Source organism: Bidens hawaiensis, unplaced genomic scaffold (assembly GCF_021521415.1).
Source record: "Bidens hawaiensis isolate Kalapana, Puna unplaced genomic scaffold, B.hawaiensis_p1.1 tig00003126_1, whole genome shotgun sequence".
Lineage (NCBI taxonomy): Eukaryota > Viridiplantae > Streptophyta > Magnoliopsida > Asterales > Asteraceae > Bidens > Bidens hawaiensis.
In genome coordinates, this window is record NW_027491168.1 from 2,125,922 (window position 1) to 2,198,010 (window position 72,089).

Below are 72,089 nucleotides of genomic sequence, written 5' to 3' on the forward strand. Positions count from 1 at the left end.
AACGAATATATATGTACATAGGGATGAGGTCGATACCGTGCCGGTATCGACCGGTACCGATACCGAAAATCACAAAATTTTGGTACCGGAACCGGTGCCGAAATGTTCGGTTCGATACCGGTACGGTAACGGTATTTGAGGTAAAATTCGGGAAATACCGGTACCGTACCGTACCGGTCCCGAAAACTCAAAACCTTGGTACCGATTCGGTACCGATGGTACCAAATCGATACCTGTTCGGTACTAATCGGTACCATACCGATTTTTGCTCATCCCTATATGTTCATGCGTAAACAAGCACAAACTAACATAAATAAACACACTTAAATGAACACAAACAAATATAAAACATATGAGGGTGATATCATTTGTAGGATACAAACAATATTAAATAATGTTCTATTAATATGTAAACGAACGTGAACGAACACAAATAAGCATAAACGAACGTTCACGAACACAAGCGAACAACTGAAACACACATTCATGTTCGTTCATTTAATTAAATGAAACACAACATAAATAAATTTTTTGCTAAACGGTTCACGAACAAACAAAATAATTATTTCCTCTTTCCAGCATTGACTTTTTAGTGCTTACTTCGCATTTGCTGCTTTGTATCAATATTGTATATGAAGTTAACTATCATCACTAATCGGGTTATTTAGGTTAACCTGAAACCCGATTTTTTTCAAAAACGAAACCGAAACCCGACACTATTAACAATTCGAGTTATTCGGGCCAATCCAATCAATACTTTTTTACCGTATTTAACCTGACCAAAAATTAGCTTATTCGGGTTCAGGTATTTTGGACACCCTAGCTGTACCATGGCGCACGAATAAAATTTCTTGTTTCAATTTATATATATACCATTTGAAAGGTGGGTGTGCATCACTTCTTATACCGTATGCATAATTTATTGTACAAAATTTTCACTGGAATAGGTGATTCAAGTAAATAAATAAAGCATTTGTCAAACATCTTACATGCATGTTGAACCTAAAAATTAAACAACAATTCCGATAACCCGAACAAGGATTCAGAGCAGGATTTTCAACCAGAAAGGCATCGTGTGGTGGTAAAGGTGGTGTCGCAATGGTTGATTGTCATAAAGTGTATAAGATTGTTTCTATTTTATGGAAAGTCTTGTATGTTAAAACGAATATTAATCGACAACCGATTTCATAATGACGTGTGGACGTCATTAATTTCTTTGGTTACATTTTCACACCACCGATGACACGGGGATCAAAATACTAGTTAAACTCCTAATTTTCAAAATCTTTATTTTTTGAGTTAAGTGCCATTTTAGTACATGTGGTTTGTCTAATTACGCAACTTTAATACCGTTTTTGAATTTATTGCAAATGGCTACTTTATTTTTATAAAACTTGTCATTTTGGTATTTTTCTAACCCCGTTTATTATGTCTGTTAAGTAGGGGGGAAATTGGTAATTTCATTTATTTTATTTATTTTCTCTTTTAAGCTAAGTGTCATTTCCATACCCGTGATTTGTTCAATTACGTAACTTTAATACTTTTTTGAATTTGTTGCAATTGTATACTTAGACTAGTTTTGGGTATATAGGCAAATCAAAAGAGACATTACATATTACATATTACAATTAAAAGGTCGCTAAAATACATTATAGAATATGAAAAACAACCATGAAATGCATAACATGATTTTTAGCCTTTTGTTCTTGATTACCAATTTTCTTCCAATAGCTTCAAGACATGAGTTCATCTTAGCCATTGTTCTTACATTTTTTCAGGGGCGTTAATTTTATTCAAAAGTCTAGCTATGATGGCACTAAGTCACGTATGATAATAGTAGCTTTTTGGGGGACCAACATCGATTAAATATATTAGAAGTGAACAAAGTATTTTAACATACCTTTCTACCACAACAATAAAAACATCGACCAGGGTTAAATAATGTCTAAGATGTTTGAGCGATGGGGACGAATCACATGGGCAAAGCACCATATCGTAATTCATTAAATGGAGGGGAGGGGTGATCTATTCATTTAGAGTTAAAGATGACCTTTTAATTGTATTGTAATATGCAATGTCTTTTTTGGTTTGTCTGTGTATTCAGAATTAATCCAAGTATCTAGTTACATTAAATTCAAAAAGGTATTAAAACTACATAATTGAACAAACCACACATGTATGAAAATAACAGTTATCTCAAAATAGAATATAAATAAAATAAATGAAATTACCAATTTACTCATGACTTAACGGACAAAATAGACAGGATTACAAAAAGTGCTAAAATGATAAGTTTTAAAAAAGTAAAGTAGTCATTTATAAATTTAAAAATGATACTATATTCGCGTAATTAAAGAGACTAAAACGAGTATTAACTCTTATTTTTTAAATTATTATAAAGTAACTAAAAGAAAAAAAGTTGAGATTTACTAAACGGTTGAAAAACAACATTCATCAAACAAAGCGTGACCGTGCCGTGTGTCTCACCACTATAGTGCTAGGCATTAACCTGTATTGAAGGAAAAAACAAAGAAAGATAAGAAAACGATGGTGACTGGCCGGCCATTCATTCTCCCTCACTCTTCTTCCAATTGGGGTTTCTAATTCTAATTAATTAATTGGACCAACAATCCATCATTTTTCTGTAAGTAATTACTTTCAATTCTTACTCTCTACTTTGTTTAAGTTTAAAGCTTGATTGGTTTGTTTGAGCTCAATTTTGACTGGAATCAAGCTGATTTACTTATTTTGTAGCTTAATTTGAGTTGAATTTATGCTAGGTTAGGTTTTACAGTGGTCTGAGGATTTAAGTTTATTGGATGCATGGATATTGTTTGCCCTAAAAAATTCAGGTTATTTTTGTAAGTAAAAATGGTTTGACAAGCTTGAAATTGCATGGATTACTAGATGTGTTTGGTGTGTGTTGTTATTGTACTTCATATGTTCTTGATCTTTCTGATAGGTAGTTAGTTAAGTGCATTGGTAGTATGCTTGCTCTGTGTACTTGTATGTTTGTGTATATGCACTAATTATGTTATTATTATGGGTTCAAATTATTGGTTTTCTATGTTGCATTAACAATATCTACCTCTAGTTGTGTCATTATGGGGTTCAATACTCGAGTTTTCAATCTTTGGATTGGCGTAAATGTGTTCAAATTATGTGACTAATAGGGTTCAATAGTCAGTTTTGTATGTCTGACATAGAGATCTGATATTGAACCACATGATTAGAGGCACATATTTGTCAATCCAAGCACTGAAAACTGATTGTTTGAATTCATAATCACATAATCAGAGGCAGATTTTTGTTTATTCAAACATAAAAATACTGATTATTGAACCCAATAATCACATAATTAGAGGCACATAATGTGACTCTAGTTCTGTGATTATGTATTCAAATATTCAGTTTTCTTTGCTAGGCAACAACACCAAAGCTGTTTATCAAAGGGTAAAATGATAATTTCATATGGCTTGAATGTATTTATTTAATAAATGCATGCTTTTTTCCTTTACCAGGTATTTTGCTTAAGCTAGTAAAGGTCCACAATGAAGGAATACAATAAGCTTTTATGCACGAAACATGTTTTCTTCCAAATGTAGTACAATGGTATGATGCAGTTAGCTTCATGAGTAGTCGAGGTTAATATTAGAAGTTTCATCTTTACAAGTTTTCAAATGGATGATAATGGGCATCGAGAAAACGGGAGACAAAAACAGCCTCAGGGTCAGGTACTATTCCTTTACACCTCAACATCATATTTTAAACCATAAACAACCAAACCCCAAACACTTATTGTGTGTGTTTTCAGTGGTTAATGCAGCATCAACCATCAATGAAGCAGATAATGACCATCATGGCTGAACAGGACGCTGCCATCCAAGAAAGAAACCTAGCCATGTCCGAAAAGAAAACCGCCCTTGCCGAGCGTGACATGGCGCTTCTGCAACGCGACTCGGCAATCGCTGAACGGAATAGCGCAATAATGGAACGGGATAACGCGATTGCCACTTTGCAGTACCGCGAAAACTCAATGACCAATTCCAGCAATAATAATATGTCGTCATCATGCCCACCGGGATGTCAAATATCGCGTAGCGTGAAACACGTGCATCACCCACACCATTACCAACACGACGACACCAACTTGGGCAGTGGTGGCGGCTTGCTACCGACATCTCCGCCTCAAGAACACGCGAAACCTAGACGTGCGAAACACACAAAAGATATCAAACACGCTACACCGACCACTAACAAGACGTCAAGATCGTCAAGAAAGGTGAAATTGGAATGTGATGATTTGAACAAGGTTATGTATGACGACACCCACGATTGGGACAGCAGCGGCATTGGTGGCGACGGCGGTGGTGAGCTTAAAACCGAGTGGAAGGATCAGGATCTCGGGTTGAACCAGGTGGCGTATGATGACACGACGATGCCTATACCCGTGTGTTCGTGCACAGGCGTGTTTAGGCCATGTTACAAGTGGGGTAATGGTGGGTGGCAGTCGTCTTATTGCACGACCACCATGTCAATGTACCCACTTCTGTCGTTGCCTAATAAACGACACGCACGTGTTGGCGGTCGGAAGATGAGTGGGAGTGTGTTTAATAAGTTAATTAGTCGGCTTGCGGGTGAAGGTCATGATTTGTCAAATCCGGTTGATCTTAAGGAGCATTGGGCTAAGCACGGGACGAATCGGTACATCACTATTAAGTAATTTGTTAGGGTTTTGGCTACTTAAGTGTGATTTGTTGACCTTGAAGTGTTAGTAATGTATTTCGATGGATGTTCAAGAATTGAAGGTTTGTTAATTGGCAGTTTTCAACATTTATGTTTGTATCTATAATGTTGAACGTCATTGGAATATGTATGGTCATGTTAAAAATTAAATAAAATTTCAAAACGCAAATGATTGGCCGTTTGACACTTTCGTTTAGTAACCCATCAATCTAACAAGATAAACACCCTCAAGTCTTAGTGATGACATACAAAGCCAGTATGTAGTTTCGGTTAGAGGTGTTCAAAAAAACCGGTCCCCGAACCGGTTTGCCGGTTTAAACCGGAAACCGGTTATTTTAAAAACCGGTTTTTTTAAAACCGGTTTGACCGGTTTACAAACCGCCGGTTTGTATATCGGTTATACTTTTTAGAGCCCAAACCGGTTTTGAAACCGGTTATAAAAAAAACACGGTTTTTTTAAATAACCGGTTACTAAAAAACCGGTTAACCGGTTTTTTTATAAACCGGTTTATGACCGTTTTAGAAAAACCGGTTAACCGGTTTTTTAGTAACCGGTTAACCGGTTAAAAACCGGTTTATTTCCGTTGTGAAACGGCTATATAGCCGTTATTTTCAATTTTGACTGTTTTTTTTTTTTTTTACCATTCTACCCCCACAAACATCTATATATAGTTTAGGTTGGGTATTGGTTAGAACACACTCGATTATACAACTCCAAACGCTCCAAACGCTCTAAACGTTTATTTCATACGCGATTATTTTGTTATCTCACGCTCTATTATACCACATTACCACTCCATACGCTCTAATTTCGTAGTCGATTATCATGGCCTCCCAAAGTGCTACTTCATCCGTCAACATGGGTGCCTCGAACACGGGAGAAACGGTCGTTCGGGTCATCCCCACGAAACGAAACCATGATGTTTGGCAACATTTCGACCTATGCGAAATGTCTAACGATAGCCAAAAAGCTCGATGCAAACATTGTTTGAAGTTTTATGGCAAAGATGCAAACTCCACTTTAAAAGCGCATGTACAAAGGCCCTTTTGCAAGGCCTTGAAGGACGAATCGGGAAGTAGTTCGCAGCCGGAGATGACGAATCAAGGAACGGTGTTTACGTACGACCTTGAAGCGGTACGTCAAAAGTTTTCAAACTTTGTGATTCAAAATACACTTCCTTTCAACCACTTCGACAACCCTCAATTCACGGAGATGATGCAAAAGTATGTTCAACCACGCTACCAACACGTAAGTCGTTCGACCCTTAGAAGAGATTGTCTTAAAGCTTGGAAAAACGCTAAATCCGAACTAATTTCATACTTTTCAAACTTACAAACTGGTGTAAACTTAACAACGGACGTGTGGTCGGTACCTAATGGTTCGCCCGACTCATACATTTGTGTGACGGCTCATTGGGTTGACCCCGAGTCGTGGCAAATGATGAAACGAACCGTTGCGTTTCAATTGTTTGATTACCCGCACACGGGTAGAAATATTTTTAAACTCTTGGATAAAGTCATTCGACAATACAAGATTGAACATAAAATCTTTTCAATTTCGTTTGATAACGCGTCCAACAATACGGCCGCGGTTGGCCATTTAAAATTAAAGTATAAACCTATTTGTGATTGAGCGTTTTTTCATAGCCGATGCATTGCACATATTATCAACTTGGCCGTGCAAGATGGGTTAAACGTGATCGAAATGCAAAGAAACAATTTTAAAAGAATGTTACGAGATGTTTTTAACAACAATAAAACATTTTCAAGATACAAAAAATTTTGTGATGAAGCTAATTGTCAATGGTTGGGGCCCAATTGGGATTGTCCAACAAGATGGAACTCGACTTGTGATATGTTTGAGAAAGCCATCCAACAAAAAGAATCACTAATTGCGTTTCATCAAATAATGTCAAATAGGGGTAAATGTGCACCGTACGATCCTAGAAACTGGTTATTGATTGAGATCGTTACGGAGGTCCTTCAAATTTTTAAATCTTGCACAACTAGTTTATCCGGGTTTACTATCCAACAAGCCCCATTGCTTTACCAAAAATTGCTGTCATGTGCACAAAGTTGAGTGAACTTCATTGTAGGGGTACACCTTATTTTGATATGGGTGTAAAAATGAAAGAAAAATTTAGAAAATATTTTCAACAACTACCCGCTGTTTTGACATGTGCTGCTGCGTTAAACCCTTGCATAAATGTTGGTGGGGTTGAAGCTTTAATAGAAAAAATTTGTGATGAGCTAGAGTTAAACGACGATCAAAACCCCTATTATAACCAAACTTTAAAAAATGCTTTCAACACCACCTTGTCTAACATGTATGATGTTTACCTTACAAAATACGGGTCGTCTTCCCAAATTCATGACTCGTTAAGAGCTGTTGCCCAATCCCAATCCCAAACAGACCTTGAAATGGGGATGTACTACATGATTTGGGAAGACGCCGGTAAACGTCAAAAGGTAAACACCCCAAGCAGTGAACTTGGAAGGTATGGTGGTACCAACTTTGTGAAACACATGACTCCAGATGAATTTAGAAGTCTTGATTTGCTGGCTTGGTGGAGAGGTAAGGAGGATGAGTTTCCGATCCTCGCCGCCATGGCCAAAGATTTACTAACGGTCCAAGCTTCCACGGTAGCTTCGGAGTCTGCTTTTTCTGTTTCTGGCAGAGTTATATCGATTAGGAGGACTCGACTCACTCCACCAGCTGTAGAGATGTCTATTTGCTACAAGGATTACTTGGACTCTTTAGATAGGGCACAACATCAACGCTCACTCGAGGGGGAAATGGACTATGAGGCGGGCTTGTATGAAGACGAGGTCAATCAAGGACACACTCAACCAATGACCGATGAAGAAGCCGCGTACGACGATTACCTAAGGAATAGCTCGGGATCGGGTAGCGAGGAAAATAATGAGTAAGAAACAGCAAGTTGTTAATGTAATCGTGTCTAAGCATTCTTTAATGTTTGTATTTTTGAGTTACGAATATGCGATAACGATTTAATGTTTGTATTTTTAATGTAAAAGCTATAAATGAAAGTTATGTATTTTTGAGTTACGAATATGCGATAACGATTTAATGCTTGTAGTTACCGGTTTGCCTTGTAGTTACCGGTTTGTTTATACTGTGAAAAAATAATGGTTATTTAAAAAAAAAAAAAAAAACCGGTTAACCGGTTAGACCGGTTATTAAAAAACCGGTTAATAAAAAAACCGGTTTATTAACCGGTTCTAACCGGTTCCTAAACCGGTCCTAACCGGTTTGACCGGTTATGGTTTTCATACACAAAAACCGGTTATTAACCGGTCCGGTTATTAACCGAACCGGTTTTTTTCCTGGACGAAAAAAACCGGTCCGGTTAATAACCGAACCGGTTTTTTTAAAAAAAACCGATTTGTGCACCTCTAGTTTCGGTAATCCCCAAAAAAGAGAATCATTCGGATATTGAACGAAATGGGATTAGTCCACAAGATTTTATCAGACATTGGATAAGTTTTACCAAAATTGGTACAGTAGAAACTCGATAAATTAATACTCGATTATTTAATAAACTCTCTAAGATAATATTTTTTGCCGGTCTCGACTCAGGGATAGGGTGCTAAATTAATAATTCGCTAAAATTATAAGATAATACATTTTTGATAATTTCTTTAGACCCCATATAAATATAAATTAATAATTCCTTATATATAGCATATTACATGAATGATTTATGAAGGTTTCTTGAAAAATGACTCAATTGTCTTTTGTTTTTTTGTTGAAATCAATTTCCCCTTAAATCTCGTCTCTAATTTTCCTTAGCATGATAACAACTTCTGGTGTTGTTTTCTCATAGCTCAACAAGAAATTGTTCAATGTGATTGCCGCTTTAATAGCTTCGTTTCGCGAAGGGGGCTCCATTATAGAACTTTCATCATCTTCTTCATCGATACCATCTTTATTAATTCCAATAACGCTTTCAATAATTTCTTCATCAGTCAACAACTGTGCAACTACATTTTCTTCTGGGTGAGTCAGGACATTCTACTATAAATTAATAAAATATTAATTAATATATAAATTAATAATTATTAATTTATCGATTAATTAATAACTCTTTTAATTAATAAATTTTGATGTTCCCAAATGTATTATTTTATAGAGTTTCTACTGTATACTGTAAAGTGAAAAATACCATTAAATATTTTGCATTTTTATAGTTGGATTATTTTTTGGACATCATAAAACCTGTCCAATGTCTTCAAAAACCTATATTTTTTGTCTAAAGCAAATCCCTCCTCTCTTCCAAGTACACAAAACCTCTTCGTACATCTTCCAAATTCCAGTTTAATTCTTGGCTCCACTAAGTAGACTATGCGGTACGGTCGACAAATAGGAGATGTGGACAAGCTACCACACGAGAACATTGTAATATAATAATTATTTTAATAAAAGTTTGAATGATGAAAAATGGGCATTTCCATGATTTAAAGATGAAGGAAAGCCATAATATGACACTAGACTAGGGTCACACAGAATGAGGATGAGTACTATCAATGGCCTTGGAGATGGTCTGGTGCACTTGCTTAAGTTTTTTGCTTTTTCTTTCTTTCTTTCTTTAACAAAATTATACAAAAATTAGAATGATTTGGAAGATGCTTGAAAATGTTCGGTATACCTAAAGATAGACATGAGACTTGAATTAATGATGCTTAACAGATTTGAAAATATACCTAAGAGATAGATACGAGACTAGAATTAATGTTGCTTAACACAGAGAAAAAATATCGTGTATTTTAAAGATAGGAAAACTAGTACTTTTAAGGTGTCAATTCAGTATAAAGCTTCGTAAGCTACGGATGTCTGTAATATTCTGAATCGAACCAAATTTGATCATTTTTTATTTTAAAAAGTAGTCCATTTGTGTTTGAACCCATTCCAACATGCTATTTTGCTTGGTCCGACCCACCCATTTCACTAGACGGAATTCCTATTTACTCTACAACCAAAAACACACAATAATTATGATAGGAAGCGGTTCGGATCTTGGGTTCTCCGATGGAGACCATGGTTCGAACCCCACTTGGATAAACAAGACATGCCGTTAAAAAAACATACAAAATATATAATATATACATAAATTTTTAATATATAAAAAGATATACGTCACATTATGCAATGATTTGAAACTGGAGAATTCAACGAAGAAATAAATGTATGTCCGATTATAAGTAAAGGCATTAAGGCTATGTGTTACCGTTGAATTCGCGGTGTGAATTCATCAAATCATATTGTGCTGCGTGGCGCTAACTAGACCCAACCCTTCAACCCTTTTCGGTCACGTCACCGGTGAATTCACCCCGTTGTTGCTCATGCCCGCTAAAGCCGTCCATTCATGAGCCAACCCATCAATCTTCTTTCTTTATCCCAAGCGACCACGCTCACCTGGGGTCGCGGTGCCTACCCGCGACGAGTGGTGAAGCGAGGGTGTTGTGGTGTTCGTGGCCGACGTCGCTCATGCCACTCGCTAAAGCCAATCGCTCGCTTGACCATAAAGCATAGTCCAATCATATCACATGTATGAAAATTAACAATTATGCATATAACAATTTTAGAAAATAAAAAATAAATAATATAAAAATATATTTAGTAAAATGGTGCTTCTTAAAAGTTATTTATCAGAATGGTGTTTTTTTTATCTGTCTTTTTATCTTTTAACCAACATATTAGATTTCCTTTTCTTTACTTTTTTTTTTTTTACTTTTCCATTCAATAATCAATTATCTATGTTTTTGAACCACTCTCCAACCTAACTGGTTGAGCTGAGATATCCAAAAATTTTAATTTAAAAATGAGAGGTTTTTGTTCAAGTCTCACATGTAACAAAAATATAAGGGATTCTAGGTTTGGGGGTTTCCCCACCTATGGTGGGTTTCCCCTGAGAGGGAAATGGAGATGGTCGTACAAGTCAGTGGCTGTCAGTGATCCAAATGACGTTAAAAACAAACTTTTATAACTTTTTTCACTAACTTTAATAACTATTCTTTTTTCAATTAACTCATTATAGTTATTTAAAAAATACAAATTGAAAATAAATAATCTAACCTTTTGTGTATTGGCTGATAATAATCTAAAATTTAAAAATCTCTGCGATAGGTCCAACCTTTCGACTATTTTTCTCTCAATGGACCTCTGTTATAAAGCACATAACGGCATTAAGTGTTTATAACCGATGTTCTAAGGCTTTTGATCAGAAGAAAGATACGAGTCGACTGATGTAAAACTTATCTCGAAACGGTGATTCAAATGACTTGGTTTTTGTTAATTGAAATTCAAGCACTCGAATTGAAACACTGTTTTGTCGTTTAGATTATCGTTTCTGTTTGTCCCGCCAATCTTCCATGGCCTCTAATTGACGGGTGGATTGTAGAGTCACCCTTAAGTGTCGTAATTCGAGTTAAAACGTGTGCCTTTATGTATAAATTCAAGGATTTGGATTACTACACTATATTGTGTAATGCAGGTACAAATGAGGCGAAAAGGTTGCTCGAGTGTGTTCAGATGAAAAGGAACAAGAGTGTCAATGCAGGAAGTCAACAGCCATGAATTGATAAAGAAAAATGAAATTTTGAACTAGGTCTACCGTAGCTTACGGTAGCCACCGTAAGCTACGCTAGGGGTCTGCCGTAAAAAGCCACCATAAACAGACACTTTCCACTGTAGGAACTTCAGGGCTACCGTAGCTTACGGTAGCCACCGTAGCTTACTGTAGCCTCAGCATTTTGATGTCGGTTACAACTCGAAAAATGGGGTTTAAAGGACTTTTGGGTTCCATTCTATGGTATTCCATTTTGAGACAATTGTTGGGGTGATTTTGGGGCTTGAGAACAAGTTTTTGAGGGCTTTGAATCAAGGATTAACATCATAATCTTGGATTGCTTCTGATTAAACTTGGTATGATGATTTCAATTATGTGTGGCTAAAACTTCTAGTATTTCTCTTGGTTGTAAGGTTATTGCAATACTCTTTTTGTTTATTGTTCTTGCACTTGGATTGATTATCGAATCGTTTAGATTAATATAATCACGTTGTTTGTTTGATTGTTTGTAATTTGTCCATATTGTTTAACCTAATTTCGTTCTATACGTTCTTGGTGTTGTTGACAATCGAGATTTAGTAGAAGAAAATTAGGGTTAAGATTATATTGATTGATTAACCAAGTAACGACCTCGCGTTCTAGGAATCCGAGTACTTAGTTCTTTATTAATCACAAACAATTACACTTACACGAAATCAAGATATTATGATTTATCCATTGAACTTAAACAAAAGAGTTGCATGATAACTGAACTCCAAGAGGAATGCTCATTTAATCAATTGTTTACAACCTACGTTTAGTTTATTTAGTTTATAAAATCAAATCAAACATTTTTCGTCATTTAAATTTATATTAGTTTAATTGTAAGCTACTCAGCAACACATATTCCACAAACTCTTCGTGTTCGACACCCATTTACCACTATCTAATTAGTTGTATTTGGTTTATTTTTGTGCGAGTCTTCGACCTCGTGTCAAATTTTGGTGCCGTTTTCGGGGAGTAGTGCGCAACGTGTGTTATTTCTGTAGTTTTTGTTTAAATTGTTATTGTCAGTTTTACGCGGGTTGTGCTAGTGTGCAGGTACTTACAGGTATATGCATACACGACGTTCTCGGTCTTCATCACCGTTAGCGTTTGATCCTGAAATCGAGAGAACCTTTCGTCAGAATCGGATTCTTCAAAGGGAGAACAAGGTTATTGGGTCGCCAGCACAAAAAGTCGAACAACTGACGCCATAATCATGGCTTCGGAACAAACTGTACCGCCAATGCCACCACCCATAAATCCACAAAACTCATAATCCACTGAACCCATTACCACTACAATCTCTACAAGTGTACCTACTTCTGCTGTGTTTAGCTTTCAAACACCAATCAACCTTCCACCCTTGACAAGTTTTATGCCTATTCAAGGACAATCTTCAAATTCATTACAACAATCACCTTTTCACTCTCAACAACACCCACTTTACAGTCAACATCCATATACATTTCCTCAAGACCCACCCATAACCCATACTTCACCGGGTCAGAGATTGGACCCGCATTTGTATGGTGGATCACGGTATGGTGATGGCAATGAAGGGTAAGAAGAATTTGAATAAGGATATGTAAGTGGAGTTGATGGGAGTCAATTGAGGGTGAAAGGGAAATTCAGGTATGGACCCGAACTTCAACCGCAACAAGTGCAATAATGGGGCGGACCTCCAATTATTCAAGAACAACCGCAACAACCACAACCATTGCAACAAGTTCCTCAACAACCCCAATACCAACAACCTCAATTTCAACAACCAAATCCTCAACCGCAATTTCAACAAAATGTGTAACAAAGGCCCGTTTACCGGCAAATGGACCAACCGAGAGTACCATTGGGGGTACCAAGACGTCATGCAAGAAAGATGGTGAGGGGAATTGAAGCTCACTTTAGACCGGTAATCACTAATAACCCATCGGTGGTTATTCCTCAAAACCAAAATGGAAGAACGTTTGAGGTGAGAACCAATGCACTCCAAAGTTTACCAAAGTATAAGGGTCTAGCAACGGAAGAACCTTATTTTCATTTGGAGGCATATGACTCTATTTGCAACACGATTGGGGGTCAAGGGTTCTCACCAGATGAGGTTAAGTTGGTTTTATTTCAATTTTCGTTGGAGGATAAGGCAAAGAGATGGTTTTACACTTTGCCTTCCGCATCAATTTATACTTGGGCCGAGATGCAAAAAAGGTTCTTAGAAGAGTTTTACACGGCCCAAAAGACTAATGATGCAAAACTAAGTTTGAGAAGCTTCCAACAGCAATTGGGTTAAATGTTTCATGAAGCATTCGAGAGGTTTAATATGATGATAAAAAATTATCCTCACCATGGTATAGCTCTTTGGGAATTGTTGAATGCTTTTCATGAGGGGTTAAATGCGGAAGATGAGAGGGATTTAATGTCAATCACAAATGGTACATTCGGTACCAATTATGAACAAGATGATTGGGCATTCTTGGAGCAAATGGCAGTCACATCGAAGAGAAAGGCTCAAACCGCAAGAAGAGCAAGGCCAGCAACTGGAATACCGCAAGTCCATGCCGTATAAGATGTAGGAGTACAAACCACTAACCAAAGGATTGATGTTTGTACAAATTGCAATGAGTTGGGTCATGCGGCGGATGTGTGTACGGTGGGACAAGAACAAGTAGAGAAAGTGAATGCACTTCAAGGTCAGAGGGGGGGGGGGGTGGTCAAAATTATAATATGAATTCAAACACTTACCACCCCGGGTTGAAAAATCATCCCAATTTTCGTTATGGGAATCCGGCTACTCAATTTAATCAGAATTTCCAAGGGAATCAAGAAAATTATGTTTCACGCCAACAATACAACAATCAAGGCTTTCAAAGTCAATTTCAACAAACGGGAAGTGGTCAAAGTGGGTGTTCGAGTCAAAGTTCTTCAAGTGGGAATGAAGTCATGGATATGCTTAGGATGATACAACAAGACATGCAAAGGAGAAATCAACTTGATGAAGTGCGCATGCAAAAGGATGAAGTCCGTGACATAGCCATTCAATCGTTGACCACTCAAATGGGTCAACCTGCAACCGATGTTGAGAATTTGAAGAAAAACAGCTCGAGCTTAAAGAAGGGGAACAACGTGCATATCAATGCGGTAAGTCTTTTACCTAATTTTGGAATTTCTAGTGTTCAAGTTGATCCAACACCACAGTTTTTTGAGGGGGTGATGGAAGATATTAGTGATGAGACTGAAAATGTGAGTAATTATGAAACAATTTTTCAAAACAACTCTGAATTACAACCGAATGAAATATCTTTTTTTGAAAATTATTCTTGTGATAAATGTTTAAATGACAAATTAACCAAAATAAGGGATGAGAGGGTTGATAATAATATTATCTTGAGTAAACTTCAAGACCCAGGAGTGCCCCTTTTATCAATCAAAATTGGCGAATTTAAAACTGATCGGCACTGCTAGATCTTAGAGCTTGTGTTAGTATAATGCCCGGTAGTTTATATGATCAGTATGAGTTTGGTCCGCTACAAAAAGTAAACACCACCGTGGTTTTAGCGGATCAAACCCATACACTTCCCCGAGGCATGATATATAATGTGATAGTATATGTGGAGGATTTCTGTTACTCAGTTGACTTTTTAGTACTTAATTATGCTAAAAATGTAACTAATACGCAACCCACAGTCATATTGGGTAAACCCTTCCTCACCACTTCACTTGTAGTAATTGATTGTGCTAAGGGGACCCTGGGAATTAAATATGGGAATCGTAATAAACGGTTATCATTATTTGAAAATACTACTGACCGTCTTGTAGACAAGGAAAGCCTGAAGGCGGATTTTGTTAACAAGTGTGCATCCTTGAGCAAGGATCACATGAAAATGGAGTGTTTTATGATTGACAGGTCAGTTGAGAAGAAAGAAGTTGAGCATCAACAAAGTGAGAAGGTGGCAGAAGAAGGTGGCCGACCAAGGAAGACGAAAGTGAGACATCCACCTAACCTAAATGATCCAGGGTGGAGGATGAGGATGTTCGGGCCCGACCCTGGTTTGCCGGAATACTGGTAACAGTTGCTTGAAAAAGAGCGTGCTTATAACGAGAAGGCTGCACGGGAGTGGGCTAGTCACCCACCTTGAATGTCATAAAAGTTTCAAAAAGGTGGTAATTGTACATTTTGTATATTTTTATTTTTATTTTGCTCTATAATTTCTAGTTTGTTTGTTATTAATGGTATTTTAAGTTATCATCTTAGCAAAAACCAAGTGTGAGGAAATTCTTATGGATTTCTCTTCGACACTATGTTGGGACAACACGGGTTTTTCATGAAAGGAAGTGGTGGTTAATTAGTAGTATCTTTGTTTTTATTTTCTCAAAACCATACATTGGGGACAATGTATCCCAAGTGTGGGGATGGGGGAATTTTTTGTTTTCAAAAATTATAATATATATATATATATAAATTTATATAAAAATATAAAAAAAATAAAAAAAAAAACTTTTGAAAGAAAACCAGAAAGTGGTAAGATGGCAGGGTAAAGTTTTGGTCCCTTTTCATGGTCACAATTTTCTTAAATTCAAGTTTGCTTAGTTGTTTTAAAAACGAGGTTGTGTTGTATTCTAGTTAATGTTAGCATGCTTTCGGTACAATAACCTGCATAACATGTCCATATCCAGTTGTGTATTGGGAAAGTGAAGAGTGGTGGTAGATTGGTTATTCTCCATTAGAACTTGTGCGATCAATGCATTTCGAGACCTTAGCTTGGTATAAGTGCAAAAGTGAGAGGCAATTAGGTTTAAGCCTCGTCTGGATGAGCGCGAGTGTGGGTTTTGGGGGTTGGGCCTCATACATTACACATATGAGCGTGGGCAATGAAAGGGGTGGGAGGTTGGTTCATTTGGTAAACCTATTTGGACTTATTCTTTTTATTTAATTAACCCCGATATATGTTGTGAGACGATCCGGCTTGATAGGCTTTTCTTTGTAATTGTATGTGTTTTGCTATTAATAAATAGAGAGTAGTGGATTTCATGCTTGTGTACAAGTCTATGTTAAAAAAAAGAAAAAAAATGAATGATATTATGTGAAAAAAAAAGAAAAAAAGAAAAAAAAAAGAAAAGATTGGTATTCAATATCCAAACCAATGTGTATCGAGTTTGTGATACAAGTTGGTAGTGTATATAGTAGTTTCTTTTATTGTTTATTTAGTTTTGAAGTAACAAGTCGGATCGGATCATTTGAGTCACTTTCAATATTCCCATTCCATACCTTTACACCTAGCCCCATTACAACCCGTTTTAAGACCTCTTGATTTGCATATTGTGTTAAAGCATATATAGGTGGAGATTTGATGGTGGCACAAGCATATGCGAGGAGAATCGAGTATTATTGGAAAATATAGAACGATCACCGATAAGAGGGTTAATGAGTGACGGTGTGTTATGTGTGAGTAAAAGCCGAAAGCATGTTAAGGTTGACTAGAATTCTATGTTTTAAATATAATATTGAGTGATACTAATGCAAACCTCTAATAATGAGGGAATAAGGTATGATTGGGGACCTTGACTGAGCCGAGCTTTGTGGTATGTTTTAAAAACAAGAAATTGTTTGAGTTGCTTGAGGGCAAGCAACGTGTAAGTGTGGGGATTTGACCGGTGGATTGTAGAGCCATCCTTAGGTGTCATAATTCGAGTTAAAACGTATGCGTTTATGTATAAATTCAAGGATTTTGATTACTACACTATGTTGTGTAATGCAGGTACAAATGAGGAGAAAAGGTTGCTCGAGTGTGTTCATATGAAAAGGAACAAGAGAGTCAATGCGGGAAGTCAACAACCAAGAATTGATAAAGAAAAATGGAATTTTGAACTGGGTCTACCGTAGCTTACGGTAGCCATCGTAAGCTACGCTAGGGGTCTGCCGTAAAAAGCCACCAAAAACAGACACTTTCCACCGTAGGAATTTTAGGGCTACCGTAGCTTACGGTAGCCACCGTAGCTTACTGTAGCCTCAGCATTTTGATGTCGGTTACAACTCGAAAAATGGGGTTTAAAGGACTTTTGGGTTCCATTCTATGGTATTCCGTTTTGAGACAATTGTTGGGGTGATTTTGGGGCTTGAGAACAAGTTTTTGAGGGCTTTGAATCAAGGATTAACATCATAATCTTGGATTGCTTTGGATTAAACTTGGTATGATGATTTCAATTATGTGTGGCTAAAACTTCTAGTATTTCTCTTGGTTGTAAGGTTATTGCAATACTCTTTTTGTTTATTGTTCTTGCACTTGGATCGATTATCGAATCATTTAGATTAATATAATCATGTTGTTTGTTTGTTTGATTGTTTGTAATTTGTCCATATTGTTTAACCTAATGTCGTTCTATACGTTCTTGGTGTTATTGACAATCGAGATTTACTAGAAGAAATTAGGGTTAAGATTATATTGATTGATTAACCAAGTAACGACCTCGCGTTCTAGGAATCCGAGTACTTAGTTCTTGATTAATCACAAACAATTACACTTACACGAAATCAAGATATTATGATTTATCCATTGAACTTAAACAAAAGAGTTGCATAATAACCGAACTCCAAGAGGAATGCTCATTTAATCAATTGTTTACAACCTTCGTTTAGTTTATTTAGTTTATAAAATCAAATCAAACCAACCTGAATTTTACTTTTTTGTCATTTACATTTATATTAGTTTAATTGTAAGCTACTCAGTAACACATATTCCACAAACTCTTCGTGTTCGACACCCATCTACCACTATCTAATTAGTTGTATTTGGTTTATTTTTGTGCGAGTCTTCGACCTCGTATCACTAATCAAACCTCGAATTCTTGGAAACCATATTCAATTAATCTACAAGAATACAATGATATGACAATAATTGTGAACAAACAGAAACTTGATTGAACACTGACTAATGCGTTAATGTTGTTACAAAATGGGATCTTAACTGCCAATCTAAACTTGATTAAACGACACGACGCTTCCCTAGACGGTTATGAGAAAACTGTTCATAACTGCCAATCCTAATTTCGTGGACTTGATAAACATGTTTTGTTTGTTGGCTTGCAGCCCAAACAAACAAACCTGAACCAACTTAAACATGCCTTAAAGGGCCTAAATATGTTCTGCACAAATTGGGCCCAAATACCAAACTAACGTATTAAACAAAGTCTTAAACCAAGTGACTCAATAAATAACAAAAACATTAAAATACCAGCAAACCCAAATAAATTAGGGATTACATCCCCCCTCCCCAATTCATTTGTCCTTCAAGTTCTTCATTTGTTTGGATCTTCATCATTGAACATGAATATGTGGTCGTTTTCACTTGGTTCCTCATTTTCCAAACCTGGCCCCTTCTTAAATTGAACTTGGACATCCCTTGACCCGCTTGTTCTACATTATGGTGGAAAGTCTCTAACCACATTTGTGCTCCTTTCCTTTCATCCATGATCCATCACTTGGTTTACATCTTTCTTTCCTTTGTCCGATTCCTCGATCTTCACATCATTCGTTGAATGTGATAATATCAATCTATCAGATCGAGGTATTTCACACAAGCCAATTTCAAAGTCTTTCCATTTCCAAACTCGTATCCCATCTGAATAGCCATAAGATCCCATTTATGTTCTTCACACACGTACTCATATCCACCTTCAATGTTTACCTATTAACATAAAAATTTAAAAGATCTATTTTCCTACCATTTGCTAATATTGGTTGGCATTCTTCCGGCTTTTCAATATCCAAATATTCCTTCACGATCGAACTTACTGATCTATCAAACTCCTCTTGGAATGTTTCTTCATTCTTAATGAGTTTCTCATGTATTTTCACCAAATATAGAAAGTCTATAATACTTTCTAGCGAGATGTCTTGTAACATCCCGAAATTTCAAGATAATATTAATTATATTACTTAATAATAGAGGGAAAGTTTACTCGGGTTATCAGGAAATAAATAAAAGAATAGGAGTTGGTATGGGTCGGGCTAGTGTCGGGTAATGGACGTCGGTTTGGATTTGGATTAATAGAGATGGGTTAAATAAGAATGGGCCTTAGGTCCATGGGATTCAGGGATATAAATATCCCATAAACCCCAAAATATCTTTCAGATTTCACCAAACTCCCTAACACACACATACCCACTAACTTCGCCGGAACCGGCTGAGCCAAGGGAAGAATCGGGCAGGTCCGAGAGAGAGCGATTAGTTGTGTTAACAAGTTAAACGAGATCCAAACAAGCTCAAAAAGGTATGATTCTTGATCTTTGAGGTTTAAAGATCCAAGCTTTTTAGTGTATAAGCGACCAAAAATGGTCGGGAAGCGTAGTGGGTGATATTGAACCATAGCAAGGGTGTTAAAATCGCTCAAAATGCTGAAAGAAACCGAACAGCGGCCGTCTGGGCAACTTCGCCTTCATCTGGGCAACTTCGCCTTCAACGCGATGAACTTCGCCTGCAAGCTAAGTTCGCCTGATGGCAACTTCGCTGTAAAGTTAAGTTCGCCTAAGGTTCAACTTCGCCTGAAGCCAAGTTCGCCTGATGGCAACTTCGCTGTAAAGCTAAGTTCGCCTAAGGTTAACTTCGCCTAGAGCTAAGTTCGCCCGAGGGTTAACTTCGCCTAAAGCCAAGTTTGATTAGAAAATAAATTATAAAGCGATAAGTTAAAGTAAGCTAATACTAGGCCACCAGATTAGATCAGACGAGTATTGATACGTGTAACTTGTACAGTCAGCCGAGCTCAGTTAGAGAAGGGATTTACAGCTATCAGAAAAAGAAGCAGAATTCAGGTGAGTTTCTAGCCCCATTTATGTGTTACGTTTTCGGGGTTGTGTGCATACTCAATATGTTTGTTAATACACTTAACCTAAGAGATAAGTGTATGCCTTATATGGATAATGTGAAATATATGAATGATTGCTTGACGGTACGTGAACGATCTTCGAATATTGCACGTATCGTCAAGGGAAGTGACTAGCTCCTCACATGGATATTAAATAATAAAGTATAGTGTTCCTTTTATGGAAGGTATAGTGTTCCTTTTATGGAAGGTATAGTGTTCCTTTTATGGATAGTAAAGTGTTCCTTCTATGGATAGTATAGTGTTCCTCCTATGGAAATTATATATGGTAGAGTAATGGTAATGGTTCTTTTAATAAATATTACGTGACGATCCTCCTATGGATATTTATACAAGGTTAAGGTAGTAATATGTGTCTTCGGATACGGGAAGTAATATATGGGAATAAATTGTATGATACCTGATTAACTAGAACTCACTCAGCGTAGCTGACTTTTAGTATGCACACAGGTGAGCCGATTACAGAGCTAGCAAGAGGATGACGCATCGCATGGATTGAACGGCTGGCATCTGAAGAAAGAAGTAAAGATGTTTTGAATATAAAGTTTTGTGTTATGGTATCAAAGAAAAGATTTAATGTTTTTTAACAAATGATTGATGTTTTATATTCCGCGAAAAGTTTTAATAAACTCTGATTTGAAGGACTGTGTTTATGAGTAAATCCGACGCTAAAGTAGGGCTACCGGGTTCGGGGCCTTACAAGTTGGTATCAGAGCATAAGTTCGAGAGATTTAAGCATCCTACATGCTTAGACTCGAACAGAGAATGGGATTTAAGTAAGAAAAGAAAGAAGATGCCAGTTCAAGAATGCCATGTGTCGCTCGAGCAAAAAAAATCAGTAAAGGTAAGGTGTATGATTAAATGATATATGTTAATGAGAAAGAAAAGATACGTGAACGATAAGGATAGAAATAATTGATTGTTTGATTTGACTAACTGCTTAAGTAGAACCAGCACAAATAGACTCATAAAGGGAAGCGAATAGGACACGGAAAGCAACGTGATCAGCTAGTCACAGCTGGCCACTGTTATTACCTGTTAGCCTTGCTATCCTTGTACTAAATAGTTCCTTGAGTGATGATGTTTGTGTTGTCCCTTTAAGAATACTGATGGCTGGAGCTGGAGAAGTTGTGGGAACTGGGGGTCGCACTGGACGTCGTGGCAGGCCTCTTAAAGATCGAAACGAGACTTGGTACATTGAGGGCCTCATGGAGAAGCTACCTTAAATAGCTAATACACGTGACCACCATTCGATAACTGCAAAGTCGGAAGTAAGAAGGGTAACTCAGAAAACGAAGGCGATTCAATAAAGCGTGTAAATATAAGAAGTTTTCCTTTTATAGGGAATAAGTTAGGTTTCGGGGACGAAACCTCTTTAAGGATGGAAGACTTGTAACATCCCGAAATTTCAAGATAATATTAATTATATTACTTAATAATAGAGGGAAAGTTAACTCGGGTTATCAGGAAATAAATAAAAGAATAGGAGTTGGTATGGGTCGGGCTAGTGTCGGGTAATGGACGTCGGTTATGGATTTGGATTAATAGAGATGGGTTAAATAAGAATGGGCCTTAGGTCCATGGGATTTCAGGGATATAAATATCCCATAAACCCCAAAATATCTTTCATATTTCACCAAACTCCCTAACACACACATACCCACTAACTTCGCCGGAACCGGCTGAGCCAAGGGAAGAATCGGGCAGGTCCGAGAGAGAGTGATTAGTTGTGTTAACAAGTTAAACGAGATCCAAACAAGCTCAAAAAGGTATGATTCTTGATCTTTGAGGTTTAAAGATCCAAGCTTTTTAGTGTATAAGCGACCAAAAATGGTCGGGAAGCGTAGTGGGTGATATTGAACCATAGCAAGGGTGTTAAAATCGCTCAAAATGCTGAAAGAAACCGAACAGCGGCCGTCTGGGCAACTTCGCCTTCATCTGGGCAACTTCGCCTTCAACGCGATGAACTTCGCCTGCAAGCTAAGTTCGCCTGATGGCAACTTCGCTGTAAAGTTAAGTTCGCCTAAGGTTCAACTTCGCCTGAAGCCAAGTTCGCCTGATGGCAACTTCGCTGTAAAGCTAAGTTCGCCTAAGGTTAACTTCGCCTAGAGCTAAGTTCGCCCGAGGGTTAACTTCGCCTAAAGCCAAGTTTGATTAGAAAATAAATTATAAAACGATAAGTTAAAGTAAGCTAATACTAGGCCACCAGATTAGATCAGACGAGTATTGATACGTGTAACTTGTACAGTCAGCCGAGCTCAGTTAGAGTAGGGATTTACAGCTATCAGAAAAAGAAGCAGAATTCAGGTGAGTTTCTAGCCCCATTTATGTGTTACGTTTTCGGGGCTGTGTGCATACTCAATATGTTTGTTAATACACTTATCCTAAGAGATAAGTGTATGCCTTATATGGATAATGTGAAATATATGAATGATTGCTTGAAGGTACGTGAACGATCTTCGGATATTGCACGTATCGTCAAGGGAAGTGACTAGCTCCTCACATGGATATTAAATAATAAAGTATAGTGTTCCTTTTATGGAAGGTATAGTGTTCCTTTTATGGAAGGTATAGTGTTCCTTTTATGGATAGTAAAGTGTTCCTTCTATGGATAGTATAGTGTTCCTCCTATGGAAATTATATATGGTAGAGTAATGGTAATGGTTCTTTTAATAAATATTACGTGACGATCCTCCTATGGATATTTATACAAGGTTAAGGTAGTAATATGTGTCTTCGGATACGGGAAGTAATATATGGGAATAAATTGTATGATACCTGATTAACTAGAACTCACTCAGCGTAGCTGACTTTTAGTATGCACGCAGGTGAGCCGATTACAGAGCTAGCAAGAGGATGACGCATGGCATGGATTGAACGGCTGGCATCTGAAGAAAGAAGTAAAGATGTTTTGAATATAAAGTTTTGTGTTATGGTATCAAAGAAAAGATTTAATGTTTTGTAACAAATGATTGATGTTTTATATTCCGCGAAAAGTTTTAATAAACTCTGATTTGAAGGACTGTGTTTATGAGTAAATCCGACGCTAAAGTAGGGCTACCGGGTTCGGGGCCTTACATGTCTTCATCAAATTCTTCAATAGATAGATATGGAACATTTGAGACGTGCTTCCAAACATCGTGTCACGCCCTTAAATTTCGACTAACAGAGTTTCACCGCGAAGCGTGTGTCATACCAGGATCTAGCTCATTTGTTATACCAAACATTCAATTTAAAATATTCAAAACATTAGTTCCATTCAAACATGAGAAAACAAAAATCAAACCAGACACTTCAAATTTTTGAGGAAGCGTAAAAGTAAATGATTTAAAATAATAAACCATGTGCTCAAATATGCATAACCCATCAATGTATACAATGTGTAATAAAAGTTCATGCGACAAGTGTGACTCCAGACATATGCAATGCAAGCCATTCCTTAGCTCATCTAGCAACCTAGACAAGTATAAATACTCAAAGGTCAACACAAGGTTGGTGAGTTCAAAAGTTGTAGTAAAAGTAATATATATAGTATATGTATCATAAGTAGTATAAGTAGTGTATGTAGATTTAACACTTTTCAAAAGTATGAGGGTAGCTAACCTCACTTACTTGAGTGTAATCTAGTAAGAAGATGATACAAAAGCAGTCTCCAAACATGAATATTAACTTTCCTTGGGATGGATCTATTCTCTTTAGTAACACGACTTCCATCCGGAAGGGCTTTACTATCAATGTGTTTTCTAAAAGACTTAACCGAAAATTCTTCTGCTAGATCCAACTCCCACGCCCATTTTTCATCTGAATCTCCCAAACAAACATTAGCTACTAATTGAAGGTCAACGAATTGATTATATTCCGAACCTCCCCTAGGTGCTCGTCTCCACCCCCAAACTATCCCTGACGTAGTGACTCGATCAATTAGTGTGTAATCTTTTCGGGTTTCTAAATTAAACATCATGAAATATTTACCACTTGATTTTTAATAGAATTGATTGGAACCAAATCTTCTTCGTTTAATTCTTGAATGTTTTTATAATTTTAGCTCAAATCCCATTACCTCTTAAACCGGTAGACATACCCTACTTATTAATTTTCTTTCCATATAAGTTTTTCAAAACTCGAACCCACAATGAATTTTGAGTATTATCAAGCCTCCACGGCCACTTGTAAAGAAGCCACCAAACCTCGTTCCTAAATGATGTTTTCTTCCCATTTACCACTTGCTTTTTAATAGAATTGATGGGAACCAAATCTTCTTCGTTTAATTCTCAAGTGTTTTATAATTTAGCTCAAATTCCATTATCTCTAAAACCGGTAGACATACCCTACTTATTAATTTTCTTTCCATAACTCAATGAATTTTGAGTATTAACAAGCTCCATCACCACTTGTAAAGGAGCCCCTGATTTTGATTCCACAAACTATTTTATAAGAAGATTGTTTACTTAAATTACGTAATTTAACAAGTATAGAAATCCTCATGTTGCAATAGGGGGTGTAAAACCATTTACGAATTCACTTCACTCAAAAACATGAAGTTATCACCATCATCAGTCACTATCCCCTCTCCCACGGTCAGTATCTTTCATGAACCATTAAGATAACCGAATGAAAAATAAACGTAAAAATGTTAATTCATGCATGATTGGTTATGTTGAAAAAAAACCCACAAACAAAACACCACGTACAACAAAAGTATGATTGGTAATTTCGAAAAAAAAACCACAAATAAAACACTAAGTACAACAAAATATTATTTAAAGTCAACAAAACAAAATTAAAAAATCTGGAAGGAAAATAAAAAAACTAAGAAAAAAATTAAGAGTAACCCTTAGTTGGAGGACAACATAAATTTGATTAAAACTAAGGGGTGTTATTTGAACATATCTTTTGAATAAAAAAAGTACAAACCTACAAATCAACGCATCAGAGAGTCAAACCGTCAAACCCACATTCCATGTCACCACAACACCTTCATTTTTCAATTAAACACTCATTCCGGCATGGTCTACGAGGATAGGATTGAAAATAGAGAGAAAATGCCGGGGGACAAATGCTTCCATCTGAAACCCGACTGGCCTATAAGTTGAAATGATTCAAATTCAGGACTAAATAACCAAACAAGTTTTTAGATGAAATTAATTCCTTATATTGCAAGTTTATGGACCTTAAGCGGACCAACATGAATATGGGCAGCGTTCATGTGCAACTTTTGATGTGCGTGTCACAACACACGTGTCAAAATTATGCCACAATCGATGTTTTATCTTAGTTCCTAGTAGACCTTATGCAGAACTACCAGCAGTCAGCCAGGATACAAAATCACCGACACATGTCACACGCTAACAAATCAATATTTGTCACTTGTCACATTAAGATTGTTTACTTAACCAGGTAAACAAACTCCCAATGTACGATTGGGAATTTGGATAGCGTTTTCAAAGAAGTTTTACAAAATTATAATTTAATTGAACTTCAAAAGGTTGTTTATGATTATCATTTAGATTTGGGGGCACTAACATAATCTTAGTAGCCACCAAAAATCACCAATTAATGGACCTTGTAAAGGATCCATGTAAACACAACTTTATCCAACTATATTGACTCACTATTATCGCACATCTAGTGCCATACACGATAGTTAAAACGTAAAGTTATGATTTAAAGCAAAAAATGAGTAGTTTGGTTTGTTCACTCAGCTGACTACGGCTTATATCATATAACTAATAATTAATTAATGAAAACTCAAAACATCCTAACTTGGAACCATATCAAACTCTCCTAAAATCTATAAAAGCAATCCAGGCCAGGCTTAATAAACAGTTTTATTCACCAATTGGTAATTGTATTTCTGTTCGTTTCTTGTCGTGTCTAGCTACTTACAAGCAGTTCTTTTTATTGTCTTAACATTTCTCCTTCGTTGGCCAAGGCAGAAATGAGAAACAACATTTTAACTCAAAATGATTGTGTTAACATCTCTCCATTGTTGACCAAAAGCAGAAATGAGAAACAACATTTTAACTCAAAATTATCAATAGTTACTAAAATGATAAAAGGCTAAAAATGTTAACTTGCTAACTGATGCTTAACTTTCCATCCTCCTCTTTATTCCTAAACTAAAAATTACACTAAAACTCATTATATTTTCTCTCTTCATTTCAATTAAATAATATTTTTTATACCCTTTTCACTATCTTTTCTCTTTCACTCAAAACCACTTTAAAAAAATATTAAAAAATTATAATAGATGAACAGTAACTTTTCAAATATACCGAAAAATCACTGTTTTTTCTAAAATATAAAAACTGTTTACTTACAACACCCAAAATCACTCTCTAAATTATAAAAACACATCTTCCATAAAATAGAGGGTTGGATGAGAATGCTCTAACATCTAGCACATGTAACATACAAGACAAAACTCAAGTTACACTTTTTAAAATAACCAAATCATATTTATAATATCACTTTTGTAAGAAAGATTGATTCATTAATAAATCCAACAAATGACTACGGATCAAGATATGGTAAAATGGCTTCATTTCAACAATTTCAATATAACTAGAATCAAAGTGCATTTAACAAGAGTCAAACATCGCAATCAATTAGATTTGAAAGTAACAAAATTGATCTAAGAAGTGAAACTATAAATATAAAGCGCCCGTTGCACATTGTATATACGTATTAATTCAATCTTTACTTCCTAGTTGATGAAGAGATATGATGGTTGGCTGTAAGTAGAGGTGCACAAATCGGTTTTTTTAAAAAAACCGGTTCTGTTAATAACCGGACCGGTTTTTCTTGGCCTGGAAAAAAACCGGTTTTTAAATAACCGGACCGGTTTATTAACCGGTTTTTTTGGTGCAAAACTCGGACCGGTTTAGAAACCGGTTAGAACCGGTTAATAACCGGTTTTTTTAATTAACCGGTTTTTTTTTTAAAATAACCGGTTAATAACCGGTTTTTTTCATAATAACCGGTTTTTTCCATAACCGGTTCAGTAACCGGTTTTTTCTCTAGAACTTGTAACCGATATACGAACCGGCGGTTACTAAACCGGTCAAACCGGTTTTTAAATAACCGGTTTTTGTAAAAACCGGTTTTCGGTTTAAACCGTTGAACCGGTTCACCAACCGGTTTTTTTGCCCATCTCTAGCTGTAAGCCGCAGCCATATAGCATAGCCCCATTTCTGCGGATTTCTAAATGACAAGAAGCTGAAAGTTTTGTAGGGTATAAGAGAGATAAAATCAGTAAAAAACGAAAAAAAACATAAACTGAGCTTTGTTCCATCAATTCTAATTGAAGTAATTAGAACATATAAACCTCAATCAAAAACAAAGAAATTTAAATCACATTTCAATACAAATGCTATAATAAAAAACATATGGGTATGAGTCAGATTAAATTTATACAATCATGATTTATCAGACAGGGATAACTGTTAAATTTATGATATCTTCATCCACAGCCCACATAACAAAAATCATAAAAGGCAAAAAAAAAATAATAGAAATTAGCCTCAGACCGTCCTAGTTCATGATTTTCAACAGCAAGCAAGCATATAATCTTGCTTATCAGTAAACCATTTAAATAAACTGTCATCACTGGCCAACAAATAAATACAACAATATCATAAACCATAAAAGTTTAATGCTTTGAACGATTGAAAAAAACAGGCATCAGATCTTCCTATTCAGAGTCAAAATCACAATACCCACAAAAATACGAGTATTCAACTCAATAATAAACTCATCATTTGCCATTTTTGAGATTTGAATTCAGAAAGAAGATATACAAAACAAGAAGAAGAAGAAGAAGAAGCAAGCATTCGATGGCTTAATGGTTTAGAAAAACGGCGGGTGATTTATAAGACGACGAAGAAATTAGGGTTTCGAAGGTTGCGATGACGCATGTGTAAAGTGAATATTATTAATTTATAGAACGTGTTTTTATCAACATATGGCTTGATTCAAGCCCAGTTTAACTTCGGCAGTTCGGCCTAGTTGTGTTACACTTTTATTGGGCCGGAACAGTTTTTAAAATGTAAGATTGGAGGTGTAGAAGACAGGTTTTTAAACCCAAATCAAACCGGTTTGATCAACGGCTGGTCAAATGTCAACCGGTTAGATTGAATATCTTATTAGGTGTATAATGAAATGGATATCATGCCATTTCAAACACAATAAATTAAGGTAGCGCTTGGTAGGCAGAAATAATTGAAGGAATGGAATTAATCATTGAGACGGAATGAAAAAAAGTTGGTGTTTGATTAGTTAATGGTATGGAATCAATGATTACATAAGAAATCTTATTCCACCAAAGTCATTCCTTCCATCCCCCCCCCCCTCTTTTTTTTTCAATCTATTCCTCTTTCACCCTCTCTCAACAACACCATCTGGCAACCATCACCACCTAAACCACCACCGAAGCTGATGGCCTTCGTTCGAGTCATGCAAAATCCTAATTAACCTAAGAAGCTAGGATAAGTTAGGTATCATATCCACAAGGAATATGTGATCATTGTAATATGCAATCAATTTCTAACTTTATGAAGTAACAATCAAGAGTGTTGATCACACTAGCAATAATTTGGTTTTAATATTAAGCAAGCAATAGTTCAAAGTTCAAACAGTTCACAAAAGCAAATCACACCCGGGATTCAAGCATGCAACAAAACAGTAACCTCATGTTCATCAAATCAAATCAGATCAAATTAATTAAGAGATGATTGGTAGCTAACTAGTTAAACCTTAGGCATCAAATCAGAGAAGGTTAATAACTAGTTAAACCACAGCCATCAAATCAAATCAAAACAGATTAATCACAACAACTAGCAAACTAATCGTTCTGATCGAAATAAACCTATACTGACTGAATGCACAATAATACCAAATATCAATGCTCATAGATCAATAACGGACAATTACAATTAGTTGTTCATAAACACATGAGATAAATTGTCAAATATACAATACTCTACATCCCGATGACTCCAGAATATTAGTCGAGCATCGTCATCGGCAGGTCTTCAATTATGATGAGGAAAGCCAATAGTATTGATCAAGAGATGATTGGTAGCCCTGTAATTCACCCAAGATCTCCTAACAGCGATTGGAACTCGTGATAATGGTTTAGGGTTTGTAAAATAGAGGATATATGTCAAAACCTGTCTTTCACATTTTTTAAGTCGATTGTGTATCGCTATGCCTAAATACTCATGTGATTGTGATACGTGACCAAATATAACCTCAATTTTGGATTCCTCTCGTTGAGAAACCCAAAATTCATATATTGTGGGTCTCATAACTCATTTTCTAGCCCAATATATGCTCGTTTTACTTGGCCATTTTTTATCAACCCATCTTGTTTAGTTTTAGCATCGGCTTCAGGTTTTTCATCCAAACTCTTCCCAAATCATTCTATAGCATCCATCTTCACTTTCTTATGATACCTATATCTCAGAGCTTTTTTAATTATCCTCCTAATGGCTCTGGATTAACTCGTTTAAGCATCGAACACCTGCAATCATAAAATAACTGAAAGTAATTGTGTTCGTCACATATATACATGATTTATACACGACCATCAGCAGCCTCCACTACCACCACCCGATCGCTACCACTACCATCACCACCACCGTCACCTCCGCTGCCACTGCCACCATCATCATCGTCATCACCGGTGCCACCACCACCATCATCATTGCAATTTTATTTTGAGATAAGAGCATTTTTATCATTTATATTTCATTCATGTATTTTTTAGCTACCAAACAAAATAAAATTAAAGTTATAATTCATTTCATTCCGTAGTTAACCAAACAAGACAAATAAATGATAATGACTCATTTAATTCCCTTGTTCATTTCACTCCATTACCCCCGAACCAAACATACCACTAAGGGTTTGGCTAAATATACCCCCCCCCCCCCTCTTACTTGTCATTCCGCTTTCCATAAACTTTCAGTTCATTTAACAAATTTTTTGAACATATTACTTCCCTCTAGCATTTTTTATCATTTTACTGTCCACCATTAAAATATCAAATCAAACATTATACAGCCTTTCTTTTTCTCTTTTGTTTTTTCTCCCTTTTTCTGTTGATAGTTCTTGACTTCTTAATCATAACAATAATTATTATTAGATGCATTACAAGGTATATTTAAAGAAATAATCATATAATATTTTTATAAAAATGATAAAATCTTTTGTATAGTTTTATCTTGTCCTATGCTTCCCGCTCGACAAAAAAAATTATTTGAATATTTTTTATTAAGTTCGAGCGCACGAGATTAATATCACATGAGAAAAAAGTTTGTTGATCAAGTGACATGTTATTTAATCATTTTTATTTATTAATAAATAATTCAATTTTCTAAATGGTAAGTTAAAACATTTGTAGAAAAAAAAAGTTTTTTTTTTTGTCATTTTAAATAAAAAAAACGTTTTTTCACAAAATTTTTTTAGCTATTTTGAAAAACTAAAAAAATTGTTTTATAATGTAAAAAAAAGTAAGAAAAAAAGTTCTTTAAAAAAATAAATTTTTATAATAATAATAATAATGATAATAAAAGATAACAAAAACCAAAGAAAAAACAAAAAAAGTTTTAAGTCGTATAAATGTAAATCTTGAGGGATTGGGATATGTTTAGTAAAATTGAAGGAAAGGGGTGTAACATCTCGTATTTTTTCAAACCTGTAATTGTTTACATATAACCCGATCCGGGAATTTATTTCGGATCTTTATTAATAATAATATTACATATTTATAAGTAATAGAGATTAACATTTTCATTTCTCACCCTTTATACTTTCCATGTTAATTCCTTGTTTTAATTCTAGAATGTTCAAAAATTGACCTTTTATGAAATTATAAGGACTAAAGTTGACAAAAACAAAGTGTTCCTACCCTTGGCGGGAGCGCCGCGCGTTGGGGGAGCCCTAGGCCCGCGCGCCGCCACCACATAGCTGTGCAGATCGTTTTCATTCTAGATTGTTTCCTAGTTCGTTTTTGGCCCGAAATCGCTTATTTTAGGACATAATCGAGTGAATTAAGCCCCAAGAAATCCCCCAAAGCCTAGATACATGTCCATGTCCATTACTTATTGTCCAAGAACGAATTTTACAGATTATTTCATTGATTCTCTCATTAAAACTGTATTTACTTGCTTAAACGAGTAATATGTCCATAAATGGTTCGTTTTTGTAATCTATATATAAACACATTATAATTCCCTGCCACAAACCTTTACACTAAACCCTAAGAGCCTCCTCAGCCGTCACCTACCTCTGTTCATCATCAAATCCTTCGGTTTTTGCTTATTTGTTAAAGATGCAAGCTTGTTCGTTTGACTTTGCTTTCGTGTGGACCTTTAACTCATCATATTTGTTGATTCTTTCGCTTTCTGGGTAAGTTGTAAACATAGAAATCGTTCATACATATTCCCTAGTCAAAAACTTCAATCAATTTCGGTGGTTGAAGGGTGTTGACTGGTCAATTCGCTTAAAACCCGTTAAAGGGCAAAACCGTCAACAAGTTTGACTTTACGTTCTCATACTTCTGGTCGGATTCAACGTTTGGTCTAGAATAATTTTATTCTCGTAACAAAATTTTAAGGCTACTGACGAAAATCCGACTTCCGAGTCGCTGGTCAGATTCTGTTCAGTACCAGCTCGCTTAAATATTTAATTTAACATAACTTGAGTTCTAAACATCCGTTTGGATTGATTCCAGCGGCAGCGAGTTCGTTTTATTTATATTATTATATCTCAAAGTTTTAGATTATGATTTGTTTATATCAAGACAAACTTAGTTTTAATAGGTTATATAAAACAAAGTGTCATGAGAGATGAAAGGGTTCATCAAATTGTCCCGATCAAGAAAGTAAAACTGGACTTTTACTCTATTTGGTAATATATTTAAAATTAATCCCAATTTTAAATCAATAGTTTATGCCATCCTATTATAAGTCACACTTGAGGCATACTGCGAAACTTCAAGTGTTTGGAGCTACAACACCGCACTTGATTTCTAGCATATCCCTTCAAGGTGAAAGGGTTTCGTTGACACATTCGGCTCTTTCACAAGTGACTATACTAGGGCGACTATTACTTTACTCTGATGTTACGTGCTATAGCTGTCTGGAGACTAAGATGGGCATAGATGAGCCTAAACATATCTACTTAGGCAAATGATGTCTTAATAGGCCTCATAAACGAGAGTTATGCTCTATTCACGATTGGCAATCGTTGTCTGTCTGCTAACCACTTACTAATGCTGTGTGCTACAGCTGCCATTAGTAACTGGAAGCCAGATTCTCAAGTTCCTATTTACTAATGTTATCGGGTCATTAATAATAGGATTAAAACATTGAAAATACTAATTAAAATTTACTTTTGCTTATTTAAACAGATGTCTACTGATAATAACTCCTCATTCACCCTCAAGGCTATCCTTGAGAAAGAAAAGTTGAATGACACCAACTTTCTTGAGTGGCACCACAACTTGGGACTTGTTCTCAAGATGACAAAGAAGCACTATGTTCTCGATGGCAAAGAAAAGTTGAATGGCACCAACTTTCTTGAGTGGCATCGCAATTTGGGACTTGTTCTCAAGATGGCAAAGAAGCACTATCCTTTCATGCAGCAGCCATAACAGCCAGCACAACTAGTTAAACTCGAGATGATATATCAGCACCAGCTCACCATGCAGGAGGAGACACGAGCCCAAATTTTAAGTCGAAAACGGATAAATTTACACTACGTAAAAAAAATTTCGGATGAAATAGGTAAATGTACACCAATACGCAAAAAAACAGGTGGCCCGGGGCCTCACTAACCTTCGCCCCTGATGATGATGATGATGATAATAACAACAACCACCGTAATAATAATAATAATAATAATAATAATAATAATAATAATAATAATAATAATAATAACAACAACAACTTCAAATTTTCATATATGCTCACGTTAACTTTGTTATTACCTATTTTTATTTTAGATTTTATATGAAAAAAACTTTAAAATTTCGTATATATTCATCTTTCTTATCGTGAATGCCAATCAAGATCTAAATAAAATGTAGGGTTAAAACAAATATAAAGTAACCGGGATAGAATGTTCATTAAGTAAAAAGTCTATGTATGATTTTTTTTTAGTTTAGGTTGGTTATATAATGAAAATTTCCAAGTTTTTAAGGTTTATACAAAACTAGGGTTTTACCTGGCGCGTTGCGTCGGGCAGGCCCGTAAAACCCGAACAGTGGTAAAACTCAAGCGTTGAGGAAGTAAGTCTATGCGAATTCAGTCGGTTTCAATTATGTGTGTTATTGTACCTGAACTAAAACCAAAATAAATCAAAAAAAAATTATAAAAATTGAGATGAACCAATGGGGTGGCGCCGGTTGATAGTACTTGACCATTGGTAAAATCTTTACCGATCTCAGTTGTTATGCAAATTCGGTCAGTGGCCGTCATGTTCGTTACGGTACCAGAACGAAAATAAATCGGCATTCGGTCGGTTGAGGTTTGAAAAGGTTTCTCCCGCTGTTGCTAGTTCTTCCGTTGTTGTTAGTTCCTCTTTGACATACAAAAAGACTAACATATGAAAAAATTTAAAATATTTAAGATAACCAAAGCATTGGTAAAACCCGGGCGTTAAAATCCATGAGTTGGTAAAACCTAGGGGTTAAAAACCAAGAATTAAGACAGCAAGTCGACACGAATCTGGTCAGTTTCAATTACGTTCGTTACGCTACTATATAAACAACATTGGTAAAGTCTAAGCGTTAAAACTAAAACTAATAATCAAATTAACGTATAAAAACTAAAATATTTAAAATAACGTTTATTCAGTCGGTAAAACCCAAGGATTGTCGGTCGGTTTCAGTTACATTTTTTACGGTACGAAACTAAAACAAAAAAGGTAGGTAAAACCCCAGCGTTGCCAGTCCAGACATTACGATATCGAGTCAACGTGAATAACCGTTTAGTTATCAAATTAAAAAAAAAAATCTTAGTCCAATTATACGGTGCCACATGGACCAATCATGGTCATGCGGCACCAAACTTTTCATTTATTATATATAATAATAATTAATAATCCTAATTTTAAAACCAAACATATTTATCTTGAACACCATAAAACAATCATATTCACCAGCCAACGGTAGTCGCAGCTTATGAGCATCTTAATAAGCAGCAAGTCTTCATTTAGGGTGTGATTGGGATTGCTTATTTAAGTGAGAAAGAACTTTTTGTTAAAATGACTTATTAACTTATAAACGTTTTAAAAGCAGTTTTTAAAAGAATGTTTGGATTAGCTTATGTGTTGGAAAAAACAAAAATGACTAAAAAGGAAACTCATTTTTAAAAGGAGTGTAATGGTTTTGAGGGTTATATGGTGTAATAGGTAAATCAAAATTAAGTTAATAAGTTGCAAATTCCTAAGTTTTCAAAACCTCTTTATTTTGCCTTTTCCATAAGTTTAATCTATAAGGCCTTATGGTTTGTTAAAATACACCTTATTAACTTTTCAAAAAATTTATAATTTAAAGTTTATGAAAATAAGGAATCCAAGCATCCCCTTAGGCCTTAAGACTAAAAGCTATGGGGGCGCGGAAGGGAGGGAGGGGCGCGGTGGGCTTCAAACACCGCCGGGGGGCGCGGAGGGGGGAGAGGTGGAGGGGACGATGGGCGCGGAAGAGAGGTGGGGGGGGGGGGGGGAGGGGGGACCCCAACGGTCAAATTTCTAGCCGTTTAAAAAAATTTTAAAAATTCAAACATTTTTCTCAATTTTACTCAAACAACTTTCATATTCACATCAAATTTAACCATCTTCACACCAAATTTAGCTATCTTCACACCAAATCATGAATCCTAACTCGAACCGAACCTGAACCCGAACACAAGCTCAAGCTCAACGCCGAACCCAAACCCGAACCCGAATCAAAACCCGTGGGATCCGAGTTGTATGTGGTCGGCTAGTTTGCTCGCAAATAACGTCGACCTTAGCAACCCGTTCTATGCAACCAACAACGACTGATGATTCCTCCACCCATGCCACCGTTTACCCCCGATATGTTCTTTTGGGCGCCAAAGCCGTATACGTCCTCGCAAGTACCACAAACCCAAATACCCAAAATGCAAGTACCCGAAACGCAAGTATCCGAAACGCAAGTCCGGCATCCAAAAAGAAGTCATAAAAAAAGAACCCGGGTGACGTTCGAACAACCGAAAAGGTCGAACGACAAATGTGGGAAGCGGACGAGGAAATGGCGTTAGCGTTAGCGTGGATCGACTCTTCCGAAGACTCGATTCAAGGTATATTATAAAAATATTTATATGTTTTCCATGTTATATTTTTTTGTTTACTAATATTAAGCTTTTATATGTATCGAAGGTGACGGCAAACATTCGCCGGAGTTTCGGGTACAAATACGCACCAAGTTCTTTGCTTTAATGGGTCGAGGAGAGTATCGCGGGAATGATTCCATCTACAACAAATGGAAGTCATGACGCACAAAAATAACCAACTTCACAGCCGTTCACACCCGCATGCAGAATTACAGAAAAAGCGGCATGAGCGATGCCGATGTGTTGGAGGCTTGCTTAAAACAATAAAAAGCCCTTTATAATAAAAATTTTAGCATGTTGGATGTTTGGAGACAATGCATAAGCTCGACAAAGTGGCATACGGTCCCGACATTATCACCACCGTGACCGTCCAAACGGTCAAAGCCAACGTCTACTTCGGCCACTCAATCGCCGTCGCAGCCCATGTCCGATGGTCGTTGTCAATTTAATCTTAATGAGTTGGATCTGGAATTAATTTTTGACGAACCGAATGAGTTGCCACGGACAGTAGGAAGAGATAAAGCCAAGGCGGCGGCTAGAGGTGGAGGATCTTCGTCCAGAACCACATCCTCTAAGAGTTCCGACATGAGCTCGGATCTTGAAAACTTGGAGCTGAGGCTAGCCGAGATTGCCAACATTAAAAAAAAACCGGAGGGCCTCATGAAAGTGCACGAAGAAAGAAAGGCGATGCTTGTGGAATACAAAGCGACGCACTTGGCGCGAACGAAACCAAAGGAACTCGAGCTCATCACAAAAGATTTATCGCATCTAGATCCTGTGTCGCGGGTGGTGATGGAAAAAAGAAGAGCAAGGATATTGGCGAAATATGCAAACGAGGACGAGGACGACGAGCATTAGTTATATTTTTATTTGTAGGGTTTTTATTTTTATTTGTATTGGTTTTTTTATTTGTATGTTTTTTTATTTTTATTTGTATTAGTTGTTTTGTTTTATAAAAAAAAAGAAAAGAAAAAAGGGTGGCTTCGTAGCCCCTCACCATAGAGATGCATTATGCCCTAGGGCTTCGATGCCCTTAGTGCCCACGTGGCGCTAATGTGGCACTGTGGACGGCTTCGAAGCCCCCCACCATAACACGCAGCCTAACAGAACTTCCAATTATTGATGGATGATGACATTTTCCAGTAATAACACCAACCCATAATCCCCAATTAATTATTGGCATTTAATAGAACTTCCAATGTAGACACATTAGTTTGATGAGAGTATTTGATTGTGTTGTTAATTATTGGCATATATAGTCTTTCTTTTTTATTTTTCTCTGTTTATATAAAAAATGTGATGTTCAAAACCATAACACCTGGAAAACACATTATATATACAAGCAACACACATAAAAGCAACAATAATATGAATTCACACATCACAAATCAAAACCAACATCTATACTGTCAATGCGGTCGACCAACACATCGTGCAATTGTTCTTAGATTTTAACCACCTTTTGACACAATTTGCATGAAGCCAATGATCGCACTCAACTATCCCGATCTTCTCGTTTTTCTCATAAATTCACCCAAATAAAAACGATTATCAACTCACAAGATAATCGGTATGCAACTTATACGTAAATCGGTAGGAACATGAAAGAAGGGTGAAAAAATGATTAATAACTCGCAAGATAATCATGATAAAACCATTTAAATCATCTAGTTTTAATATACACTGTGTTGCTTTAAAGCTCAAGTGGCTTCATACAAGGGACTTATTAAAGGTGTGTACCAGTAGCCAGTAGGAAATATACAAAAAGCTAATACCATCTTAACATCACGTTTTCAAATTCGTTGAATTGCATCAGAAAATGAAAATGCTAAAGAAAAGAATGGATAAATCTAAACACAAAATTAGAATCACATTAAGCAAATTCAATATCCAAACATTACATTTTCATTCCATTAGCTTCATCAATTACAGATCCCCAATTCAAACTTTCAATCAGAATATCATAGGAACAGATGATTCAATACAAGTATTTATTTATTTAAACTAATTAACCACCAAACCCATACAAGGTTCTGCCTTGCCTCTTGAGAGCATAGACGACATCCATGGCCGTGACGGTCTTCCTCCGAGCGTGCTCCGTGTAGGTAACGGCGTCACGGATAACATTCTCCAAGAAGATCTTGAGGACACCACGTGTCTCCTCGTAGATGAGGCCGCTGATTCTCTTGACCCCGCCTCTCCTGGCCAGCCTCCTAAAGGCGGGCTTGGTGGATGTTATCCCGGAGAACCTTTTGGTGACGCTTGGAGACTTGAGAGTAAGATTTTGTGTGTGTGTTGATTTGTTTGTGGTTAGGGTTTATAAAGAGAAACTGGGGGTTTTGAATTTTGAGATGGAGAATAGAGATCTGCGTAATAAAGTTTAAACAGATGTGAGGCGTCGATACGGACAAGAATGAATGTTTCTTGGAAATTTGACGGATTGATGATGTGGTGTGTGGATACGATAGACTAAATTCAAACCTGGGCTAACGAAATCATATTTTGGGCCGATGCAAAATAAGAACAAAGGTTGGATATGGTCAACAAAAGTCAAAACTTTAACCAGGTCGGGTACAAACCGGTTCTGGGTATAGTCGGGTATTTGACCGAGTTTTTCGGGTTTCAACTTTCAAGTAGGGTTGGGTCGGGTTTTGAACGGGTATTTCCGGTTTCGGCTTGTTCCTCTAGCTTTACATCATTGTTTAGTTGATTTGAATGTTAATATAACTTGATAACATAATTTACACAAAATCTTGTAATAAAAGTACTTTTACTTGATTCATTCCCCATTTGTAACTTGATGTGCTTACTTTAGTGGAAAGATAATAGAAATATAACCTAAATTGTTATTAAATAGTGTTAGGGCTCGGATTTTCAGTATCCTAAGCAAGCGATATGTTTAGGATAACTCAAGGATACAGTATCCTCCCGAGCAACATGTATCCTTAATTTATCATTATACTAACAGTTCAACCGCCTTTCTTTGATGTTTACCAGGTCATACACATTCACATGATTTCCTGAAGACTCGTACCACTCAGCAACAACTTAAAAACGTGCATAAATGGAAGGCAACGACTAGTTATGAAATAGTCTAGCTTTTTCTGATTTTTAGGGCTGTTAGTTAGCTGATTTTTAGTATAAATAGAGCTCTACTCTGGATCACAACACACACCTCACACACTCTTAACACTTGAGACTTAGCATTACTCGCACTTTGTAATCACGATCCAATTTAGCTCCACCACTTGTAACCGATTTTACTTATTAATAAACCGGTGGTGATAGTTTTCACCACCTGGGGTTTTTTTCTTGTTATCCTCAGGATAACGGGTTTTTTCCCCGCAACAAATCCTTGTGTTCTAGCATTTTTACGTTCATTTCAACCAAGCACCAAGCCTCATTCACTAATTTGGTTACGAAATTGCCTTTGTTAAATTTTGACCGAAACAATTTGGCACCCACCGTGGGGCTAACGGCGCTTCAATCCTTCAAAACCACTTACTCTGTTCTCAATCACTTTCATCCCTTGATCATGGCCGCACAACCGAAAACCAGCTCCATTTTTGCTCCGCTGGTCACCACTGCTTCAAGTGTCAACCCTGGTCCTCCACCAGTCCCGAAGAAGAACACTCAGCCTAGAGGAGAACTTCCACCATATCCGGGATCCTCTACATGGGTAGATCTGGTTATATCTAACACTGACATTTTTACTTTGATAAAACAGGTTAAAACTCACATGGAGTAGCAAGAAAAGACCAACTCAAGGCTGTTCAAGGAGATTGAAGGCATCAAAAAGAAACCAGGGCAGGAGGCTACTCCAATCATGCCAAGGGTTCTTGATTTTAATTCTCCAAGATCATCTATCCTTCATAATCCTGGATCCTTGGGGGCACAACCAAAAAGGACTCCGTCTCAGCAGCAGTCAGGATACTGGGGAACATATCCTCCGGTATCCTCGGAGTTACCCAGACCAACGAGGCTAGACTCCATCAACATGCAACCTCTCTCAACCATGCCAATCGGCATATTCTCGTCAGGAACTCCCATGGTGTCCTCAGAAGTACATGTCGGGGATGATATCCCTATGAAGACGTCACCTTATCCTGAAGATACCCTCAATGGAGATGCTAGTCGTCAAGTCTTAGGATACCTGAGGCCTAACCACGATCTCGTTAACAATCTACTTAATGCTAATTTATACACTAACCGTGGATCTATGCAGGATAAGGGGATATCCCCCGAGATAGCCAGGGAATTGCAGAAAATGGAGGATATGATTTCCAATATCCTGGGGATAATGTGTCCCATAGCGGAAGTTCCAGCAGGCAGTCACAGGTTATCCAGGTTCACTTAGCCTACATGCGTCGTGGAGATCCCCAAGAAATTCCAAACACCCAGCATGAAGCTGTATGATGGCACTACAGATCCTAAGGAACACGTAGCTCAGTATAGAGAAAGGATGGAGATCAACCCCATCCCTATTGACATCAAAGAAGCTTTTCTATGCAAGGGATTCTGTTCAATACTAATGGGACCGACCCTCAAATGGTTATTAAGTATTACTCCCAATACTATTACTTCATTTGCTCATTTGATTAACTTATTCAATAATCAATTTTCTTGCAATAGATCTTTTGAGAAAATGACATGTGATTTATATAGAATTGTTCAGCATAATAATGAATCCTTAAGGGATTGCATAACTAGATTTAGCAGGGAAGCTTTGGATATCCCCAACCTCGACATGGTGGCTGCGGTTGAAGCTCTCAAGATGGGATTGAAGAAGGATTCTCCTTTCTATGACGATCTTGTCATGACTCCATGCAGGAATCTTGACGAAGTCAGAAATAGGGCGTTAAGATACATCCGACTAGAGGATGGCAAGAAGGCTCATGGAAATCTGATTATCCCGAAGTATGAGTCTATCAACAGAAAGTAATATTCTCCACAAAAGTTCTCCAGGCACAAGCCTTATTCCAAACAAGATACCTCCAGGATAAACGCCGTGGAAGAAGACGAAGACAATGACGAGTATCCTAAAATCTCCGAATATTGTTTTAATATTGATATTGGTGGTGTAATATGTGCCATGCAAGATTTAGGTGACAAGGCTAGATGACCCAAGAAAAATGAAAAGTCCGGATCCAACAAAGACAAGTCCAAATGGTGTGCATTCCATGAAGACTTTGGCCATCGCACCAACGATTGTATAGCACTTCGGAAGGAAATAATATACGTTCTCAGCAAAGGATACTTGAAGGAACTGTTTGGAAGAAACAAGAACAAGAGTCAGGATCCTGTCAAGATACCTGAAAGGGCACCTTCTCCACCACCCGGAGTTAAGGTTGTTTCCTTTATCTCGGGAGGATTGGACATTTGTGGAACCTCATACTCAGCGGCCAAGAAGCGTTCTAAGGAAACAAAGATGGACAACAGAGAAAGACCTCTCCGTACTTCCATGTTAACAACTCAGAGAATCATATCCTTCGATGAGGAGGATCGATGTGATCTTTTGGATCCCAACCATGACGTTTTGGTAATTACTTTATGTATAGCTAACTGTTTTGTGCGCAGGATACTCGTTGATGGAGGCGGCTCTGTGAACATTATCCAACTGGATGCATTGAAGAAAATGGATATCCCAGAAACTGAGATTATCCTGAAATTCTCAGTCCTCGTAGGGTTCAGTGGCAAGACCAAAGACACGTTGGGAGAAATCAAACTTCCAGTGTACATTGAGGGAATAAATCTCTACAAAACTTTTGTGTGATTGACTCATTATCTTGTTGTAATGTGATATTAGGCAGGCCCTGGATCCACAGCATGAAGGCAGTACCCTCAACTTATCATCAATGTGTGAAACTTCCAAGTCCATGGGGGGTTATCAAGATTGAAAGCGATCAGCAAGACGCAAGAGAATGTTATGCATCATCAATGAAGTGGACTACAAAGCCTACTCAAGCATAGCAATTACAGAAGCAACCAGGGGAGGTTCTGCAATACAGGGACCTGGATGTGAAGGAAGTATCCTTGGATTCTCAGGATACCGAGATCAAAGTATTGTTAGGATCAGGTGTGCTTGAGGATATCGAACAAGGATTGGTATCCTTCCTAAAGAAAAGAGCTTCTACCTTCGCCTGGAAACATGAGGATATGACAGGTATTTCTAAATCTATAATTACTCATAAACTTAGTATAGACAAATCTTTCAGGCCGGTGCATCAAAAGCGAATGAAGTTTGCTCCTGAAAGAAACATCATCATACAAGAAGAAGTGCAGAAGCTGCTCAAAACCAAAATGATAAGAGAGGTCCACTATCCTGATGGTTGGCCAATCTAGTTGTAGTCCAGAAGAAGAATGGGAAATGGAGAGTGTGTGTGGACTTCACAGGCCTGAATAAGGCCTGTCCGAAAGACCCATTTCCACTCCCACATATCGATTCAATGGTGGATGCAACTGCTGGTCATGAACTATTAACCTTCATGGATGCATCCTCGGGATTTCTATAAATTCAAATGGAGCCTTCAGATCAAGAAGACACAGCCTTCATGACTCCCACATGTATATACTGTTATGTTGCAATACCTTTTGGACTAAAAAATGCAGGTGCAACCTTACCAAAGGCTAGTCAACATGATGTTTTAAGACCAACTGGGGGACACAATGGAAGTCTACATAGACGACATGGTGGTAAAGTCAAAAAGAGTTGAGGATCATCTCAAAGACTTGGCAACAGCATTTGATATCCTGGATAAGTACAACATGAAGTTGAATATTGCGAAGTGCCACTTTGGAGTCAAAGCGGGGAAATTCCTAGGATATACGGTCACCAAGAGAGGAATAGAAGCAAGCCCTGAGCAGATCAAGGCCATCCTGGCTATCAAATCGCCAAGAAACGGCAAAGATGTCCAAAGATTGACCAGAAGAATTGCAGCTCTCAACAAGTTCATCTCAAGGTCTGTAGAGAAGTGTAAAGACTTCTATGATATATTGAAGAAGAATCAAAAATTCGAATGGGGAGAGAAGCAGGAGAGGGCGTTGGTGTCCTTGAAAGAATACTTATCCTCAGCACCACGCCTGATGAAGCCAGGTGATGGTGAACCACTATCTTTGTACTTAGCTGTTTCGGGGAGTGCGATAAGTGCTATCCTAGTCAAAGATCATGAAGATCAACAACACCCGATATATTATGTGAGTAAAAGTCTACTAGATGCTGAATCTAGGCATTCTTATCTTGAAAAGTTAATTTTAGCACTTATAATGGCTTCTACTAAATTAAGACATTACTTTGAAACTCATGCTATTCATGTAAAAACTAACTATCCTATTAAGGCTGTTTTAAGAAAACCAGAAATGTCAGGTATGATGGTAAAGTGGGCTGTAAAACTTAGTGCATACGATATTGTATATGAACCAAGGACAACCATCAAATCTCAGGCACTTGCCGACTTTGTGGCTGATTTTAGCAATGATATCCTTGAAGAAGTAGAAAAAGAAGTTCAACAATTGGACGTCAAGAAGAGATGGACTTTGCATACAGATGGAGCCTCTAACATAAAAGGAACAGGTCTAGGTATCCTGCTAAAATCGCCACAGGGGGATATTATACCTCTATCTATATCTTGTGAATTTCAGACCACTAATAATGAGGCTGAGTATGAAGCCTTGATAACAGGCTTACAATTAGCTAAGGATATGAAGGTCAGGTATCTTCAGGTCTATGTTGATTCTTTATTATTAGCTAATCATTTTAATGGCTCTTACGTAGTAAATGCAAAAAACTTAGCAAAATATTTAGAAATAGTTAAGCGATTAGCTATGTGTTTCGAGACGTTTGATATAGTACAGGTACCAAGATAAGAGAACGCTGAAGCAGATGCCATAGCGAATTTAGCATCAGCTCTCAAGATACCAAATGACATCAAGATACCTATCATGCATATCTTGACTCCAGCAACAAAGGGGAACCACGAAGTCATGGTGACTTCAAAACCTGATGACGAAATCCTGTATCCTGGACCCGTCCCATAACACGGTATCTTCAGGATAACGAGATCCCTGAAGGAGAAAATCCCAGATCTTTCCGAATGAAGGTAACCCAGTATATAAATGATATTTTGTATAGAAAATCACTTGCAGGTCCATACTTGAGGTGCTTGGAACACCATGAAGCACAAGAAGTCCTCAAAGACATACATGAAGGTGATTGCGGAAACCACACTGGGGGGCAGAGCCTTAGTATCCAAGATACCGAGGACATTTTACTTCTGGCCAACAATGAAGAAGGATGCAATGAATTTCTCCAGGAAGTGTGATACTTGTCAAAGACACAACAACATCTTACATCAACCAGCTGAACCACTACATCCTATCATATCCCCGTGGCCATTTATGAAATGGGGAATGGATATTGTGGGAAAGCTGCCCAAGGTTCCTGGTGGAAAAGTCTTTATGCTGGCCATGATTGATTACTTCTCCAAGTGGATTGAAGCTGAGGCGTTTGTCCAAGTTAAAGAGAAGGATGTGATCTCATTTATCAAGCGCAATATCCTGACAAGATTCGGTATCCCGGCAGAGATCATTTGTGATAACGGTTCACAGTTTATTGGTAGCAGAACAACCAATTTTTGTGAAAGTTGGGGAATCAAGATGGTGACTTCAACTCCAGTACAACCTCAAGCCAATGGTCAAGCAGAGTCAAGCAATAAGATCATCACCACTTCAAAAAATGCAACAGGTCAAACACCTTTATCTTTGGTGTTTGGAGCTGAGGCTGTTATCCCTCCAGAGATGGTGATCCCCACAGCAAGAACCAGTATCCAAGATACTGAGTCCATCAACCAAAGGCCTACTGAAGACCTAGACACTGTTGATGAACTCAGAGACCTTGCCAAGATTATAATGGCAGCCTATCAACAAAGAATAGCCAAGTTCTACAAAAAGAACATCCGGATTCGAAGATTCCAAGTAGGAGATATGGTGTTGAGAAAGGCATTCCAGAATACCACTAACCCAGCAAATGGAAAGCTAGCTCCGAAGTGGGAAGGTCCTTACTTGGTCGATTCAGAAGCAAGCAAAGGGGCCTACAGACTAATCACTATGGAAGGTATTCATATACCAAGAGCTTGGAATGCTATTCATCTCAAGGCATATTTTTGTTAGTATCCTCAACCGGTATGTGCGTATCCTCAACATTTTAAGATAAAGGTATGTTCCCTAACCTATCCTTAAATTTTTACATATTTGAACTATATTATCTCTTCATCAAGTTTACAGACTTAAGCATCGGAGGGGTGTTAGCCAGGCTAACACCCACACCTCATCAAGAATTCAGTGTTTTGCAGGTATCCTAAGGATACATTATCTTGACAACAGTTAGAGGTTGATCACCTCCCACACGAATAAGATATCCTTGATATCTTCTAAGGTTTAAAGGTCTTTGTCTTTCTAACGAATTGGGTAACACCCCGCCTGGAGCGCACAAATAAGATATCCTTGATATCTTATAAGGTTTAAAGGTCTTCACCTTTCTAACGAATTGGGTAACATCCCTCCTGGAGCGCACGATGTTCGACTATAGTTCAAGGCTGCCGGACTAGACCAGTTGATAATCCGGTTGTTGTTGGCTATAGATCGGATCTTCAAGATAAGTGGCAGATGTGCCACACATACGGTTTATAACATTTTCATGTTATCTAAGGTTTCGGCATTTTCATGTCGCTCACGTTTGGGACTTTCCCCAGTTTTATCTAAGGTTTCGGCGTTTTCATGTCACTCACGTCTGGGACTCTCCCCAGTTTTATCTAAGGTTTAGACATTTTCATGTCTCTCAAGTAAAGGCCTTGTCGCCAGTAAAAAGGCTTTATCGCCAGTAAAAAGGCTTTATCGCCAATAAATGGGCTTTATCGCCAGAATTATCTAACTTTTGTTTTGACAGATCGGAGATCGGCCAGGTCGCTAAGTGTAGAGATGCTACTAAGTTGTTTTTAACTTAGCAAATTCCAAAAGCATGATGCATAAAAATATCAACAATTTGGGACATCATGTGTAAGTTTGTTAACTTAATATCAGATGCAAAGGTACACTTTTATACCTAACTTTCCCTTTGCATTTTATTTGAAATATGGTCTTTCGGCTTAATTGTGTCAAGTCTCACTTATAGAAGTTTTAAACATATATTTTCTGGATATGTTATACTTAGGATATTTTGCTACACACAATCAGTTTTAAGATATGTTTTCCATATACATTGTCCTAAGATACAGTACTTTCGAATATGGAAACCTATTTCCTGGATATATTATCCTTAAGATATATCATAATAAGAATAGATGAATTTAAAACGATTTTAGACTTGTTACATATCAAGGTAATTTTTCTAAAAAAGCATGCAAATAACACACAATGTAAAAGCCAAAGGATTATGTTATTACTAACGATAAGTGCAGGAAAATAAAAAGATAACACCCGGGCTTCATTCTCGACAAATGGAAGACCCTTCCACCCAGGCGTTACTGAAATTGTCAAAGTTCTAGAAAACATGGGCTTCGTCTTGAAACCAAGATCCCTCCACCCATGTTTCCCTATTTTCCTAAGCATAATTGTTCAAAACACAAGTTCAAATCGTTCAAGATACCACAAACCAACAACCAACCACATTAAACACAAACAAACAAGCCATAAAAATTCGGCTCAGGCCTTGTCTTTATCGCCATCATTGCCCTGTCGATCCTTCACCGCCTCGCCAGTCGCCAACTTTCACCGTCTCATCAACCACCTTATCCGCCGTGCTCGGCCCTGGCGTTTCCGCATTCTCCCCGCTCAGCTCTGCCAATACCTTTTCCCATGCTGCTACGTCCCAGAAAGGGAGTATCCAAGCCAGCATCCTTAGCCTCCTGAGCCATCCTGAGCCATTTGAGTTTCATATTCATGATGCTTGAAGATGAAGAGCAAAGAGAGAAAGAATATTACCTGGATAATGATCGGGTGAAGATTTAAAACATTTATCCGATATAAATATATGGATAACCAAGAGGGTTTTGACGGTTCTACGGATGTTCGACACGTGCAGCTAATCTATCCAACTTGCAGAATTCTAATTTCGAAAATTAACAGCTGTAAAGCACTTTAACAGCCGTTAATTTTGTGGACAATTGTTAGGGCTCGGATTTTCAGTATCCTAAGCATGTGATATGTTCAGGATAACTCAAAGATACAGTATCCTCCCGAGCAACAGGTATCCTTAATTTATCGTTATACTAACAGTTCAACCGCCTTTCTTTGATGTTTACCAGGTCATACACGTTCACATGATCTCCTGAAAGACTCGGACCACTCAGCAACAACTTCAAAAACGTGCATAAATGGAAGGCAACATCTAGTTATGAAATAGTCCAGCTTTTCCTGACTTTTAGGGCTATTAGTTAGCTGATTTTTAGTATAAATAGAGCTCTAATCTGGATCACAACACACAACTCACACACTCTTAACACTTGAGACTTAGCAGTACTCGCATTTTGTAATCACGATCTAATTTAGCTCCACCACTTGTAACCGATTTTACTTATTAATAAACTGGTGGTGATAGTTTTCACCACCCAGGGTTTTTTTCTTGTTATCCTCAGGATAACAGGTTCTTTCCTCACAACAAATCCTTGTGTTCTAGCATTTTTACGTTCATTTCAACCAAGCACCAAGCCTCATTCACTAATTTGGTTACGAAATTGCCTTTACTAAGTTTTGACCAAAACAAACAGATTATAACTTGAAATGTTTTAATTGATAAGAGTATATTAATAAAAGAGTGGAGGATGTTGTAGATATATGATTGTGGAGGGACTTGATAAAAAACCTAAATGGTTTTTAAGTAGTTAATGAATATGATTTTCTTTTGCTATTGTTACAAGCTATTGTTACAAGACCAATCATCAAAGGAACCATTGAGACAATCAAGATTATTTGTTTTTATCTTCTACTTTCATCACTCCACTTACAAAACCAACTAGTATTAAGCCCCCCGCGTTGCCCCGGGGGGGGGGGGGGGGGGGGCGTAAAACCATGAAAAAGGTAAAGTTGAGACATTTTATCGAACTTGTGTGTTGACATATGTGTTGGGCCCCCGCTTTGCGACGGACTGGTAACCAACGAAAAGTAGATGTAAAACTACGCACGCCTACTATGGCGTGTTAACACAAAAAATTAGACTGAAATGCAAAACATAATAATAACTATGTCGACTTACGATTGAAACGTTGAACGGGGAAAATTAGATGTTAATCGTCGAACTGCACACGCTCATTTCAACGTGTTAACTCACAATTTAGACCAGATTTTTTAGAAGATGATAAGTATTGAAGAGCAAAGTTAAAAATTGAAAAGTATTGAAAATAAAAACGAAAAATGATTTATGACAAACTTGTAAAGTATAAAAAGTATAGTGGTTAAAAGTTAATCATAGAAAACATAGGGTTAAAAGTTAAAAAGAATATTAAAACACACTTGATTCATAAGTACATATGTTTCTGCACACACAAGTTGCAAATTGCATATATATATAATAGTGATACTCTTCAGCATAAGTTCTTAGGTCCCGTTCATTTCAAGGATTTGGAAGGAAATATAAGGAATGAGATTTTAAATCTCATAAATTGACATGTTCGTTTCATTAAATGAAAGAATAGGAATGGAAACTAAATCCCATCAAATCCCACATTTCATGGGATTTTAAAATCCCACCTATTTTATAAGGATTGTTATGAAAAATAAAGAATTGTTTTATTAACCCTAATCTAGGGGTGGCAAATGGGTTTGGTTGGGTCGGAATGGGTTAGGGTCAGAATGGGTCAACAAAAAAAGGGTTGTTTTGGTTCGGTCGGAACGAGTTAGGGTCAAAAGGTTCGGGCCAGAACGGTCCAGGTCGGTTTGTTTTTGTTTTTTTTTTTTGAAGAATGAGGGCAAAGGCGGAAACGTTTTAATTTTTTTACATTTTTTGTTTTTGATTTATATTTTGAGTTATGACTTTTTTGTTAATTTTTTTGAATTTTTTTGGAGGGGTTTCTATTGTTAATAAAAACCCCTAAAAAATTCAAAAAATAAATAAAAAAATCATAACTCAAAATATAAATCAAAAACGAAAAATGTAAAAAAACTTAAACGTTTCCTTCGTTGTCCTCGTTCTTAAAAAAAACAAGAATGAAGAAGATTCCAATTTCAATACATATTAACCAACCAAACACATGGTAGGGATTCTCAAACATTCCATTCCATTCCAATTCCAATTCTAATTCCAATTCCAAATCCTTTAAAAAAAGTCCGTGAAACGAGCGCACACCTAGGGTGTTTTTTTTGGTAAGGGAACGAGGGTAGTCAAAGTACCACTAATTTTGTTATAATAAAATCAAAGAATACAACTTATACATACTGACCTATCTTCAGAATTTAGATATACCTCGAGGGTAGTCAGAGTACCACTAATTTTGTTATAATAAAATCAAAGAATACAACTTATACACAGTGGCCTATCTTTAGAATTTAGATAGACCCCGAGGGTAGTCAGAGTACCACTAATTTTGTTATAATAAAATCAAAGAATACAACTTATACCTAGTGGCCTATCTTTAGAATTTAGATATACCCCGTGGTAATCAGAGTACCACTAATTTTGTTATAATAAAATCAAAGAATACAACTTATACCCGGTGGCCTATCTTTAGAATTTAGATATATCCCAAGACAGACATGCTCCATTTTAAACCCAAACCGGTTTAAGATAAACTGAATTGGGTTGGTCCGGTTTGGAGGCAAGAATGTTCAGCCTGATCAGACTGGTTTGGATTAGGTTGAGTTGAAACTGGTTTGGGACAAAAAAGAAACAATTTTTTGGCATATTTTTTAAATAGTGTTAGGTCTAAATTGGTTTGAGAAAACAACACTAGCTATGAACCGGCATAGGAACTAGCGGGTTGGTTTGGGTCCTAACAGGTTTGAGCCAAACCTGTTATTTAGATGTAGTGGGTCAGGTTATAAACCAGGTTGACGAGCCCAAATTGTTCTTTTTTTACACCTCTAGGCTCTACCCCAAGATGAACCAACCACCATTAAAGTCTCTATCTTTGGTCTTATAAATTGAGCATTTAATTACTATTAAAGGTGGGTAAAAGACCCGGTTCCGGACATGATCCGTGGGTACGAATCAGGTATCGATTCCTCAGAAAATCGTACCTGGACCGGACACGGTCCCACTGGAACCGGTTCCACCTCTACCTGGATCCAACCTGGCCAAAGTCTGATAAAAACCTAACAAACCCAGTCAAATACCCGATCACACCCGAAGCCAGTTTCTACATCACCCAGTTTTTTACTTTTTTTAATCGTACACAGAACTAGAGGTGTATAAAACCGGTTTGGGCACTGGTTTAAGCATACAACTAGTCAAATCGATCCGGCTCAGTTTGGTTTTAAACCGGTTTAAGACAAAAAAACGGTTTGATTGTGAAATACCCAAACCGCTATACGAACTGGCGGTTTGGTTCGGGTTGGGAACCGGTTTGGCAGAAACCGGTTTTGGAAACAAACCTGCCCGGTTCGGTTTCCGGTTAACAGGTTTTTTTGTACACCTCTACCCGGAACCGGTTCCGTTTCCTGAAAATACCCGATTTGCCCACCTACCTAGCCCTAAGACTTCTAAAGCCTATAACAACATCTAATCTATATCTCTGGTTGGGCTCAACTGAGTCTACACACAAGGTCCATTCTCATAAGTCATAACAACGGACTCATAGGAGCAACTTCACACAATGTGACAATACATTCTCATAATCCCTAATTAATACTCTGACTAATGTACACACATAAGTTTGACGAGAGTATTTGATTGTCTTGTTAATTATTCGCATAATCTTTTATGTATTTATCTGTTTGTATAAAAACTGTGATGTTCAAAACCATAATACCTGGAAAACACATACATTGTACAAGCAAGACACATAAAAGCAACAATAAATCGAATTCATATATGAAGAATAGTATTCAACCCAAACGTTAAAGATTACATCACAAATCAAAACCAACATCTTTACTATCAATGCGGTCGACCAACACATCGGACACTCGTTCTTAGACTTCAACCACCGTATGATACAATTTGCATGAAACCGATGACCGCACTCAACTCTCCCGATCTTCTGGTAATTCTCGTATTCACCCAAACAAATCGAACAACTATCCTGCTCACAGTTTCTTTGTAAAGTGTAGACAGGGAGACGCTTGAAAATCACTTCATTTGGTAAACCCGGACCACGGGAACAGCTGATGGTTCGTCTTTGTAACACAGATTCAACTTCGTGCAAGATCAAGTTTTCTGTTAAAAATCGTTCATACGGGTGAAGGGCAGATGGATCGAACAAGTTCACTTCTGGTTGTGTATAAGGGTTCTGATTCTGAACCCACGTGTCATTGGGGTTATTGAGATTGAAGATGGCTACTTCGTCCACGTATTGGAGATTCATAATGTTGCGGTGAAGATACGGATTCATGGTGTTAGAAGAAGAATAGAAAAGATAACTATAAGTGGGTGAAGACAAGTTATGAATGAGATGGTGATGGTATTCATTTTGGGCTTGTTTATACTAATTTGGTACCTTACCCTACAAGTAATTAACGAAAGTCGGTGTTTTAATCATTAACGGCTATATTTTCGAACTTGCACAAACCCTATGGAAGTTCAAGAGATTATTATTTTCACCGTTTTATTTGGAAACAGTTGTTTGATTTACATAATTTGAAATTCATAATTTAATTATTTTATGATATACTAAGCGTAGCCCTTAATATTTATTAAAATTGAAAATTTTATGTGGGCTTGAACCCATTAAAAAAGAGTTGTATCACCCACTATTAAATGGCCCATTACGGTTGGAGTCGTCTACCTGTTTTACAGCTTATTCTTCTTGAGGTGAAAAAGAAAAGGGGTTTGAGAACCGGAACCGGAACCGAAATTTAAACAAGATTGGCAAGAACCAGCTTGGAACCAAATCAGTTAAGACTCCATTTCAAACTAGCCAACCCCAATTCCCCCCCCCCCCCCCCCCCCACCCCCAAGTTAAGACTCCGAACCTGTTAATAATACAAACATAGTTTTTTTTAAAAACAACGTTGTGCTTTCTAAAACAACATTTTAGGGGTAGCGCCCCTGGAAGGTGCTCCTTGAGAAGGGGAAGGGGGAGGTGGGGGGGGGGGGGGGGGGGGAAGGCGCCCTGCTACAGATGGCCTAAGACCGACAAACTTGACTCCATATTCGCAGTATTGAAGAACCATGTGTTGAGATTGTAGCCTCTTAGGTGATGCATGGAAACGTCCACAAAATTCACAAGGTGTTTACTGTAATTCAATTTGACATCCTAATGTGAGCAAAGAAGGTGTTGGCCAGTAACACTAGTCATCTTCAACTAAAAGTCTAAAACACTTTACTCGAATGACACGAAGACAGGTTTATCCTCAAGTGAGAAAGAATGACGCAGGCCACCAACTCAAAAGGCGACTCATATATGAATCAGTAGGAGGAGTATGAAAGAATGGTCAAAAACACAAACAACTCCTCGCAAAATAATCATTACTTGTGTGTCGTGATGGGCCAAAGCTAAGGTCAACTCACACAAGCGATTGATTCAGGTAAATCCAGACTCATACTACCAATACAAAATATACGTTTATTTCATATTCAATCTAAACATCATGTATTAAACATGTTTTCCGATGGCAATTTTACAATGGATCGAAAGCTGTTCAAAAATAATAAAAACTAGTAACTCGACCCACACGCGTTGCAGCACATCAAGATGCTTATACGTGTTTGTAGTGTTGAGGTGCATCAGCATGCTTATACATGATTGTAGTGCAACACGTATATAAGTTTTAAAATCAAGCCACTAACAAACATCTATTTGAGACTGCTCAAACAAAAATGCCAAAATTTTGACATTCACAAAAAATAAAAGCAAATTGACTCAAAATTTATGAGCCTAAACTATTGTACTCTGACTATCACACAAAATATCAGAGAATAAAAGCAAATTGACTCAAAATTTATGAGCCTAAACTATTGCACTCTGACTATCACATAAAATATCCGAATTTGAAACAGTTATATCCAAATCTGAAACAGTTATAGAGATCTTGCTTATCTTAGCTTAGCGTGCTCGCCGTTGCTTCAATCTTCTCTTCAATTTGACTTTTCATCTCGGATGTCTCTCTACGATTCCACCCTTCTATGAAATAACACTTTTCATCTCTCTATCCACGTAGTTGACCCAATTCTAGATCGTCTTCAGGAATCTTTTTTGCATAATCCACCATAAGCATTCCATCGCTTCGTATTAGCATACCTGCAATATTTTTGTAGTGGAGATAAAAGGCGAGATAAATGGCAACTTAATATGAATTATGAGATTGTTACCCTAAGGGCGCGTTCGTTTCATAGAATTCGTGGGAATTCAAAGGAATTGGAATTAAAATCCCATGACATGGCGTGTTCGTTTCGTTGGAATTGGAATCTTAAATTCCTTTTGATGCGTTCGGTTGTCAAGGAATTGGAATTGGAATTCAATTCCTTCAAATTCCTTTAAATGATGGGATTCTAAATCCTTCCAAATTGTGGAGGATTTCAAGTGAATTCGTTGGAATCTTTTCTCAAGTTGGTTTTTTTTTTTATTTTTTTTTGTTTTTTTTAACGAGAACAACAAATAAAATACTTTGTTTTTTTTTATTTTTTTTTGTTTTCAATTTATATTTTGAGTTATAATTTTATTATTATTATTTTTGAATATTTTTTTGAGGGGTTTTTCATCTTAATAGGAAACCCTTAAAAAAAATAATTAAAAAGTCATAAAAAAACATAACACAAAATATAAATAAAAAATAAAAAATCTAAAAAAACTAAAATGTTTCCGCCGTTATTCTCGTTAAAAAAAAAAAAAAAAAAAAAACTTGATTCCAATTCCTTTGTCAAACGAACACACCAAGAATGGAATTGGATTTCAATTCCTTTAAATTCCAATTCCTATTGGAATGTTCAGATTCCAAATCCTATTCCCTCAAATTCCAAATCCTATGCAAATTCCAATTCCAATTCCATTCCGTGAAACGAACGTGCCCCAAGTATTTTTAGTTGTGGTTATATTCCCCCAAAAAAAACTATTTGAGTGCAGTTCATCAGCAAGTTTACCAAAATACATACTATATAAAATCAAAAAAAAAATAAAAAGAAATAAAAAAATCTATTGCTTCTTAGTTTTCATAACGGGTCTAGGTGTAAGTTGTAGCAGTCATTTGCTTAATTTATTTTGTTTTATTTGGGAATTAACTTCTTACATGAAAGAAACTTTAAGAAATTTTCATGTAAAAAAAACCAAAGCATCATTACACTTAGGTAAAACTAAAAAAGTTGTGTCGTATTACTTAATACATTAAATTAGTGACAGTATAGCGCATTGCAGTTATGCAAATTTACCAATTTAAATCTCAAAATCTCCAGCAATGCACACCTTTCTTTCTTCGGACTCCAGAAAACCTGAATACACATTTTTCATTATTTAATTATGTGTTGAAGACAAATTAAAACAAAACTTCCAATGATCAAACAATTCACACCCCTTGAGCATATTTATAATTTCTTGTTGGTTATTTTATTTGTCTAAAAAAAGCACGTGAGAGTCATTTCAATTCCTCTCTTAACTACTTTAAATCACTTACAACTCATTTAAGTCGATATCAATTGGCTGTACACAGCTGAAGGAATAAAACATTTTATCCAAAATATTTGAACTCTCGGAAAATAAATAGTGGACAAATTTTTAAAGCTATATAACTTCAATAATGTTATGGGCCAAATGAACCGAAACAAAAATGCTTCTAACATATGATCCGTATTGGAAAGCTATCTAATTTGAGCCGTTGCTCCACCTTCTAGTTTTAACACTCACATATGTCGCATATCTGCAGTATATGTATGCATATCTATCTGTAGCATTATAGCTCATGTTTATACTTAACGATGGCCTTTGTAACAGATATGACATCAGTATTTGTAGTAAAATTCTTAAAACCAAGAATACCTTTTAAGTTGTTGAAGGCAAATGACTGTTGCTGTCCCACCCATGAATCCAGTAATCGTAGAATGTGACCAAAAAAATATATACCAAGATCCCTAGGCTGATTACATTATAAAACACATAGTTAAAAAATAATTAGGTAGGTAGTCACATATCCACCAAAAAAAACTGAACTTTGCGTGTCAATAAGTTGACCCGAAAACACCAAGAACCAGCTTAATTACACCTGGTATGAGTGTAGCAGTAAAAATCAGATTTAAGATAAAGCTGCGGATCACCTGCATCTTGCACTTTCTTTTCAATGGCTCCAACTATGAGAAAAAGCCTGAAGTTACAGTCCCAACCGCTAAATGTTTCGAGTTCTTGAAAACCACATATTATAAAGGCAGTAGGAAGTTCTAACATACTAGCCAAATTAGAGTTAGATAAATTAGGGGTTACACATGTATGCAACAATGAGAAATTAAAGTAACAATGTAATAAGAATAAGTAAAAAGAACATTAGGCGTGGTTTAATTCATATGAGAAAAAAATAAGAATTAAAGTACCTAGGGATGTAAGAAACATGTTTAAGAATCTCTGGTCCCTTCATCTATATAGCTTAAGAATAGCGCCTGCTGATGTAAGAAACATGCTCTATTTAATTACCAGAACCCAAAATTCATGAAACATTTTAGCAAATACCTAGCGGGCATTCCGGAAACGGGTGGATTATTCACTGACATGACAACGGAGTAAGCTGATATCAACGAAGAAATGGAGATTGTGGTGATTAGTTCGCAATTCCAAAACCCTAAATCGAAAAGCAAGTCGACTACGATTCCATACTTCCACGTATACAAATTGAAAACATACCGGTAGTCGTTGTCTCTGGCCTTGCCTCGTGGATTGAGTCGCCTCCTTTCTCTCTTTGTGAAAGGAAAAGCGTCCATTGGATGGATGCCTTTGAGATCATGTAACAACATTCTGTTTAAACAGTTGTACCTTTTATCTACAAGGACTTTTGTGAGAGAACGACCATGCATTTTCATTATATATATAATTGTTGTGAAACAACGTCATATTCATAGTACATAAACATAAGAACATAATATACGGAGAGATATAGTATAGAATGATGAATAGGAGGAGTTTTCTCATTGAGTATATCTTACAAAATACAAGAATGCAATATATATGCCTTACATTAATATGAGAGTAATAAAGAGATTATGCATGTGGAGAGTCACCACATAATGTATGCATTCATAACACTCCCCCTTGACGATCCACATGGTAATAGATTATTCTTTAATACGTTTGGTGATGCTGCCTCGTTAAAAACCTTGCTAGGAAAACCCAGTGGGATAAAACCACAGCTAAGGGGAAAAGAGTGCAGCGCGTACTTTCATCGCATGATACTTCCAAATCTGTTGTGGTGTCTGGTTGAAAACTTGCTAAAAACCTGTTGGGTCGAAACTTAGTGAAGGGTAAAGAATACAACATTTGTAATACCCCCTTCATTTTAATAAGTAACTTTTGAGTGATAATATTGATCTTCTATGAATGTTTCTAAAAACTTTTGTGGTCAATAGTCTCATTTAATCTCTTAATGTACAACTCTTTAAGCTGAGCATTAATGATCTTCATTCCAAGGATTTTAGTCTCTGCTCTTGTATGTGCAATTCTTTAAGTTGAGCAATGTTGTATAACTAATGTCGCCTCCTTTAGTAAATAAATGTCACAAGACCAACGAACGTGATATGTTACACTCACTGCATCAACAAGACTAACCAAAACCTTTTTATAGTTAAATAGAATAATATAAACTCATATATTTTATATATAAAAGTATCAAAATATTTATTTTTAGCTCATTTGGATGTCTCCTCAGTGGAAAAAAAAAACCCTATATCAGATTAATTAGCATCCTTTAACTCTTTTAGAGATGAACTTTATCTGTATTAAAATTTTCCAACATCTTCTTAAAAGACCCTTATACAAATGATCAACCCGCATACCATCTCTTTATGAGATACAATGCAATCATCAACATGATATCAATGATTTAATATTATAATATTCAATACATGGATCAAATCCATCATATTCATATATCTTTTCCACGAGATGATCACCGAGTTGATTATATCATTTCTAACTCGGAATTTGTAGTCAACATATAATATTTGTTAATTTCATATAATAAATTTCTAGAGCTTTTAGTTTAAATGCTTCATGCACAAATAATTTGTTATGGACTTTCTTTCATGTTGACTTCTTATGTATATAAAATACTACTCAAGAGTTTTTACAATCCGTCATGAACTTCCTTCCATGTTAACCAATCATGTATACAAATTTACTCTTCTAGAGTTTGGCATCTATTTACCACATCATATTCAAATATGTCATCCTTTATTATATAATTACCATATCATATTGTATCATTCTTGTACATAGTTTATTGAATATCATCATATGCTTATTGTACATAGTTTATTGAATATCACCATATGTTAATTAATGCATAGGAATTACATCCTTAAGATGTTTACTTCATGCACTTAACCTTAAATTTGTAGATTGCAATCATATCGTTCTCGAGAACTTATTTCATATGATTTTGGAAATTTAAATCCTTCGAGGATTAATTTCGTTACCATAATATTTATGATGCATATAAATTCTCTCTTGTATTACCATATTAAATTATATTGCATCCATCACTAGAGAATATATCTTCTCATCTTTATGCCACCTGTTATGCCATAAATTGCATAGATTTTTTTTCTTATTACGCTTTCGCACAAAAAAAAACTCTTTTATATTTAATATATTTTAAAACATTTAATTGTATGGACCACTTGTCCAAAATTAACAGATTCATGAGAGAATTCAGTTCTGCATTATTTGCATCATTTCATTTTGGCCAGTCATTTAATATCTTATTTTCGGCAGAACTTATTTCTTGATCCTCATTATTTTCATTATTTCAAGCGCTATATTATGTACACTTTATTATCGACGTCGATTTTGTTTCGATTCCATATATTTCTAGACATGACATAGTTTATTAAGATCTCTTTTATATTTAGGTACATGAGGTTCTCTTGTAGAACCATCATGTCAATCGTCTCTTAAAGAGAATTTTTCATTATACCTCGACTTGACCATTTTTATTACTTGCTCCATTTTCGAGGATTTTTATTATTTGAATCGAATAGTCTAGCACGCTTCAGGCGTGCCATAGACTCATCACCAATGTATGGTTATCCTTTTAATAACATATATTTGAGCACTAGCAGTTGTTATATGTGACTTAGCTAGTCATTCTATTTAGGTCAGTAAGTGCATTTGGTAGTTAATTCGATAATTCTTGTAAATGAATTATCTTTTGAACTTCTGGTGTACACTTTTTAACTTGAGGATCAACATAATAATAATAATAATTCATTACAAGTTTTTAATTTTCTAAATGCTTCTTATTTTCGCCTCATGTTGGAAATATTATTTTGTTTAAGTAAAAATCAATACTAAGTCATAAACAAATCCTACGTTGATGACTCTAAATACATAATTATCAATACCTTTTCATATCCAACATATATTCCCAACGTTACTTGACGTCCCATACTTGTGCATTGTGGTGGAGTAATTGCAATGTATATTGCACTTTTAAAACTACAAATGGGAAGTGTTTGGTTCCTGACCGAAAACCAATTGTAATGGAGATGATGTATTTTCACTTATTGGCCTGATGTGTTAATATAACATCATGTAAAACACATGTTTCGACATACATATGAAATTTTGCTCTCATGATTATTGGATTTGTAATCAATCGTAAATGTTTGTTCATCGTCTTCGACAAAAGCAAAAATGATTTTTTGTAATAGCATTCGTCACATGCACTTTAACATCTATTCCAATAATCATCACTAAAATGGGAATTAGGATCACCATATTTATCAAAATAGTCTAGAATAATGTGCTTGTTATCAGGTAAGTCACAAGTCACGCAAACTTCATGTTGCGAATTTGATAACCATTTAGACGATGCATCGATTTTAAAACACTAAATGGTATCATGTCGAGATACACACATCCTTTTAGAATTTCCATAGTACATTAGAGATTTACACCCAACATAGTTGGTTGATGACTAATTTCTATTGAGAGCAAACATTGTATGCTTGATTACTATGAAGAATCTTCTGGTTCTTCAATATTTTCACATCATCAATGACTCGGAATGGTCCAACCGGTCAAGCCAATATATTAAGCGATTATGATTCATAAATTTCTACTTTTTGATCATATATGCTTACTTTCACCCGTGTTTGTTTAATACACGACATAATATCCAAGAGTATAGTGCGCTATTAGTTCGAAAATTCATGTTAGCACTTTTCCTAATTATATTCTAGTGATCACTCCCTTAGTGTACTGCAACTTGTGGTCACTTTTATTATTAATTTGGTTGATCTCATAATTAGGAGCGTCATTATAATCTTGGTTGATATAACTATTCTCATGATCACCACTACCTCATTGATCTCATTATAATCATGACCACCATTACCCGGATGATGTCATCATCACTTTCACTTCAATGGATTATATTCATTACAATTTTCATAACCACGACATTTACAATGCTCATTATATTATCATATTCATTTCGATGAATGAATTAAAACTATTACAATTTCGTCAATTATTTACACTATCATGATCTTTAAAATGATCATTTTACCATCACATTCACCTCAAGGAATGAATATGCACCACACATGTTTCATGTTGTGGTTATTTTAAACCTTTTATACACTTGTAATAACATTGCTATTTCATGAGCATATATGAAGCGTGACCAATGAATAACTCGTTCAACATTTTCTTATGAATAATATTCTCATCACATAAATATCAATTGAAAAGTAATTGTGATTGAGTAATGTTCATTTTACAACCGATCATAAGATTTACAGAGTTTGACACAATAAGTGTCATATTATAAATGGACTTTACCACAACTCAAATGTGTTTATAATCTTTTAATGAGAATGACAATAATGCACAATTTTGGTCTTTTAGTTGTTTTAGTTAAGACCAATTATATATTTTACAGCATCTAGAAGACATATATCACGAATAAAATAATGAAATTTAAAATCTTTAAACATTATTTGCAAAATACTTAGTGCATGACAAATGCAAACTAATAATTCATATATAATGATGACAATGTCTTACAAATTAAATATTTGTTGCCGTACAACAAATGTAATACTTTAAATATATGCAAAAAGAATGCAAGATCAAACAAATTTTGATAAACAAAAGAATACAACTTTCTTTAAATTTCTTATGTATTATGTTATTATGTGGTAGCCATATAATTCAAGTAAGCAACTTTTATCCATTATTAAAGTGAATCATGTGCTCTATATGATAACTCACCGAAAGTATAAATAACACTTAAAAACATATATAATAGCACCAAAACAATGACGATCCAAAATTCACTATGGTAATATATATCAAGCCATAAAATAAAAAAACGGTCTTTAAAAGTGTTAACGCGTCATGAAATAAATGTCTTTGTAAATCGTAACAAGCAATATATTATGTGACTAATCATAGTCATAATTGGTCTTGAAAATCATAAAATAAATTATGTTACAACCATGAATTAAAATAGCACAAATGGTGTTGAAAAGTCGGTTATCTTTTAATATTCTTACAACTCATAAATTTAATATCATCTATCTAAGGCTAATTACAACTTATAAATTAATATATCAATTTAACACTCATTCATTATATTTATGTTACAATTATTTTTTTATAAAAAAAAAACAATCAAACAAACTAACACACTAATTCATTCATGTAGATATTAAAAAAAAATCAAGTAATAATACTTTTCATATATGTAGCAATTTACCAATCATCATAACTATATCATTTTCATCTAATAAATACCATAACAAATATTATGTAAATAATCTTAACAATCATCTTGTATGTAACGCCCGTTAATTTCCGACAAAAGGTTTAATCTTGTAGTGTTATGTACACCTTTCGGGCTTGACCTGGCATTCTCCCGGGAGCTCCTTGCAAACCTCGTAAACGTTCTCACTTAACTTTCCACCCAAGTTGCTACATACTTCAATTTGGAGGGACTTGGATGTAACTATTTTATATCATAAAACAAAAGAAAACTCTAACCCTAAACCTATTTGCAGCCGTCGGACCTGGACCCCCCTGCTCGTCTTTCTTCTGACCAGCCAAGTTTCAGCCGTGAAAACTTCAATTCAAGGTCGGTTTTATGATTCCCCATGTCTTTTACACCTTAATTGATAATATTAACGCGCTTATTGGTCGTTAAGATTGAGTTTTGATGATAACAGCTTGCTGACAGATTCATATACGTTTATTGTAGGGTCTGTAACGCGATGTTAATCCACTTTTTTTGATCGATTCTTGATTCCATGATGTTCTACTTTGAGTCTAGTTTCCAGAAAGGTATAATACGTAATTTTTGGACGAGATTTGAATAGTTTTTATGATTTTATAAAATCGAGTGTCAAAGCTGATGCGGGATGTCGGATTCTGGTCTGTCTTCCCGACATCATAACTCTTTTTCAACAAGTACAAATTAGTTGGTTCCACTTCTGGAACTTAATATTTTGAGTTAAGAATCAAACCCAATTGTAATCGTTTAATTTGGTTCGGTAATGAATTTTATAAAAATAAAACCATTTTGTTGCGTGCTGAAATAGCTGCACATACCTATCTGTGTTGGAAGAATTTTTATGATTTTTGTGTCCACTAGAAAAATATAATAAAAATATTTTTATAAACTTAATATATATATGCAACACTGGTAAAAATTTAATAATTTAATTCCATGGTTTTCCTATGTAATAAAATACATCTTTGCATGCTAAAATCTGCATGTTATATTCGTTATTTATCGATAAGTTCGTTTTAGGCTTGTATGGTGGCTGTCCAATTGAGGAATTCCGGGGTTGTTCTGATTAGGGTTTTTTCCACCAAAATCTTACTAGATATTTCACTTGCATCATACTAAAATTTCATGGCCAATGGATGTGTTTAGGTCGGTCAATCGATTTTAGTTCGAAAACTAGGGTTTATCGGGTGTAGGATTGGCAATTGTTGAGTTTGATGCGTTAAACGATCGGAGGACCGACCAAATCAGTTTGTACAGCCCTAGGGGGGGTTTAAGGGCTGTGGGAAAATTATATTTTTGATGCACGGGGCTGTCGTGGTTAGTGCTTCGTTAATCGAGTCGGCGGTGCGCGAATTTTTGTTTAAACGTTAAAGTAAGAGTTGTAAAAAGGAACCGTCAACCCTATCAACTCGGGTGACATAATCTTGGTGAATGAAAATATTTAAAATGGAATTTGGTCCATTCGGGGCTGATTCGTTTAACAAATGGTTTTAAGGTTTATTTCACGCGCATTCGACCCGATTTGATTATCCTTGGGCCTTGGGCTAAGTTGTTGGGCCTTGGGCCAAGTGCTGGGCCTTGGACCGAGTTGTTGGGCCTTGGGCCAAGTTGTTGGGCCTTGGGCCAAAGTATTGGGCCTGAACGGCCCATTAGGCTAGAGTGTTCTTACAGTCTAGTTTAGTACCGCGTTGTGTATAATTTACAGGCCCTTGCTTGTGATTGTGCACTTAGGGATTTCCTAGCTCGTTGCAGGTGTTCGATTGATTCAGGTGAGTTCATGATGCCCTTTTTACTCTTTTACGTTTTGGGCTAGCATACACACCGAAATACAATTTTAAACGATTTTACTCGTTACAATGATTTGAATAGTTTTACATGGTCTCACTCGTGATGGTGCATTTTGAAAGCTATATTTGAATTATTTTATATGCCTTAGGATATTTTAGACTCGTTCATGGTCTTGTGTCCTTAAGGTTACATACACTATTGATGGTCTAGACTCGAGGATGTTAGTAGACTTGGTAGTAATTGAATATGAGTAGACCTATCTACTTAGTTCCCGTATGGGATGATATATATATATATGTATGTATGTAGGAATATATATGTATGTATATATGGAGGTATGTATGTACGTATGAGGATGTGTTACCTTATAGCCTACGATTGTGTAATGATATTTAGTTCCTCGTGACTAAGAATGATGTATGTAGGCTTATTGATGTGTGTGTGCATGGTGATTCACGGCCGGGTCAAATATATTACTCGGGTTGTACCCGTGGTGGATAGGCCCGTGTGACGTGATCATCATTTTAGCGGGTCAAATATATTACATGGGTTTTAAAATCCCGTGGTGAAGAGGCCCGTTGATGTTGAGCCGTGATCGGGTCAAATATATTACTTGGGGAAGACCCGGGGTGAGGAGGCCCGTATCACGTGCTTGGATGTATGAGCCGGGATCGGGTCAAATATATTACTTGGGGAAGACCCGGGGTGAGGAGGCCCGTATCTCGTGCTTGGATGTATAAGCTGTGACCGAGTCAAATATATTACTCGGGTTTGACTCGTGGTGAAGAGGCTCGTGTCACATGCTTAGGTCTTACCGCGTCCGGGTCAAATATATTACTCGAGTCTTGACTCGTGGTGGAGAGGCCCGTGTACGTGTGTTCGACGATGATTGTATTACTTGGTGAATTATATATAATTTATTTTATTTATACCTTCTCTATTGTGTATAACTATAGCTTTGAAATAAAGTATGAATTATTGTTTATGAAAACTTGAACTCACTCAGCTCAAGCTGACTTTGTGTGTATGTTAGATTGACTTTCAGGTTGAGGATTAGAGATTTCCGCTTGGACGTGCTAGAGACTACTCGGACGGTTGAAGGCACATCTAGTCGAAGAATTAATAACGCAAACTGTTTCTTTTAAATTATTACCATAAGTATTTAAATTTTGATTTTGGTCACTTTCCCGGGTTTTGGGAATTTTGATGCTATCTATTCCGCTGTTTACTACTCTGAAACGATTTTAATAAGATGAAGATTTCAAATAAAACGAATATTTTATTTACAATTGATTTTGGACACCTGTACCCGTGTTTTGGGATTTTTAATACTTAAACTTTTCCGCTGTTATTTACTCTGAACTTGTTTTAAATACAAAGAATCGTTTGGTTTTAAATTTTTATGAATTTGTGGATGTGATTACCAACTGTAGGATTCCCGGGATTCGGGGTCTTACATTGTAATGCTCATGTTATATAATGCGATTATATATTATTTCAATACGAGATATCAATTTTGAAAAGTAATATATTATTACATGTATAATATATATGGTCATAATTCAATAACTAATTAGTTAATTAATATATTAATCATCAAACTTGAAACCACCATCTTTATGTAACATTCAATAGTATGAACTTGAAACATCATTAAGTACATTATGTAAATATAACCAAATGCCATTAAATAACCAGTAAAGTAATATGAATGTATTTCTTAGTTATATTGTACTATTAATGGATATGTGAATGAAACATAAAATGCACTTAAATAACCAATAAAGTAGCATGCATGCCTTTTCGTTCTCTCTTTTTAAAAAAATATTTTTCATAACAAAAATCATAGAATTCTAAAATAACTTAAAATTAACAATATGGAGAGAATGAGGGAAATGATTTCTTATTCGTCTAATATAATAAAATGTATGATAAAATAATAGAGGCCAATAAAACTAAATGGAGTTTCATTCTCTTCGATCTTATCTTTGATTGCATTTTTGTTATGAGTATGAAAGCAAGAGCATTGATTCATAATCTCAACATGATCCAAAGTTGTATGAATTACAGAATGCATTATATTTAAGAGAATGAAAATTAAAGAGACTTACCTTATGATTATACGATATGTTCCAAAAGCAATTCGTGCTGATAACGTATTGTGAAACAACGTCTTATTAGCAGTCAATATTCCTAGTACATAAACATAAGAACATAATATACAGAGAGATATAGTATAGAATGATGAATAGAAGGAGTTTTCTCATTGAGTATATCTTACAAAATACAAGAATGCAATATATATGCCTTACATTAATATGAGAGTAATAAAGAGATTATGCATGTGGAGAGTCACCATATAATGCATGCATTCATAACAATAATGAGGTAAAAAAAAGGTGGTAAAATCTAAAATCTAAAATCACATAACCAAACTTATATTAGCAAAATCAACATTTCATTTCCATTCCATTAGCTTCATCAATTACAAACATCCAATTCAAACTTTCAAACAAAATGTTATAGGAATGGATAATTCATTACAAGAATTTATCTAAACTAATTAGCAAGGCAATCCCCAAGTTCAGGCCCCTCCTTGATAAGCCTGACAATCTGAAAACAAGAAAAAGATTAACATGAAATGTCAAACAGAGATTAAATCTGGAAATATTTACCTTGTGGATGCCAAACTTCAGGAGCCAATGCCTCTCGTTAGTGGCATCTGTGAGGGTCTTCTGCAGACCCTCATTCTCCTCAGACAAGGACGCAAGGTGATCGTCCTTATCCTTCACCTCCGCCACGAGCCTTCGGACTTCCTCATCCCGGGGCAGAGATAAATTTGGCTTACGCGGCGACCTGCTCTTCCAGACGTTTGTTCTTCTCTTGGAGAACCTGGAAAGCAGTAGCTTTCTCCTTAGCCTCTGCCCAGGCAGCATCCCTAGCTTCCTCGGCTTCTTGCATGCGGCTAACGGCTCGCACCAAGTCAGTTTCCCTGGCAAACCAACCCTCGAACACCTCGTGGCTGGTTGACAACACATTAGCCAAATGATAGCTAAGTGCTTGTGCCAGACTAGCCTGGGTTTGGGAATGTATCTGCTTACGCTCAGAGGGTGGGGGGCAATGCTCAAAGAACTCTTGGCACACACGCGGATCTGTGAAGAGCGCGTCCGGACCAAGGTTCCATGAGGGACGGAAAGTGGAATCCCCCTGAACTTGTGATGATGATGGTTGGGAGGATCCCCCTTTCTCGCCTGTAGAAACAGGAGGGTCTTCGTGTGTATCTTTGGGAGGCACAACCTCCGTTTCTACCACCACCTGTGGGGGTTGCATGCTCGTCTCCTCGCCACCCTCAGTTTGCAAAATTACTTGAGGCGGGGATGGTGGGCGAGGAGCAGTGACCGTTGCTGTTCCAGAAACAAAGGAAAGTTAGTAATGATCGTGAAGCAAATAGAACAAAAGGATGGAATAACAGAAACTAAGTACCTGTAGGCTCTAGGGAAGTAGTCTTCTTCCTAACCCAATCCTTAAGTCAGGTCAACTTTAGTTTTTTGGGAGGAGGTTCCTCCCCTCCAACCTTCGAAGCCTCCCCACCAGCGGGATCATAGACTGTCTTAGCTGCCTCCCCGCCAGCGGGATCATCGGTATTCTTAGCTGCCGCCCCGCCAGCAGGATCATTGGCATTCTTGGGTGCCTCCCCACCCGCGGGATCCTCGGCGTCTTCGGTTTCCTCCCCACCAGCGGGATCATCGGCATCGGAGTCTCTGTTGTGGCCGGATACGCCAGCAGTATCCGCATTCCTCTTGTTGCGGCGCACAAGATTTGCAATAGCACGCAATACGCCAGCATGAAAATTTTCTGGAGTATCGGACGGTGACTCCTCACTAGTTGAATCCTCACTAGAAGATTCTTCACTAGAAGAAAGGACAATCGCCCCGTCCGGTCGCATAACGGTAAAAGGTTTAGGGTTCAAGATGTACACACCTTGGGCCACCGCAGAATCAGTGACTACCGGCTCAGTACGACCGCGAGTCGGAAAGAGGAAATTCCCTTTGGTATGATCAAGGATAGGCTCCTGATCAATATCCAGGGGCATTCGGAACATGTTCCCAGCAACTGTAGGAACGAGAACTTCAAAAAGTGAGTTCTCCCCTGAAACAAAGACAAGTTAAAGGAATATACTGCATCTATCTAGGAAGAAAGATGAAAACAAACACAAAGTTATGCAAGATTGAAGAACTTACTCCCATCTTCCAGGGAAAAGTATGGTTGCTCGGTCGGATACGGCCACAGACGGCTTGATGTGCTAAAAGTAATTATATAAAAACACGCTAATCTAGAACTTAAGTAATAAATTCTAGTCTATTAAACTTAACTAAACTACTAACCGGCAAGTGAACCGGTCGACTGTAGTACAGCTAAGTAAGTCCGGATATCGAACCCACGAGACTCTTTTAATTACGTAAACTAACTAAATTAGACTCAACTACAGACACGACTATTTATTTATTATTTGTTTAAGGGGGGTTTTACTAATAAAATAATTTTAAACTAATTTAAACTAATTAAGAAAACTAAAGACGACTAAACTTAGAACTTGAACTTAATTCAGATGATGATGACATAACTACCTAGGCTAGAATCCCCTAAATTTCAGTTGTTAATTAATCGGGAAACTATTTAGTTATGGACTGAGATCGTAAAATAGACACCTAAGAGAAAACCCGAACAGGACCTCTGACCTTTCTCAAGAGACACCTATGGGTTTCTAATAAGTTTTAACACACACCAGTATTAAAAATCAAGTTTCCTTAATTATTTATGACTTAGTTCCTTTATACGAAATCCTACCTTACAGAGCGGAAATCAAAGGCAGTTTAATATATTTAATTGATTTAATAGACAATAATTAAATAATCAAACCTAGACGGACTCCTTACGAAGAATTAAATCTAACAAGATCAAATAATAAAGATCTATCAATAACCTAGCACTTTACAGATTTAGGTTATCAGTACACTTAGGTTTATTTAATTAATAATTATTATTCCTATGATCTAATCGCGAATCAATCATAAAATAGTCAAAAAAACAAAGTAGATGACCTAATAGCAACCTATCACAATGACAAGCAATAATCAAGGCAACAATGTAATAACAACAATTAATCAAACAATCCTAAATATCCATACGCATCAATTTAATATAATTAAACCTTTTACTAAATCATAAAACCATAACGATAAATAAATCCCAAATCAAAACACAACGTCAAAATAGGTTCATCGTACGGCTAGGCAGTCTATAATGTTTAGCCTAGCATCATAAAATAAAGCAAAACAATAATAAAGGAATTCATGGCGAAAATAAATAAGAACGGAAGATTAAAGGCGATAAAACCCGTGGTCTTCGTTCTTGGATGATAAGCACTTCGCCGGCCGATTCCTTGCCTTCAAATCCTCCAAAAGATCTCCTCTTAAGCTCCCAAATTCGTCCAAGTCGGCTAGGGTATTCAGGTTATGATTAGGGTTAAGTTTATAGGTGTTTATATAGACTTTCAAGGCCATAAACTTAAAATTTGTAGAAGATTCTGGAAATCTAAGCCATAAACTTAATATTTGTAGAAGATTCTAGAAATCTGAGCCCATAGACTTAATATTTGTAGAATATTCTAGAAAACCGAGCCCAAAGTGCCGCGCGACGGACCTTCTCCCATTTTGCTTGTTTTTCACCCTCTTTTCGGCATGATTGAAACCCGGAACCTACATTATTCAATTATGTTAGTAGTATACAAATCCTAGTAAAAACCAAACATAAAATATTAAAATATTATATAAAAGGTATACGGGATTTATGTATATTAAGCATTATACTTCATGGGGGTCATTTTTCTAGCTCAAAACCTACAAAACTTAAAAACAAAGAAGAACTACAAAAATTTACGTTAGTGACTCGACAAGACTCAAAAATAAAGATGGAATAACTATACAAACTCTACACTTGAGTTTTCACTCAAGGTACTCTCCTATAGGAACTACTCGACAGTCCAAGTGGAGCTTCCTCCACCACGGTCAAACTCCATGGTCCTCCAAGAAACTGCATCACGATACGACCATTCATCTTCAATCTTATTCCTCTTATCTCTAACTTTTCCAAACTCCACAAACTTTTGCAGACCACCATCTCTCTCTCTCTATCAAACTCCATCGACTCTCGAGAACTCGCGACCTCTCTCTCCTCCTCCAAACAAACTCTTACAGAACTGGGGCGATCAAGACGTGGATCCATGCTCGGAATAAAAGACTCAATCGCATAAACGGGATGACATGGATCAATGAGACCATCTTGACCACTCAGGTGTCTCATGGATTTAGCAACATAAGTGACACTATCGCCGTTGGCTCTAAGAGTGATCTTACCTTCAAGTACATCAACAAGTGCCCTAGCAGTACGCAAGAATGGACGACCTAAAATAATAGGAACTCTCTCATCGGCCTCCATATCTAAAACCACAAAATCTACGGGGAAAACCAAACCATCGAATTTAACGAGCAAGTTTTCTAAGATCCCCCTAGGGTTGAACCGAACGGTCAGCTAAAGACAATGTCATACGGGTGGGTGTAAGTTCTCCTAGGCCTAGATTCTCAAACAACGAATATGGCATTAAGTTTATGCTAGCTCCTAGGTGAATGCTTGGCATGAGGTATCCTTACCGAACAAACATGGAATAGTGAAAAACACCGAGATCCGGTAACTTTTCCGGAACCTTATTGAGTACTACCGCAGAACACTCTCCGTTCAGTGTAACGGTCGAAAGCTCCTCTAGACTTTCCTTTTATTTAAGAAGATCTTTAAAAAACTTGGCATATTTCGGCATATGCTGGAGGGCCTCGATAAACGGAAGATTAATTCTAAGCAGCCTAAACATATCTAAGAAGTTCCCGTACTCTCTACTAAATTTCTGATTCTAAAGACGGGCTGGATACGGAACACGAGCATGATCTATAAGCGGTGAAGGCCTAACATCTCTAGGTTTCTTTTCCTCACTTCCTCTAACTATGGGCTCAGTGGTTGGTGCGGTACTTGCTGGGCCTAGCCTAGGTTGCACCCTCCTAGGAGTCTCCATCACTATCTCCTCATCAACTAACTCATCTCTCTCCTCTACCTCAATCTCTCTCTCCAGACCTAAAAGCCTACCACTACGAGTAGAAATAGAATTTAACTGAGCTGCCGGATTTTGCTGAATGGAACCCGAAAACTGACATGGGGGTCTTTCATCCAATCTTCAAACAGTATCGCTAATGGACCTTTGCATGTCAAGTAGAGCCGATTGTTGATTCTTAAAAAGTAGGTCATGATCGGCAAGAGTCTTTTGAGTAACCTGATCTCTAGTAACGATTTGCTGCATCATCTCGTCCAACTTCTTACTCAGATCTGGCCCATTATTCGAACTTTGACTACTTTGATCCCCGCTAAACGACTGATCCTGTCCCCGGTTAGGATTTAAATTTGATTGGAAACTAGGGGGTGCACCGGAGGAACGCCAATTAGAGTTACAATTATTACTTTTGTAATTGTTCCAATTCGAATTATTATTTCCATTAAACGCATTAGGAACCCTATTTTGTCCTCCTATGAAATCTACCTGCTCCTGACACATCAACGGACAATCTAAAGTCCCATGCCCCCTGTTGATACACGTTTTGTACGTCTCGGTCTTTATTAGTTTATTATTATATTATGTTTTAATGTAAAGGGCATTTTGGTAATTGTATGTTATTGCCAATTCGCTCTATTGTAAGTTACATTCGTTACCCCGTAACGAATGTAACACATTCGTATTAATTGTAAGCTTATTCGTTAACCTTGCTTAACGAATGAGGGCTATTCACTTAGTTTAATGTATTAACGAATGAGCATGTTCATTCGTTAGGTTAATGTAACGAATGACACATTCGTTAAGTTATATCTTAACGGATGTGGTCATCACTATATATACCCCTGTAAGGTATGTTAATGTAACAATTCTGATTATTCCTTCTCCTACCTCGTTACTCTGCTCGAATTCACTCTCAACACACACACTACACATAGTTAACGTAATCAAGCATAACCGTATACCTAATCGACGAATAACTCAATGTCATCATAAGATCTAGATCCCTACCAGCTCAATCAAGTGGTATCGGAGCCTGTGATCTGATCTTCGATGTTATTCGTTGTTTAAGTGTATAAAATCGTCAAGTATTATATCTATTTCATCATGAATTGATCTGATTCATTGATTCAGTAAAACAGAGGTTCTGGTTAATTGTAATTGAAACTGTTATCAGAGTAATTGAGTTTTCATGAGGTAATTGAGAATGGTTGTGGAGGTTTGAGTTCGGATCATTGTGGAATTAGATTGGTAATTGATTAGAATTTGAATTGGATTATGGTAAGGATTTGTAAATTGAGTGGATTAAGTATGTTTGGATTTGCGGACTGGTTGTAGTAAGTTCAGATTTGTATTACCAATGGTTTGAGATAAGTTTTGTAAGCATTCGGACAAGTTTGGACTGGTTTCTGGATCGTTTGAAAGTTTGAAGATATGAGTTCTGATTCATTATCCGATGAATACTGTTTCGTTAAGCTATAACTGATCATTCACTATATTTCATTCATTATAACTCATTTGTTTAAACAGTCATCATTCGCTACAACACATTCGTTTTAACCCATTCGCTAAACATTCATTCGCAACATCTCATTCGTTACATCTAAACATCACATTCCTTTGAATTTACATTCGTTACAAGACTCAATTCACATTCGCTACAAGACTCATTCGTTATCACTCACATTCGCTTGTATTGGTAACGAATATCAGTCCATTCGTTAATCATTCATTACTGTTCTGATTCATTTGAACAGTAAATCATAAGTTTTAAAATTTGACAAATTTGGTCCCTGAGTTTCAAAACTTGTTATCACATGGCTTCTCAGAATGCTTCGTTCTGTGCATTAGCATCCCAGAATGCTTTAATGCAACAAATGCTGACGATGGACAACGAGATTAGTAGTCACAACAAGTGTCCTAAACTTCTGAATCTTTCAGATTTGGCTTGATGGGAACCGAGGTTTCGTGCTCACTTGGGGTCAGTTCATCCAAGTAGTGTATGGTATCTCGATGTTGTTTATGCAGCACCTCTTGTAGGTAGTGACAATCTTGGTTGGACTCCAAAGGAATTTAAGCATTATGAAGCACAGGAACTGAAAGATTTTGAAAGTGAGACAAAGGCGTATTCGACTCTCACAATGGCTTTGCCCGAACAAATCTTTCACCAATATTGCACTATAAGGATTTGTGCATCTCTATTTGATACTCTGAAAAGAAGAAGCTTGGATAATGTGCTTAAGAGTAAGAAGACTCTTGTAAAGTTTTAGTTTAGAAATTTTATCTTGATGAAGAATAAAACTGTGGAAGAGATGATTAATCGTTTTAGTCATCTAGTTGTTGAAATGTCAAGTGTGAATCTTGAGCCAACCGAAACTGACAAAATTGATACTCTGAAGAACGCATTGACCTCATCATATTCTACTTTCCTTTTGTGTTGAAAGAGAATGGTTTCTTTCGTAACACAGAGCTCACTGCAGTGCA

The 72,089-nt window shown here is 36.5% G+C and overlaps 1 protein-coding gene and 3 non-coding genes across 4 annotated transcripts; 1 reads left to right on the forward strand and 3 right to left on the reverse strand.

Moving 5' to 3' along the window:
* The first annotated feature begins 3,527 nt into the window (after nucleotides 1-3,527).
* On the forward strand, nucleotides 3,528-4,735 carry LOC143622382 (protein BASIC PENTACYSTEINE6-like). Its single transcript, XM_077093554.1, has 2 exons — nucleotides 3,528-3,734; nucleotides 3,815-4,735. The coding sequence occupies exons 1-2, from the start codon at nucleotides 3,681-3,683 to the stop codon at nucleotides 4,721-4,723; spliced, it is 963 nt and encodes a 320-aa protein (XP_076949669.1). The 5' UTR covers nucleotides 3,528-3,680; the 3' UTR covers nucleotides 4,724-4,735.
* A 22,888-nt stretch (nucleotides 4,736-27,623) lies between these two features.
* Nucleotides 27,624-27,705, reverse strand: LOC143622404 (small nucleolar RNA R38). The gene has a single exon (XR_013151696.1). It is a non-coding gene; the product is annotated as a small nucleolar RNA R38 (small nucleolar RNA).
* A 46-nt stretch (nucleotides 27,706-27,751) lies between these two features.
* Nucleotides 27,752-27,844, reverse strand: LOC143622406 (small nucleolar RNA snoR20a). The gene has a single exon (XR_013151698.1). It is a non-coding gene; the product is annotated as a small nucleolar RNA snoR20a (small nucleolar RNA).
* A 67-nt stretch (nucleotides 27,845-27,911) lies between these two features.
* Nucleotides 27,912-27,982, reverse strand: LOC143622405 (small nucleolar RNA snoR64a). The gene has a single exon (XR_013151697.1). It is a non-coding gene; the product is annotated as a small nucleolar RNA snoR64a (small nucleolar RNA).
* Nucleotides 27,983-72,089: the final 44,107 nt, after the last annotated feature.

Bases quoted from the DNA above. Each gene is read 5' to 3' on its own strand.
- LOC143622382 (XM_077093554.1), top strand. From the start codon at position 3,681: ATGGATGATAATGGGCATCGAGAAAACGGGAGACAAAAACAGCCTCAG. The intron at 3,735-3,814 runs GTACTATTCCTT...GTGTGTTTTCAG, and splicing joins AAAAACAGCCTCAGGGTCAG to TGGTTAATGCAGCATCAACC.